Source organism: Leucopleurus acutus, assembly GCF_964270905.1.
Source record: "Leucopleurus acutus genome assembly, chromosome: X".
NCBI lineage: Eukaryota > Metazoa > Chordata > Mammalia > Artiodactyla > Delphinidae > Leucopleurus > Leucopleurus acutus.
Window position 1 is genome coordinate 40,917,022 of NC_139148.1, and position 52,204 is coordinate 40,969,225.

General features: G+C 38.4%; 1 protein-coding gene across 1 annotated transcript; it reads left to right on the plus strand.

Annotated features, from left to right (window-relative positions):
• Nucleotides 1-1,631: 1,631 nt before the first annotated feature.
• RP2 (RP2 activator of ARL3 GTPase) lies at nt 1,632-51,978 on the plus strand. Its single transcript, XM_082864237.1, has 5 exons — nt 1,632-1,891; nt 27,509-28,174; nt 32,897-33,011; nt 49,977-50,062; nt 51,441-51,978. Exons 1-5 carry the CDS (start codon nt 1,790-1,792, stop codon nt 51,522-51,524), a joined length of 1,053 nt encoding a protein of 350 aa, XP_082720363.1. The 5' UTR covers nt 1,632-1,789; the 3' UTR covers nt 51,525-51,978.
• The last annotated feature ends 226 nt before the right edge of the window (nt 51,979-52,204 follow it).

Consider the following 52,204-nt stretch of genomic DNA (forward strand, 5'->3'; position numbering starts at 1 on the left):
CTCTAGGTCCATCCACCTCATTACAAATAGCTCAATTTCATTTCTTTTTATGGCTGAGTATTATTCCATTGTATATATGTGCCACATCTTCTTTATCCATTCATCCGATGATGGACACTTAGGTTGTTTCCATCTCCGGGCTATTGTAAATAGAGCTGCAGTGAACATTTTGGTACATGACTCTTTTTGAATTATGGTTTTCTCAGGGTATATGCCCAGTAGTGGGATTGCTGGGTCATAGGGTAGTTCTATTTGTAGTTTTTAAAGGAACCTCCATACTGTTCTCCATAGGCTCACATAAACTTTTCATCTCACTCTGAGGAAGAAAAAGTGTGCACTGGGTGAAGACTCTGTTGCCTAAGATCTGGAACTTAAATTTACAGTAATTTCTAATACTTGAGCACATGCACTTTTCTTCCTGATTGTGCAATAAAAGGCAGGAAGTGAAAAAGGGAACATTCTTAATGCTCAAGGTAACTCAGAGGCTCATTTAGGACATACACTAGATGTGAATAAGTGTGGGAAAGCAGAAAGATAACCAAATTTGAGCCTAAACTAATCTGCATTTGATGTCTGACCAAATGCCAAAATACTGTGCTCAGAGAATTAAACCAACAACTTACCTTTTCTATTACACAAGCAATACATGTGTATTGTAGTAACATTCAACCCAAGTATAGCAAATGCTAATATTTAAAAAAATATCTTCAGACAAACCCTATACCATTTGCTGAGAACAGATCTGATAGTTTATATGGCAACGCTTGTGTCCTCCACCAGGCTATAAACTCCATGAGGAGAACCCCTTTACCATTACTCTTTCCCCCACCCCACCACCTCTGCCCCACTTTAGTCACTTTCTTTGGGAAAGAATAGAGAAAGGTTGTAAATGTTTCCTTCACTAGTGTGCAAGCATTCATTCGACAAACGTTTTATTGAGCAACTAGTGTGGAGTTGAGCAAGGCTTGGGGGATTAAATAAAAGAAAAAGACAGGGCTTTTGGTCTCAAGAAATTCACAGTTCCAATAAGGAGACGATACAAAAACAATTATTTTTCTAAGTTCTTGTTCAATTTTAGAGTCATTCGTGGAAATTCTAAGAAAGCACATAAGAGAGGGCAAGGAGGGTCGGGAAGGTCTTTGGGGAAATTTCCCGAGGAGGTAACACTGGCCAGACGTGGGGTCGGGGAATGGGTGACGAAGAGTGAGGCATGCGAATTTCATGGCCCTTCCTGCGTCAGCAGGAATTCCTGTTCCCTCCCAATTGCACCACAAAACTTAAGTGTAATGTTCAACTACGGAGCTTGGAAACTGAGAACCTAGGGCAAAACGACCTGTCTGCCGAGGTTGCACTCCCTGCAGCGGGACAGCCCCGCTGAGTCCTAGGAGGGGCGGGGCAGGGTTGGGGGTGGTGGTGGCGGTGAGTGCGTCTGGGCCGACCGGGCCCGCCCCTGGGGGCTGGCGCAGGAGCCGGGCGTGGATTGGCTGTGTGCGTAAGTCGGCCTCTCTTCATAGGCCGCGCAGGGCTGCTCGCGGGACTTGGATTGGCTCCCAGGGCGCTGAGCGGTCATTGGCTGCGGTGGGTCGTCAAGGCGACTGAGAGGAAAAAGAGAAGGGGTTTTGGGCCTGGCCGGCGAACCGAGGCTGCGGGCGGTTTGGCGGTTCCGCGGGGCGGTGTCCGGAGTGCTGCGGGACCCGGGACCCCGGGGTTCACGCCACAACTCCAGGAGGTGCCTGAGCCAGCGCGCCGGCGAGGAGTAGTGGCTAGTGGGACCCCGCGGGCCGGGACCATGGGCTGCTTCTTCTCCAAGACGCGGAAGGCTGAGAAGGAGTCGCAGCCGGAGGGCGAGGAGGAGCGGCCGAAGCAGTACAGCTGGGACCAGCGCGAGAAGGTAACCAACGTCACGTAGTGGCTGGTCTCAGCCTTCCCGAGCCCGCTCGGCAAGGGTCCCCAGCGGCCGGGCAGCGCTGAGGGGGCGGACCCAGCAGCTGCCGCTCTTGCGTGCTCGCTCTCTCCCGCGAGTAGTTGAAGTCGGAGTGAATGACTTTTGGGGGAGCAGTGAAATTCAGCGTCAGAGAGGGCTCCACGGAGGGCGGTGCAGCGCTGGAAGGGGCCCTAGAGCTCATTGTCCAGGCAGATGGACACTTCGGGCTTTCCCTTCTCTGTGCACCCTGCCCTCCGGTCCAAGGATGGACTCCAGGGAAGGAAGGAGAACCCGGAATGCCCCAAATCTCACATCTCGTTTCACTCGCAGCTCCGAGCGGGGTTTTGTCCAGTCCTCGAGTTACACATGGAACTGATCTCATCTCTTTCGCGGCTTGTGTTCTTTCTGTGGTTGTTTTCTCTTTTGTCTGCCCTAGCCAGTAAATCTCTTTGGTCCTGATATATTCCACTGCTGAATTTTCTCAATGACGAAGTGGACCGTTTGACCTACAGCTTTGTATGACCTCCTCTTCCACTTACCCGAAAGGAATAATGAAAATGGAATCAGCCTTGGAATGTGTGTTAAGACCGTAAGATGAAAATAACCAGCATAAGCCAGGCAATATTTTACTGTTGCTTTCATGAATGAAAATGCCCTTAGTTTTACTTTTCTATATAGCCAGAAACGAAAAAGCTTTGAACACGTCCACTAGTCTTACACAAAGCGCACTTAGTCATAAATTTCATAATGCTTCCTCTTTCTACATAGTTCTCCATTTGTGTTTAGTAAAATACTTTGATCCATCAATTATTTTTCTCATCCAAAAGAAAATAAAGACTTTTAAATGAGTGTTATGAACAGTTAACTCCTTGCTTAATAAACATATCTGTATCCATGACTACTTTATAGTAAATGTCTTACTAATGTTTTGATTTCATAGACCATCCTACATGATTTCCAGTCCCCAGCAGAATGTATTCACATAAACTCGGTTCTCCAAGTGTCAGATTTTAAAAATTGGACGCTTTTTACAGACTTCCCAGCCCCATCTTTCTGCCCCTGTTTCACAGGGTTGCATGATCTGTTTATTAATTCTCTTTTATCCATACTTGATAGAAGCATTTTTATAATGTAACAGTGGAAAATACTATATTTTCTGTCTGAAAACAACCCCTTTAAAAATTCTCCTGGACTATTAGAGAAAGAATTACCAGCTTACATTTTGAGACAGTGGAGATACCACATTTCCCAACATTGCTTTTTCTTTTGGGAATTTTTTCTCTTTCTTCTGGAATTACTAAGAATTCACTCTAGGGTACCTCTAATTTATGATAGCCTGCTAAATTTTATGTGATTTTAAAGATTTTTTTCTAGCTCCTTACCTCTCATGAGGTCAGTATGGGTAGTGCGCAAATGTTCTGTATTAGTCCAGTGATACTTTTACTGAGTTTAGCATGGTCTTGCTTGCTCCTAGAAGATTTTAATTGTACCTTAAAAAGAATGGGATGCAAATGCAGCCCAGAGAACATAAATGAGATACGTTGGATGTATATTAACAGAATGGTTTGTATTAAAAGTTTAGGTCTCTAATGTGATCATGGACTATAACATAAACAATTTTAAAGTTATATCAGACAATTACCATTCAACTTGTAAGACTTAGCTGTAAAAAAGAAAGTACAAAAAGAAAAAGAAAAGTGCATTGCCTGAAAAGTTTCCTTGCAACTTGGAAAAGTGGTGTTTAGATTTTTCCTTAGGTTGTGTAATCAGAGTATCTTTATTGAGAGGCACCCTCTGGGTTTTGGGTTTTGACTTGTGTAATTGGGTCAGTCTTAGGGGACTGAAGCTAGAAGAAATTGTCTCAATTAGAAAGAATGTTTGGGGACTCAGTGTTGTCATGACAACTGGTATACTGTAATCAACAGTGTAAGAAGCTCATTTTCTATTGCTGACTTGGAAAAAAAAGCTTATTGTACAATTACTACATTGCCATGATGAGAAATATTTTTGGATTGTAAGATCTGTGTTTAAATCATTTGGAAGGAAATGCTTTTATCCTTGTTATCTGTATGCTGCCTCCCATAACTAAGCAAATTATTCAATATATATGTTCTCAAACACCAAGGAAAACTCAAAATTATAAGAATTATTTTCCCTGCCCTTGAAGAGCTGACTGGCTTTTTTGAGTTAAAACAGGAAATATTTAAGTATCACGGGAAGATGAGTAGTATAGAAAAGTAGCTTTCATCTTCTAGTTATTCATACCAATACTCTTTCTAGACAATAGAAATGATGGCATAGGTATGAAAATTGTGATTTTGAGTATGGACAACACATCTGTGTCCATTCAGGTTCCTCAGTTATAAAATCAAACCTGGTAAAAATTTCTCTACTGTTTAATAAGGTAAAGGCCTGTCCTGAGGGTTAGACAGTACTGGTCACCTCTGAGGATAGAACTTGGGCCAGAGATTGGGCAGGACAGAACCAGTCTTAGTATAAGGCAGATCATAATTCTCAGAGTTGTTCTTCAGTGGAAAGGGTGGCTTTGTGAAGAACTGATCTCCATGTTGGTCAAAACATTCAGGCAGAGGTAGGATGGAGACCTACTAGGAAGAAGTGTCTGCATTGAGTAGGGGGCTAGATGCTGTTTTTAGCCTTTTAAGTATGTGAGGTATTCTAGTTATCCATTGTTGCATACCAAACCACCCCAAAACTTAATGGCATAGAATAATGGCAAGTACTTATTTTGCTCACAACTCTGCAATTTGTGTAGGGCTTAGCTAGGTTGGCTCTTTGCTTTATCTGGCATCAGCTGCAGCAGCTTGACTGGGGGTTGGAGGATCTGCTTTCAATATGACTTAATCACAGAGCTGGCTGGCAAGTTGATGCTGGATTTTGGCTGGAAGCTCAGCTGGGGCTAAGGGCCAGAGGCCTCTTCCTGTAGCCTGGGCTTCCCCACAGCGTGATGGCTGGGTTCCCAGGGCAAGTGTCCTAAGAGAGACTGGCAGAAGCTGCATGGCTTTTTCTAACTAGCCTCTTAAGTGATGTAGCATTACTTCTGCTATATTTTGTTGGTTGAGGCAATCACAGATGTCCACCTGCGTCCAAGGGGAGGGGACCTCTTGATGGGAGAAGTGTCAAACTTGTCGACATGTTTTAAATCCTTTACATAAAGTTGTTGCTGCTTAAAGGAAGTAACTAGTTCTTTGTTTATTCATTTTAAAATAGCTTTATTGAGATAAATTCATATGTCATACAGTTTACTAATTTAAAGTGTACAATTCAATAGTTTCAGCAAGTCCACAGGGTTATGTTACTATCACTATGATCTAATTTTAGAACTTTTTTATCCCTCACAAAAGAAACCCAGATCCATAAGTAGTTACTCCTCACTCCTCCTAGCCCCTAGAAACTACAGTTTTACTTTCTATCTCTATAGATTTGCTTATTTAGGACATTTATCGGTGGAATCATACAATATGTGGTCTTTTGTTACTTTCACTTAGTGTGTTTTTGAGATTCATCCATATTATAGCATATATCAGTAGTTTATTCCTTTTTATTGCTGAATGACATTAACAGAGTAGATATTTTATTTCAGTTTATTTATAAATAAATTTTATTTTACTGTCCGTTTTGTTTATCCATTCATTAGTTGATGGACATTTGGCTTGTTTCCACTTTTTGGCCATTACAAATAATGCTGCTATGAATATTTGTGTACAAGCTTTTGTGTAGACATATGTTTTAATTTCTCTTCGATATATACTTAGGAGTGGAATTCCTGGGTCGTATAGTAACTCTGTGGTTAACTTTGTGAGAATCTGCCTAACTGTTTTTCAAAGTGTCTGCACCATTTACATTTTCACCAGCAGTGTATGGGGGTTCCAATTTCTTCACTCATATAAAGTGGGAAAAGGGGAAAAGTGCATGGAGTGGAAAGTGTATGGGACTGGGGTTTTAATTTGCATTCTGCCCTGTACTGTATCTCACTGGTCAAGTCATTTAGCTTTTCCAGCCCTCAATTTCCTAAGATCCCTTCCAGTTCTTTAATTCTTTGAGCATCTTAAGAGAAGAGGTAAGCATCAGTAGAAGCATTCAGGCACATCTGAATGAACAGAGAGAATGGGATAGGATGTAAAATTAGATTAAAAATCAATTAGATGATATGAATTCTATTTTGTGGTTATATATTTAGCAACATGGTGTATTATATAAATATAATACTTCACCTTCTCTTGTCATCAATGTATATAAGATCAAGGTACTGGTATTTGTTATTTTCACTCATGAAATTACCTTTCAGCTACATAGCTATGTTGCCTTGAAACTGACTTAACAATGTTTAAGTTTTAAATAATTGGTTATTTTAATTGAAGTGTAATTTACATAATGTAAAATTTACCCTTTTGAAGTGTACAGTTCTATGAGTTTTGACAGACAAATACAGTCATGTAACTATCACCATAATCAAGATATAGAACAGTACCATCATCCCCCACAAATTTCCTCATGCTCCTTTGTAGTCAACTCTGCCTCCAGCCTCTGATCTGTTTTTTATCCCTATAGTTTTATCTTTTTGAGAATGTCCTATAAATGGAATCATGTAGTAGGTAACCTTTTGAGTCTGGCTTCTTTCACTTAGCATGACACATTTAAGATTCATCCATGTTGTTGCATGTATCAGGAGTTCCTTTTTATTGCTGAGTAGTAGTCCATTTTATGGATTTACCACATTTGTTTATCCATTCACCAGTTGAAGGACATTTAGGTTGTTTACAAATTCTGGTAATTATGAATAAAACTACCATAAACATTTGCATACAGGTTTTTGAATAAACATAAGCTTTCATTTCACTTGAGTGAATACCTAGGAGTAGGATTTCTGAGTCATATGGAAATTGTATATTAAACTTTATAAGAAAGTGCCAAACCCTTTTCCAAAGCAGCTGTGCTATTTTGCATTCCCGCCAGTAATGTATGAGAAATCCAGTTTCTCTGCATCCTCACCAGCACTTGGTATGGTCAGTTTTTTAAAAATTTTTAGCCATTCTAATAGGAGTGTAGTGGTATTTCATTGTGGCTTAATTTGCATTTCCCTAATGACTAATTATTTGTGGAGCATTTTTCCATGTACTTATTTGCCATCTATATATTTTCTTTGGTGAAGTGTTTATTAAAACCTTTTGCCCATTTTTTTTTACTGGGTTATTTGTTTTCTTATTATTGAGTTTTGAGAGTTTTTTATATATCCTGAATACAAGTCCCTTGTCATGTATGTCTTGCAAATATTTTTTTCCCAAATAATGACTTGTCTTCTCTTAATAGTGTCTTTTTTTTTAAAAAAGATTCACATTTTATTTATTGTTTTTTTGCTACACAGCGTGCGGGATCTTAGCTCCCCAACCAGGGATCGAACCCACACCCCTTGCAGTGGAAACTCGGAGTCTTAACCACTGGACCGCCAGGGAAGTCCCTTAATAGTGTCTTTTGAAGAACAAAAGTTTTCAAAATTTAGATAAAAGTCCAATTTTCAATTTTTTCTTTTATGGATCATGTTTTTGGCTTCACATCTAGGAAATCTTTGCCTAACCAAGATTACAAACGTTTTCTCCTCTGTTTTCTTCTAGAAGTTTTAGACTTTTTGGTTTTATGTTTAGGTTCTATGATCCATTTTGAGTTAATTGTTAAATATGATACAAGGTATGGGAGATTCTTTATTTTATTTTTTACATATAGATGTCTAATTGTTCCAGCACCATTTGTTGAAAAGATTATCCTTTCTCTATTGAACTGCCTTTGCACCTTTGTCAATATATACATAAGTCTGTTTTTGAATTCTATTCCATTGATTTATTCACGTAGTAAACATTGGCTTCTGTTTGAATATGGTTGAATACGAAGAAGCAGCCAAGAGAATATATTTAGGAGCCAGACTGCCTAGGTCTGAGACTCAGCTCAAGCATTTACTATGTGACCTTGGGTAAGTTATTTACCCTCTGGGTGCCTCAATTTTCTCATCTGTAAAATAGAGATAATTATAGTATACAACCCTCATAGGGGTTTTTATGAGGATTGAGTGAATGATTATAAAGCACTTAGAATGGTGCCTGGTGCCTGTATAGTGCTCCTTATACTCCTGAGTCTTATTTTGAACTTCTACCCAGACCAGATTTCCATTAAAACTAACAAATGCCATTATTTCATCTTAGGTTATCACTATGGAAGTTTAACTGTGGAGGTGAATTTTAATGAAAAATTTGCGTAACTGCTCAGTGAAAGAATAAGATGTTCACTTTTATTTTCTGTTAGGAAAATAATACTTACCTTAGTTTATTAGCTATATCAGGTGAATTCCAACTCCTGAAATGTTTCTTTGATTTTTGAGAGTATATCCACTACCTTTCAAGGATTGTATTTAGAAATATGACCTAAACTAAGCTCACTTCATAAGTGATTCTTGTGAAAAAGTAGTTTAAAAACTTCACCTTTCGTGTTTGTGATTTTGGGCACTTTGAGAACTAGTAACTTTTACAAAATTATTATGGTACTAAGCTTCAAGTTTTTTATTGTCACTTTTTGTTTTGAAGAGCTTTCAGGAATTGTTGAGAAAGTAAGTACAGCAATGTAAATCCTAAGTTTCTCCTTTGTAGATCATAATGATAGTCCAAATAATTTTATACTATAGAACTCTTTAGTTATAGGATTAATTTCACCCAGTGAACTACGAGAACTGAGATGTCTAGATAAAATATGTAGAGTAGTAAATCACATTTAATTCCTCAGCATTGGCAGCAGTTATGGACTGAATGTTTGTGGTTCCCCACCACGCCCCACCCTGCAATCACCTCCAAATTCATATGTTGAAACCCTAACTCCCAGTGTGGTTCTGTTTGGAGATGGGGCCTGTAAGGAAGTAATTAAGATTAAATGAGGTCATGACGATGGGGCCTTGATCTGATAGGATTAGTGTCCTTATATGAAGAGGCATCAGAAAGCTTGCCATGCACCCACCCAGGAAAGACCATGTGAGGATAATTCAAGAAGGCAACCATCTGCAGGACAAGAAGAGAGGTATCACCAGAAGCCAACCACAATGGCACCTTGATTTTGTACTTCCCAGCCTCTAGAACTGTGAGAAATAAGTTTCTGTTGTTTAAGCTACCCAGTCTGTATTATTTTGTTATGGCAGCCAGTCTTGGTCTGTTCAGCCCATTGTAACAAGATACCATAGACTGGGTGGCTTAAACAACAGAAATTTATTTCTCACAGTTCTGGAGGCTGGGAAGTCCAAGATCAAGGTACCAACAGATCCAGTGTCTGGTGTCAGAGATAAATACAGCTGGACATTGGTTAAAGCAGTGAAAACAGATTTTTGTTCAGTAATTACTGACGGGGGAAGGAGCTGAGCTCCATTCTGATTTGTGCAGAGGTGACTTAAGCCATTTAAGGAAGAATGAGGGAGCGGGGAGAGCAGGGACTCAGTAGAGTCAGAGAAGTGAAAAATTACAAAGTTGGTCTGTGTAAATAAGATTAGGTCAGTCGTGTTAGCTGGCAATTTTATTTATTTATTTATTTATTTATTGCGGTATGCGGGCCTCTCACTGTTGTGGCCTCTCCCATTGCGGAGCACAGGCTCTGGACGCGCAGGCTCAGCGGCCATGTCTCACAGGCCCAGCCGCTCCGCGGCATGTGGGATCCTCCCGGACCGGGGCACGAACCTGTGTCCCCTGCATCGGCAGGCGGACTCTCAACCACTGCGCCACCAGGGAAGGCCCTAGCTGGCAATTTTAGAAGTTAGGATCTTATCCTCCCACAGAGACTGGTAAACAGAGGCCCTATCCTTCCTAATAATTACATTTCATAGGAATGGATCTCAGGTCCTTGAGAAGGACACTTCTCATTAGTAAGAGATACAGTCACAATTGTAAGCCCTTTTTAGTAAATGCTTTAAGACAGGGAGGTCAGTGGCCTATCATCAGATGTTGGCTAGAACAAATAGTAAAATTTCCTGCAGAGTTGAGCTTCCTCAGGCAGGCATTTTAATGGGGACCTGGGGTCATTCTAGGGACAAAGCCTTGTGCTAGTAGAAGCCATGCTAGAGTTTGGTCAAGTCTGTTAGTGCAGGGATTTGGACGGACTTGCAGTGTGCCAAGAGTTCTGCAGTTCTTACTGGTGAAAGCCTGCTTCCTACTTGTAGTCAGCCGCCTTCTTGCCATGTGCTCATGTGGCCTTTCCTTGGTGCCTGCCTGCATGGAGAGAGAGAGAGATCTCTTCTTATAAGGACACTAATCCCATCGTGAGGGCCCCTCCCTCATGACCTCATCTAAATCTAATTACCTCCAAAAGTCCCCACCTCCAAATGCCATCACATTGGGGGGTTAGAGCTTCAACATATGAATTTTGAGAGGACACAAACATTCAGTCCATAACACAGCCCAAGCAGACTAAGACAGCAGCTCAGTAATTTTAAAGTTAAGAATAGATTTTCTTTCTGCATTTGCAACAGGTCTCAACTACAACTACTAATATAGTACTAATTATAATATATTATAATTAATAATATAGTTGAAATTTTTGTTTAATACTGTACACTTATAATATATATCATTTCCCATGCCAAAAAAATTAGCTGAATTCCTTTAAGTAAGAAGTATTAACTTTTATTTTTTATCTTTATCTGAACAGTGGTTTGTTTCCTATTTAATTCGGAGATAAATATGCTTGCAAACTTTTGAACTTGCTGTCTGTGTCTTAGGCAAAGATAATTTGGCCAGAATCTTGAAGCCCAAATCAATTCTCCAGGAAAAAACCCACAAAATTTTACGTACAATTTTTTTTTAACATCTTTATTGGGGTATAATTGCTTTACAATGGTGTGTTAGTTTCTGCTTTATAACAAAGTGAATCAGTCATACATAAACATATGTTCCCATATGTCTTCCCTGTTGCGTCTCCCTCCCTCCCACCCTCCCTATCCCACCCCTCCAGGCTGTCACAAAGCACCGAGCCAATATCCCTGTGCCATGCGGCTGCTTCCCACTAGCTATCTACCTTACTACGTTTGTTAGTGTGTATATGCCCATGACTCTCTCTCGCCCTGTCACAGCTCACCCTTCCCCCTCCCCATAACCTCAAGTCCGTTCTCTAGGAGGTCTGCGTCTTTATTCCTGCTTTACCCCTAGGTTCTTCATGACATTTTTTTTTTTTTTTTAACATCTTTATTGGAGTATAATTGCTTTACAATGGTATGTTAGTTTCAGCTTCACAACAAAATGAATCAGTTATATATATACATATATTCCCATATCTCTTCCCGCTTGCGTCTCCCTCCCTCCCACCCTCCCTATCCCACCCCTCCAGGCGGTCACAAAGCACCGAGCTGATCTCCCTGTGCTATGCGGCTGCTTCCCACTAGCTATCTACCTTACGTTTGGTAGTGTATATATGTCCATGCCTCTTTATCGCTTTGTCACCGTTTACCCTTCCCCCTCCCCATAGCCTCAAGTCCATTCTCTAGTAAGTCTGTGTCTTTATTCCTGTTTCACCCCTAGGTTTTTCATGACATTTTTTTTTTTTAAATTCCATATATATGTGTTAGCATACGGTATTTGTCTCTCTCTTTCTGACTTACTTCACTCTGTATGACAGACTCTAGGTCTATCCACCTCATTACAAATAGCTCAATTTCGTTTCTTTTTATGGCTGAGTAATATTCCATTGTATATATGTGCCACATCTTCTTTATCCATTCATCCGATGACGGGCACTTAGGTTGTTTCCATCTCCGGGCTATTGTAAATAGAGCTGCAATGAACATTTTGGTACATGACTCTTTTTGAATTTTGGTTTTCTCAGGGTATATGCCCAGTAGTGGGATTGCTGGGTCATATGGTAGTTCTATTTGTAGTTTTTTAAGGAACCTCCATACTGTTCTCCATAGTGGCTGAACCAATTCACATTCCCACCAGCAGTGCAAGAGTGTTCCCTTTTCTCCACACCCTCTCCAGCATTTATTGTTTCTAGATTTTTTGATGATGGCCATTCTGACTGGTGTGAGATGATATCTCATTGTAGTTTTGATTTGCATTTCTCTAATGATGAATGATGTTGAGCATTCTTTCATGTGTTTGTTGGCAGTCTGTATATCTTCTTTGGAGAAATGTCTATTTAGGTCTTCTGCCCATTTTTGGATTGGGTTGTTTGTTTTCTTGTTATTGAGCTGCATGAGCTGCTTGTAAATTTTGGAGATTAATCCTTTGTCGGTTGCTTCATTTGCAAATATTTTCTCCCATTCTGAGGGTTGTCTTTTGGTCCTGTTTATGGTTTCCTTTGCTGTGCAAAAGCTTTGAAGTTTCATTAGGTCCCATTTGTTTATTTTTGTTTTTATTTCCATTACTCTAGGAGGTGGGTCAGAAAGGATCTTGCTGTGATTTATGTCATAGAGTGTTCTGCCTATGTTTTCCTCTAAGAGTTTAATAGTTTCTGGCCTTACATTTAGGTCTTTAATCCATTTTGAGCTTATTTTTGTGTATGGTGTTAGGGAGTGATCTAATCTCATACTTTTACATGTACCTGTCCAGTTTTCCCAGCACCACTTATTGAAGAGGCTGTCCTTTCTCCATTGTACATTACTGCCACCTTTATCAAAGATAAGGTGTCCATATGTGCATGGGTTTATCTCTGGGCTTTCTATCCTGTTCCATTGATCTATCTTTCTGTTTTTGTGCCAGTACCATACCATCTTGATAACTGTAGCTTTGTAGTATAGTCTGAAGTCAGGGAGCCTGATTCCTCCAGTTCCTTCTTTTGTTCTCAAGATTGCTTTGGCTATTCGGGGTCTTTTGTGTTTCCATACAAATTGTGAAATTTTTTGTTCTAGTTCTGTGAAAAATGCCAGTGGTAGTTTGATAGGGATTGCATTGAATCTATAGATTGCTTTGGGTAGTAGAGTCATTTTCACAATGTTGATTCTTCCAATCCAAGAACATGGTATATCTCTCCATCTATTTGTATCATCTTTAATTTTCTTCATCAGTGTCTTATAATTTTCTGCATACAGGTCTTTTGTCTCCTTAGGTAGGTTTATTCCTAGATATTTTATTCTTTGTGTTGCAATGGTAAATGGGAGTGTTTTCTTGATTTCACTTTCAGATTTTTCATCATTAGTATATAGGAATGCCAGAGATTTCTGTGCATTAATTTTGTATCCTGCCACTTTACCAAATTCATTGATTAGCTCTAGTAGTTTTCTGGTAGCATCTTTAGGGTTCTCTATGTATAGGATCATGTCATCTGCAAACAGTGACAGCTTTACTTCTTCTTTTCCGATTTGGATTCCTTTTATTTCCTTTTCTTCTCTGATTGCTGTGGCTAAAACTTCCAAAACAATGTTGAATAAGAGTGGTGAGAGTGGGCAACCTTGTCTTGTTCCTGATCTTAGTGGAAGTGCTTTCAGTTTTTCACCATTGAGGATGATGTTTGCTGTGGGCTTGTCATATATGGCCTTTATTATGTTGAGGAATGTTCCCTCTATGCCTACTTTCTGCAGGGTTTTTATCATAAATGGGTGTTGAATTTTGTCAAAAGCTTTCTCTGCATCTATTGAGATGATCATATGGTTTTTCTCCTTCAATTTGTTAATATGGTTTATCACATTGATAGATTTGCGTATATTGAAGAATCCTTGCATTCCTGGGATAAACCCCACTTGATCATGGTGTATGATCCTTTTAATGTGCTGTTGGATTCTGTTTGCTAGTATTTTGTTGAGGATTTTTGCATCTATGTTCATCAGTGATATTGGCCTGTAGTTTTCTTTCTTTGTGACATCCTTGTCTGGTTTTGGTATCAAGGTGATGGTGGCCTCGTAGAAGGAGTTTGGGAGTGGTCCTCCCTCTGCTATATTTTGGAAGAGTTTGAGAAGGATAGGTGTTAGCTCTTCTCTAAATGTTTGATAGAATTCGCCTGTAAAGCCATCTGGTCCTGGGCTTTTCTTTGTTGGAAGGTTTTTAATCACAGTTTCAATTTCAGTGCTTGTGATTGGTCTGTTCATATTTTCTATTTCTTCCTGATTCAGTCTTGGCAGGTTGTGCATTTCTAAGAATTTGTCCATTTCTTCCAGATTGTCCATTTTATTGGCATAGAGTTGCTTGTAGTAATCTCTCATGATCTCTTTTATCTCTGCAGTGTCAGTTGTTACCTCTCCTTTTTCATTTCTAATTCTATTGATTTGAGTCTTCTCCCTTTTTTTCTTGATGAGTCTGGGTAGTGGTTTATCTATTTTGTTTATCTTCTCAAAGAACCAGCTTTTAGTTTTATTGATCTTTGCTATTGTTTCCTTCATTTCTTTTTCATTTATTTCTGATCTGATTTTTATGATTTCTTTCCTTCTGCTAGCTTTGGGGTTTTTTTGTTCTTCTTTCTCTAATTGCTTGAGGTGCAAGGTTAGGTTGTTTATTCGAGATGTTTCCTGCTTCTTAAGGCAGGCTTGTATTGCTATAAACTTCCCCCTTAGAACTGCTTTTGCTGCATCCCACAGGTTTTGGGTCGTTGTGTCTCCATTGTCATTTGTTTCTAGGTATTTTTTGATTTCCTCTTTGATTTCTTCAGTGATATCTTCATTATTAAGTAGTGTATTGTTTAGCCTCCATGTGTTTGTATTTTTTACAGATCTTTTCCTGTAATTGATATCCAGTCTCATGGCGTTGTGGTCAGAAAAGATACTTGATACAATTTCAATTTTCTTAAATTTACCAAGGCTTGATTTGTGACCCAAGATATGATCTGTCCTGGAGAATGTTCCATGAGCACTTGAGAAAAATGTGTATTCTGTTGTTTTTGGATGGAGTGTCCTATAAATATCAATTAAGTCCATCTTGTTTAATGTATCATTTAAAGCTTGTGTTTCCTTATTTATTTTCATTTTGGATGATCTGTCCATGGGTGAAAGTGGGGTGTTTAAGTCCCCTACTATGAATGTGTTACTGTCGATTTCCCCTTTTATGGCTGTTAGTATTTGCCTTATGTATTGAGGTGCTCCTATGTTGGGTGCATAAATATTTACAATTGTTATATCTTCTTCTTGGATCGATCTCTTGATCATTATGTAGTGTCCTTCTTTGTCTCTTTTAATAGTCCTTATTTTAAAGTCTATTTTGTCTGATATGAGAATTGCTACTCCAGCTTTCTTTTGGTTTCCATTTGCATGGAATATCTTTTTCCATCCCCTTACTTTCAGTCTGTATGTGTCTCTAGGTCTGAAGTGGGTCTCTTGTAGACAGCATATATAAGGGTCTTGTTTTTGTATCCATTCAGCTAATCTGTGTCTTTTGGTGGGAGCATTTAGTCCATTTACATTTAAGGTAATTATCGATATGTATGTTCCTATTCCCATTTTCTAAATTGTTTTGGGTTCGTTATTATAGGTCTTTTCCTTCTCTTGTGTTTCTTGCCTAAAAAAGATCCTTTAGCATTTGTTGTAAAGCTGGTTTGGTGGTGCTGAACTCTCTCAGCTTTTGCTTGTCTGTAAAGGATTTAATTTCTCCATCAAATCTGAATGAGATCCTTGCTGGGTAGAGTAGTCTTGGCTGCATGTTTTTCTCCTTCATCACTTTCAGTATGTCCTGCCACTCCCTTCTGGCTTGTAGGGTTTCTGCTGAGAGATCAGCTGTTAACCTTATGGGGATTCCCTTATGTGTTATTTGTTGTTTTTCCCTTGCTGCTTTTAATATGCTTTCTTTGTATTTAATTTTTGACAGTTTGATTAATATGTGTCTTGGCGTATTTCTCCTTGTATTTATCTTGTATGGGACTCTCTGTGCTTCCTGGACTTGATTAACTATTTCCTTTCCCATGTTAGGGAAGTTTTCAAGTATAATCTCGTCAAATATTTTCTTAGTCCCTTTCTTTTTCTCTTCTTCTTCTGGAATCCCTATAATTCGAATGTTGGTGCGTTTAATGTTGTCCCAGAGGTCTCTGAGACTGTCCTCAGTTCTTTTCATTCTTTTTTCTTTATTCTGCTCTGCAGTAGTTATTTCCACTATTTTATCTTCCAGGTCACTTATCCGTTCTTCTGCCTCAGTTATTCTGCTATTGATCCCATGTAGAGTACTTTTAATTTCATTTATTGTGTTGTTCATCGTTGCTTGTTTCATCTTTAGTTCTTCTAGGTCCTTGTTAACTGATTCTTGCATTTTGTCCAATCTATTGTCCATTCTATCTCCAAGATTTCGGATCAACCTTACTATCATTATTCTGAATTCTCTTTCAGGTAGACTGCCTATTTCCTCTTCATTTGTTAGGTCTGGTGCATTTTTATCTTGCTCCTTTATCTGCTGTGTGTTTTTCTGTCTTCTCATTTTGCTTATCTTACTGTGTTTGGGGTCTCCTTTTTGCAGGCTGCAGGTTCGTAGTTCCTCCTGTTTTTGATGTCTGTCTCCAGTGGCTAAGGTTGGTTCAGTGGGTTGTGTAGGCTTCCTGGTGGAGGGGACTAGTGCCTGTGTTGTGGTGGATGAGGCTGGATCTTGTCTCTCTAGTGGGCAGGTTCACGTCTGGTGGTGTGTTTGGGGGTGTCTGTGGCCTTATTATGATTTTAGGCAGCCTCTCTGCTAATGGGTGAGGTTGTGTTCCTGTTTTGCTAGTTGTTTGGCATAGGTTTTCCAGCACTGTGGCTTGCTGGTCGTTGAGTGAAGCTGGGTGCTGGTGTTAAGATGGAGGTCTCTGGGAGATTTTTGCCGTTTGATATTATGTGGAGCTGGGAGGTCTCTTGTTGATCAGTGTCCTGAAGTTGGCTCTCCTACCTCAGAGGCAGAGCCCTGCCTCCTGGCTGGAGCACCAAAAGCTTTTCATCCACACGGCTCAGGATAAAAGGGAGAAAAAGTAGAGGGAATTAGTAGAAGTATGAGGAAAGAAAGAAGGAAAGGAGGGTAGGAAGGAAGGAAGAAAGAAAGAAAGAAGCAAAGAAGGAAAGAAGGCAAGAAGGAAAGAAAGGAGGGAGGGAGGGAGGGAGGAAGGAAGGAAGGAGGGAAAGAAGGAAAAAAGACAGAAAGAAAGAAGATACAGTAAAAATAAAATAAAGTATAATAAAGTTATTGAATTAAAAAATTCTTATTTAGAAAAAAAAAAAAGGGACGGAAAGAACCTTAGGACAAATGTTGGCAGCAAAGCTATACAGACAAAATCTTACACAGAAGCATACACATACACCCTCACTAAAAGAGGTAAATGGGGAAAAATCCTAAATCTTGCTGTCAGAGACCACCTCCTCAATTTGGGATGATTCGTTGTCTAAAGGAGGGAAGGAAGGACGGAAAGAAAGAAGGAAAGAACGAAGGTAAAGTATAATATTGTTATTAAAATTAATTATTAAGAAAAATTTAAAAAAAACATGGACGGATAGAACCCTAGGACAAATGGTGGAAGCAAGACTATACAGACAAGATCTCACACAGAAGCATACACATACACATTCACAAAAAGAGGAAAGGGGAAAAATCATAGATCTTGCTCCTAAAGTCCACTTCCTTAATTTGGGATGATTGGTTGTCTATTCAGGTATTCCATAGATGCAGGGTATATCAAGTTGATTGTGGAGCTTTAATCCGTTGCTTCTGAGGCTGCTGGGAGAGATTTCCCTTTCTCTTCTTTGTTCTCACAGCTCCCAGGGCTAAGCTTTGGATTTGGCCCTGCCACTGCGTGTAGATCGCTGGAGGGCGTCTGTTTTTTGCTCAGACAGGATGGGGTTAAAAGAGCCGCTGATTGGGGGCTCTGGCGCACTCAGGCCGGCGGGGACGGAGGGGCACAGAGTGCGGGGCGGGCCTGCGGTGGCAAAGGCCGGCGTGACTTTGCACCAGCCTGAGGCGCGCTGTGCGCTGTCCCGGGGAAGTTGTCCCTGGATCCCGGGAACCTGGCAGTGGCGGGCTGCACAGGCTCCGCGGAAGAGGGGTGTGGAGAGTGACCTGTGCCTGCACACAGGCCCCTCGGTGGCGGCAGCAGCAGCCTTAACGTCTCCCGCCCGGCTCTGGGGTCCGCGCTTTTAGCCGCGGCTTGCGCCCGTCTCTGGATTCCGCGCTTTCAGCCGCGGCTCGCGCCCGTCTCTGGATTCCGCGCTTTCAGCCGCGGCTCGCGCCCGTCTCTGGAGTTCCTTTAAGCAGCGTTCTTAAACCCCTCTCCTCACGCCCCAGGAAACAAAGAGGGAAGGAAAAGTCTCCTGCCTCTTCGGCAGGTGCAGGCTTTTCCCCGGACTCCCTCCCGGCTAGCTGTGGTGCACTAACCCCTTCAGGCTATGTTCAAGCCGCCAACCCCAGTCCTCTCCCTGCGCTCCGGCCTCAGCTCGCAGCCCCGCCCGCCCCGGCGGGTGAGCAGACAAGCCTCTCGGGCTGGTGAGTGCCGGTCGGCACCGATCCTCTGTGCGGGAATCTCCCCGCTTTGCCCTCCGCACCCGTTGCTGTGCAGTCCTCCGCAGCTTCGAAGCTCCCCCCTCCGCCTCCCGCAGTCTCCGCCCGCGAAGGGGCTTCCTAGTGTGTGGAAACTTTTCCTCCTTCACAGCTCCCTCCCACTGGTGCAGGTCCCGTCCCTATTCTTTTGTCTCTGTTTTTTCTTTTGCCCTACCCATGTACGTGGGGAGTTTCTTGCCTTTTGGGAGGTCTGAGGTCTTCTGCCAGCCTTCAGTAGGTGTTCTGTAGGAGTTGTTCCACGTGTATATGTATTTCTGGTGTATCTGTGGGGAGGAAGGTGATCTCCGCGTCTTACTCTTCCGCCATCTTCCGCCTTCACTGAGAGCACGTACAATTTTTAAGGAGTTTCTGGTACAGTGAGAGAAACCATAAACTGAAGCTTGAAGATTCCCCTTGCTCATTGAGTTTGAGGCCTTGGTAGAGACAGGCCAACTCCTGGACTCCTTTTCCAAAAAACCTATTGGTGGCACTCTAGATCGTCTCACTCCCACTGTGGGAGGTAGACTGGTGCTGAGAAGACAAGCTGAAGAAGATCAGAGAACGTTTTTTATCCTCCTTAAGGCCTAAAGCAGAACCAACTTAAACCACTCTTGCATGTTCCTGAGTCGATCAAGATCCCATTAGCCTACTCCATGACCACATTCCCATCCCCTTCCACTGGCTCTACCAAGTGGAAGGCAGCCTCAGCCTCCTTTTACTGCAGGTAGGGACAGAAGAGTATGTAAAATGGAGAGACCCAGGACTGACATTAAAAGGAGTGCCTCTGCCTGGCTTTGTGTATAATTATCTTCCTACTCAGAAGTTGGCCAACTTGAACAGTGACCTAAGTGAATGTCCCTAAAAATACATTTCAGAGTCTGTCTTCTTTGGGGATGAAGTAGAGAGATGGGGTGTGGAGAAGTGTATAATCATCAATCTCAGTTATGCTTCATATTTGTTTATTCAAGAGATACCTGGAGACCACCTACTTCTGGTTATACTCTGAGGTAATGAAGATTAAGTAGTTAAAATGGGTTCAATAAGTATGTGTGCAGGGCCTCTATGGTGCCAGGCACTGTTCTAAGTGCTGGGGAAAACGGGTGAACAAAACAGATAATCCCTTCGCTCATGTAGTTTATGTTCTAATGGAGGGCAGCGGGGAGACTGACAATAAATACAGTTCATATATGGTGTGATAAAAAGAAGCTAAGTGCTTTGGAGAAAAATAAAGAAGGGTAAAGGGGTAATATTATTGGAGGAGGTGTTTCTGTTTTAAATAGATTGGTTATAGGATTCAAGTCCAAAGTTTTAGATACATAAGGGGATGTAGATTGGTATTTAATGTAATGTAGGTACTCAGAAAAAGGAGAGCAGGCTTCTGGTTGAAGGAACTGGAAAGCATCACAGGAAAAGTGTGACAGGTGGGCAAGTATAAGAACTAGGAGAAAGCCTTCTGGGCAAAGGAGAATCAGAGGGCATAGACAAGTTACAGCAAGTGTGTCAGATATACTGAAGAATAAAGTTCCCATAGCAGGGTGATAAGAGTTAGGACTAAAATGTGAGTTGATATCACATAGTAGTGACTTACATTGAAAGGTTTTCTAATGATGAACCATTTTTACACAACCTGCGACAAATCCAACTTGGTTGTGGTGCTTTCTCTTCTTCTAGGATTGATTTAATTGACAATTTTTTCAAAACATCTATAGGCATGAGTGAAATGGACCTAAAATTTTCTTTTGTTTATGTCTTTGTTTTTCTTATTTCTTGCTGGACAGACTAGTAGCATGAATTAGGACTGTTGCTTCTTTTTCTATTGTCTTTAAAGGTTTGCATAAAACTGGGATGAATAAAACTAGAATCTGCTTATAAAACCATCAGAGTCTTGTGTTTTCTTTGTGGGAACACTTTAGCCACTGCTTCTATTTCTTTAGTAGTAATAGCTTTTTATTTAAGCTTTTAACTTCTCAAATTCGCTGTGGTAAGTTATTTTTTAAGAGATGCATTCATTTCATGGACAAAATGTTTTTTAACTTGTTGGTATATAGTTGTTGTTTTTCTCTCTCTATTTTTTTTTTTTTTTTTTTTGCGGTACGCGGGCCTCTCACTGTTGTGGCCTCTCCCGTTGTGGAGCACAGGCTCCAGATGCGCAGGCTCAGTGGCCATGGCTCACTGGCCCAGCCGCTCCACGGCATGTGGGATCCTCCCAGACCGGGGCGTGAACCCGTGTCCCCTGCATCAGCAGGCAGACCCTCAACCACTGCGCCACCAGGGAAGCCCAGTTAGGTTGTTTATTCGAGATGTTTCCTGTTTCTTAAGGTGGGCTTGTATTGCTATAAACTTCCCTCTTAGAACTGCTTTTGCTGCATCCCATAGGTTTTGGGTCGTTGTGTCTCCACTGTCATTTGTTTCTAGGTATTTTTTTATTTCCTCTTTGATTTCTTCACTGATCACTTCGTTACTAAGTAGTGTATTGTTTAGCCTCCATGTGTTTGTATTGTTTACAGATCTTTTCCTGTAATTGATATCCAGTCTCATAGCGTTGTGGTCAGAAAAGATACTTGATACAATTTCAATTTTCTTAAATTTACCAAGGCTTCATTTGTTACCCAAGATATGATCTATCCTGGAGAATCTTCCATGAGCACTTGAGAAAAATGTGTATTCTGTTGTTTTTGGATGGAATATCCTATAAATATCAATTAAGTCCATCTTGTTTAATGTATCATTTAAAGCTTGTGTTTCCTTACTTAGTTTCATTTTGGATCATCTGTCCATGGGTGAAAGTGGGGTGTTAAAGTCCCCTACTATGAATGTGTTACTGTCGATTTCCCCTTTTATGGCTGTTAGTATTTGCCTTATGTATTGAGGTGCATAAATATTTACAATTGTTATATCTTCTTCTTGGATCGATCTCTTGATCATTATGTAGTGTCCTTCTTTATGTCTTATAAGAGTCATTATTTTAAAGTCTATTTTGTCTGATATGAGAATTGCTACTCCAGCTTTCTTTTGGTTTCCATTTACATGGAATATCTTTTTCCATCCCCTTACTTTCAGTCTGTATGTGTCTCTAGGTCTGAAGTGGGTCTCTTGTAGACAGCATATATAAGGGTCTTATTTTTGTATCCATTCAGCCAATCTGTGTCTTTTGGTGGGAGCATTTAGTCCATTTACATTTAAGGTAATTATCGATATGTATGTTCCTATTCCCGTTTTCTAAATTGTTTTGGGTTCGTTATTGTAGGTCTTTTCCTTCTCCTGTGGTTCTTGCCTAGAGAAGTTCCTTTAGCATTTGTTCTAAAGCTGGTTTGGTGGTGCTGAACTCTCTCAGCTTTTGCTTGTCTGTTAAGGTTTTAATTTCTCCATCAAATCTGAATGAGATCCTTGCTGGGTAGTGTAATCTTGGTTGCAGGTTTTTCTCCTTCATCACTTTAAATATGTCCTGCCACTCCCTTCTGGCTTGCAGAGTTTCTGCTGAGAGATCAGCTGTTAACCTTATGGGGATTCCCTTATGTGTTATTTGTTGTTTTTCCCTTGCTGCTTTTAATATGCTTTCTTTGTATTTAATTTTTCACAGTTTGATTAACATGTGTCTTGGCGTATTTCTCCTTGGATTTATCCTGTATGGGACTCTCTGTGCTTCCTGGACTTGATTAACTATTTCTTTTCCCATATTAGAGAAGTTTTCAACTATAATCTCTTCAAATATTTTCTCAGTCCCTTTCTTTTTCTCTTCTTCTTCTGGAACCCCTATAATTCGAATGTTGGTGCATTTAATGTTGTCCCAGAGGTCTCTGAGACTGTCCTCAGTTCTTTTCATTCTTTTTTCTTTATTCTGCTCTGCAGTAGTTATTTCCACTATTTTATCTTCCAGGTCACTTATCCATTCTTCTGCCACAGTTATTCTGCTATTGATCCCATTTAGAGTATTTTTCATTTCATTTATTGTCTTGTTCATCGTTGTTTGTTTCATCTTTACTTCTTTGAGGTCCTTGTTAAATGTTTCTTGCATTTTTTCCATTCTATTTCCAAGATTTTGGGTCATCTTTACTATCATTATTCTGAATTCTTTTTCAGGTAGACTGCCTATTTCCTCTTCATTTGTTAGGTCTGGTGGGTTTTTATCTTGCTCCTTCATCTTCTGTGTGTTTTTCTGTGTTCTCATTTTGCTTATCTTACTGTGTTTGGGGTCTCCTTTTTGCAGGCTGCAGGTTCGTAGTTCCCGTTGTTTTTGGTGCCTGTCCCCAGTGGCTAAGGTTGGTTCAGTGGGTTGTGTAGGCTTCCTGGTGGAGGGGACTAGTGCCTGTGTTCTGGTGGATGAGGCTGGATCTTGTCTCTCTGGTGGGCAGGTCCACGTCTGGTGGTGTGTTTTGGGGTGTCTCTGGACTTATTATGATTTTAGGCAGCCTCTCTGCTAATGGGTGGGGTTATGTTCCTCTTTTGCTAGTTGTTTGGCATAAGGTGTCCAGCACTGTAGCTTGCTGATCCTTGAGTGAAGCTTGTGCTGCCGTTGAGATGGAGATCTCTGGGAGATTTTCTCCATTTGATATTATGTGGAGCTGGGAGGTCTCTTGTTGGCCAGTGTCCTGAAGTTGGCTCTCCCACCTCAGAGGCACAGCACTGATTCCTGGCTGCAGCACCAAGAGCCTTTCATCCACAAGGCTCAGAGTAAAAGGGAGAAAAAGTAGAGAGGAAGAATTAGTAGAAGTAGGAAGAAAGAAAGGAAGGAAGGAAGGAAGAAAGAAGAAAGGAAGGAAAGAAGGAAAGAAAGAAAGGAGGGAGGGAGGGACGGTGGGAGGAAGGAAGGAAGGAGGGAAGGAAGGAAAAAATAAAGAAAGAAGATAAAGTAAAATATAAAGTTATTAAAGTAAAAAATAATTATTAAAAAAATTAAAAACAAAAAATGGACGGATAGATCCTTAGGACAAATGGTGGAAGCAAAGCTATACAGACAAAATCTCATACAGAAGCATACACATACACACTCACAAAAAGAGGAAAAGGGGAAAAAATCATAAATCTTGCTCTCAATGTCCACCTCCTCAATCATCAAGTTGATTGTGGAGCTTTAATCCGCTGCTTCTGAGGCTGCTGGGAGAGATTTCCCTTTCTCTTGTTTGTTCTCACAGCTCCCGGGGCTCAGCTTTGGATTTGGTCCCGCCTCTGCGTTTAGGTCGCCGGAGGGCGTCTGTTTTTCACTCAGAAAGGGCGGGGTTAAAGGAGCTGCTGATTCGGGGGCTCTGGCATACTCAGGCCGGGGGGAGGGAGGGGCACAGAGTGCGGGGCGAGCCTGCGGCGTCAGAGGCCGGCGTGCGTTCTCCCGGGGAAGTTGTTCCTGGATCCCGGGAACCTGGTAGTGGCGGGCTGCACAGACTCCCCGGAAGGGGGGTGTGGATAGTGACCTGTGCTCGCACACAGGCTTTTTGGTGGCGGCAGCAGCAGCCTTAGCGTCTCCTGCCCGTCTCTGGGGTCCGCGCTTTTAGCCGCGGCTCGCGCCCGTCTCTGGAGCTCCTTTAAGCAGCGCTCTTAATCCCCTCTCCTCGCGCACCAGGAAACAAAGAGGGAAGAAAAAGTCTCTTGCTTCTTCGGCAGCTCCAGACCTTTTCCCGGACTTCCTCTTGGCTAACTGTGGTGCACTAACCCCTTCAGGCTGTGTTCAGGCCGCCAACCCCAGTCCTCTCCCGGTGCTCCGACCAAAGCCCGAGCCTCAGCTCCCAGCCCCGCCCGCCCCGGCGGGTGAGCAGACAAGCCTCTCGGGCTGGTGAGTGCCGGTCGGCACCGATCCTCTGTGTGGGAATCTCTCCGCTTTGCCCTCCGCACCCCTTTTGCTGTGCTCTCCTCCGCGGCCCCGAAGCTTCCCCCCTCCGCCACCTGCAGTCTCCGCCCGTGAAGGGGCTCCTAGTGTGTGGAAACCTTTCCTCCTTCACAGCTCCCTCCCACTGGTGCAGGTCCCGTCCCTATTATTTTGTCTCTGTTTTTTCTTTTTTTCTTTTGCCCTACCCAGGTACGTGGGGAGTTTCTTGCCTTTGGGGAGGTCTGAGGTCTTCTGACAGCATTCAGTAGGTGTTCTGTAGGAGTTGTTCCACGTGTAGATGTATTTCTGGTGTATCTGTGGGGAGGAAGGTGATCTCTGCATCTTACTCTTCCGCCATCTTCCCCTCGTCCAGCACTGTGTTTTTAAAATTTTCAAATAGGCAAGGATTTTTTAAAGTATCTTTTGTTATTAACTTCTAATTTAATTGCGTCTTGGTCGCATATAATAATCTGTAACTTATCTAATATTTAAAATTTGTTGAGGCTTTCTTTATGATCTAGTACTAGTACATGATTTTTTTAAAAATCCTTCAATGTGTGCTTGAGAAAAAATGTGAGTATACTCTACTAGTTGTGTGCAGAACTCAAACTTATTCATTGTGTGGTTTGATCTCCTAGATCCTTGTTGATTTTTTTTTTTTTTTTGGTTCACTTGACCAATCAATACTTGAGAAGCAGCATTAGAAGAAACTCCTTAGATTTTAAGTTGCCAGTTCTGAGGATTTGGAGAGGTCCTGAACCACTGTCAAAATTAATCCCCACCCATTTTTCTCAGCTCTTCGCCAGCACAGGATTTCTGCCCTGCCCGGAATTTGCTCCCAGGGAAATCTGGACCAGAGGTCTGAGTCCTAGCAGGTGTACGGGAAGCATTGTTGTCTCAAGATTTGGGAAGGGGAGAAGCAATAGAAGAAATCTGAGTTTCCTTTTCTGTTTTCTGTTCCCACACCCACCACAGGGGTGTCTCATAGTTTCCCCTTTTCTTGGTGTTTTTCTTACTTGGTCCATTTGAGATTGATCTTGGATAATCGGGAGCCAGCCACTATGCTAGTTCAGTATCTTGATAGAGCCCAAACTGGAACACTGTACCTTTATATATGTGTGTCATCTGTAAAATCCTAGAAATGGAATAGCTTGAACACCTCTTCCCACATTAAACCTGTGCTGCCTCTTATATTTTCTTTTTTTTTTTTTTTTTTTGGTGTGTGGCACTACCAACATCCAATCACATAAACCAGAGCAGTGTTTCTTCAAACCTGTGGGTGGGATAATAGAAAATATTTGGGGTTTAACACAAAATAAGGGTAAGTATTATTTTGTGAAACTTTTCTTTCATTGGTATGTGTACATGTACAAATACTCATAAATACGTGTACTGGGCTGTGCTGGAGAATGTACTAATGTGAATTGTAGTCAAAAAGGTTGAAAAATACTGGACTAGATAACTAGGAATCATTTTTGACCCATCCTTCTGCCTTACCTCCTACAGCCATTGAATTACTAAATCGTCTGATTCTCCTTCCTCAGTATTTCTCAAATTCATTCCATCTTCCTCTTCCCTGCTAACCACTGCTCTAGTTCCAGCCCTTTCTGGATGACTGCAACTGCCTCTCCGATTCACACGCCACTTGTCATTATTCTTACCAGAACAATCTTCCTAAAATGTAAATTTTGCTTATTTAAATCATTCTGTGGTACCCCTTTGTCCACGGAGAACTTCCAAGCTTCATAATATGGCCCCTGCCTACCTCTCCAGCTTCATTTGCTCCCATTGCAGTATCACTGGTAACACCAAACCACGTTCACTTTTCCTCACACTCCCTGAAGAGTTTTATTTTATTTCATTCTTTCACTTTTGCCTGATGTGGGAAGGGAGGATCCTTTACTCCTACCCCTTTTACCTGGTGAACTTCAGCTTATTCATTCTCACTTTGCACAGGAAGTCTTACACCCCTACCTCCCCTGCGCCTGGTGTCCCTCCTCTGTATTTCCAGAATATTCTGAGCATCTCTCATTACACAGCCAGGTGGTTTTAAAATCATTTGTTTAGGTTAGTGTTCACTTCTTTTATGGAAAGAGTTGGTCATATTCATTTTGGTGCTTAAAACAATGTCTGGCTCCTATTGGGTGTTCAAATGGCTGAATGGCTGAATGAAGATCTAGAAAGTTAAAGTGCCTTTTTCATTCATGTTGCTCATAGGTGACAAAATTGAGACTAGAAAACTGTAACATCTATATTTTTGATCACTCTGCTACAGTTACTATTGATGACTGTACTAACTGTGTCTTTTATTGCTCATGCTACAGACCAATACTACTTCTAGTACATTGTGTAAAACTGATGAGTACAACATTTGTTGTGTAATACTGAATAAGTCACTTTAAGCTAGTTTGCTAACGATTAAGATGATTAAATTATCCTTTGTAAATAATCAAGTTTTTGTGTACTGTACCTATGGGAGCCTGTTTCTGGTACATGAATAGTTTTGTATGAAATTTAATATTCACAAAGAGGTTAAGACAGTGCAAGTAGATTTAAAAGTAATTTAGAAAAATCAAAATGGTCTTTTAATGACTATATTTTGAGAGGTCAGCTAAAATTTAAAAAATAATGTAACAGATTCCAGACACACTGTGCAAAAGATTCTGTGAGCTTTAGTTTAAAATGCCTAAAGATGGAAATGGTGAAATTTGAAAATTTTACATTGTAGAAGTAGCTCAGTAAATGTTTCAATCAAATTTGTAGATGCAAATTCTGACATATAGTGATTCTTGGGCCTTCAGGTGCTTCCATTTTCTGTAGCATATTGCAGAAATCAGTCAGGGTTTAGAAACTAAGACCTAGGCATCAATTTATGGAAAGATAGAGAAACATATTCCTATCTGGGTGTATTTCCAAGTTCAGAAGTTTTAAAGACACAGAAGTTTTTTAAAAGTGAAGCATCAGAAAAAGAAAAGACTCAAAGCTGAAATATTCCTTAATATCATCCAGTATGCTGTGTGTATGTATGAGAATTTCCCCAATTGTTTCCAAAATGTACTTTTACAGTTGATATGTTAAAACAGGATCCAACAATGTCCACACATCATTTGGTTGGTATGTCCTGAGTCTTTCTTTATCTATAACAGTTTCCTCTCCCTTTCTTCCCCTCATGCCTTTTATGTATTTATTTTTAAAAAGTTTTTTGTCCTGCTCATTTTCTTATTATGTCGCAAAGTCAGTAAGAGTTGGAACATTATTTTAGCAATAAAAATCGTTCCTGACTCCCAATAGACAATTAATGTTTGCTGAATAATGTCAATAATACTCAAGGTCTGTGTTTTGTTCCTGCAGGTTGATCCGAAAGACTACATGTTCAGTGGACTGAAGGATGAAACAGTAGGTCGCTTACCTGGGAAAGTGGCAGGACAACAGTTTCTCATTCAAGACTGTGAGAACTGTAACATCTATATTTTTGATCACTCTGCTACAGTTACTATTGATGACTGTACTAACTGTGTCATTTTTCTGGGACCGGTGAAAGGCAGTGTGTTTTTCCGGAATTGCAGAGATTGCAAGTGTGCATTAGCCTGCCAACAGTTTCGTGTGCGGGATTGTAGAAAGCTGGAAGTCTTTTTGTGCTGTGCCACTCAGCCCATTATTGAGTCTTCCACGAATATCAAGTTTGGCTGTTTTCAATGGTACTACCCTGAATTAGCTTTCCAGTTCAAAGATGCAGGGCTCAGTATCTTCAATAATACCTGGAGTAACATTCATGACTTTACACCTGTGTCAGGAGAACTCAATTGGAGCCTTCTTCCAGAAGATGCTGTCATTCAGGACCATGTTCCTCTACCTACTACCGAAGAGCTCAAAGCTGTCCGCCTTTCCACAGAAGCCAGTAGAAGTATCGTTCCAGTGTCCCGGGGTCAGAGACAGAAGAACAGTGATGAGTCATGCTTAGTGGTATTATTTGCTGGTGATTATACTATCGCAAATGCCAGGAAACTAATTGATGAGGTAAGGAGAAGAGAGAGAAGAGAAACAGACATACACCTACATAGAAACACACCACTTTCTGGAGAGCGTCCATTCTTTTCAAATTGGCTATTAGAAATACAGGCAATCCTTAAATTATAGTCCTCTGCCCCCTACAGATTTATCTGCAAGCTAGTTGCTTAGGCCTCAAATACTTTCCCAAAGAAACTTTTTAAAAACAATTCAATTCAGGAAGCATCTGTTAAACACTCATTATGTGCAGGTTACTCTGTCACCATCTTTCATTGATTATAGGATGCACCTTTGTTTTCCACAGTTTTGCTTCTCTGAAATGCATCTTACAATTGATGGCAGTTTAGAGCTGATGAAATATATGCTGGGAGTGGAGATAAATAGACAAAATTCTCTACCCTCAAAGAACTTCCATTCTTTATCATAACTGATTTCCATGGGAGCTCACAAAAGTAGTACTGCAAAGTAAAGCGTGACCTTTTATAATTATTTAGTGGGGAAATTTATTTGGAGTTTTTAACTGTTTAAGGTGTGGGGAAGGCATTTAGGCATACAACTTTTGGAGCCCGTTTTGACTAAGAGCAACCTCCACATTACTTTCCTTTGCCCTATTGCCATGAAGAGGAAGTTGGTGTGAAACAATGAGGTGGCAGCTGCGACAGCAGAGATTGTGGACTCATGAGCAGGGGCTTTTAGTGCTTTCAGGAGTAGAGAAGTGTTCTTTGAATAGCAGCTTTCACTTGAAAAATAAATGGGGATGTGGAGGTTAGGGGCTCCAGAAGCAGCAGTTCCTCCAGTGGGGAGGCAGCAGTAGGATGTATTGATTAGTCATTAATCAGGCTTTCTTCAGAAAGAGTCTGTTTGAATTTAAAAATCAAACTTCCAGAAATGTAGAGGTGAATGGAAAACTCTCTTTGAATGGATTTTTTTTTAAGTTGTAACACTTCTGTCAAAAGGAACGGTTTTAGAAAAAAAAAAAAACTAGAAAAATGACCATCTCTCTGTAGCTTATACATTCTACAATGTAGAAAACCCATGTCTGAAATCCACAAAGTATATCTGAGGTCCAGTTTTAAAAACAATAGAAGCCAAGTATAATCTTAAGACTTTGATATTTTCTTTCTTGATTATGCCAATCTGATAAAAATGTGCTATGGATCTGGTGAGATATAGAAAAAGTGCTCTGGCCTTTGAGCTATCTAATCACATGTTAATCCAACAACTGAGAGGTAAACATTTTCATTATACTGTATGGTGATTTTTTAAAAAATCTACATACAGTTTTCAAGAGAGGTAATTATTCAGGTTAAACTCCTTTTTGGTAGATAATGAGGAGAGGACATAAAGAATGTACAGTATGTTTAAAGAAAAAAGCCATCAAAACAAACACTGTCATTCTTCATGAGTCATCAGATGTCCTTAACCTTTTAACTTTTGATATCTGTTGTACAAAATGGCACCGTTGTGTGCACTTTTTGCAATATGACCAGGAAGAGTGATGTTCTTTAGATGTCCTTCTGGATTACAAAATAATTTAAATAAAAATCCAGCAATAACAGTAACAAAAATGATGACAATAATAATAGCTAACAGTTAATATAGTGTTTATTATACGTCAGGTGACTGTTGTACAGTATTTAAGTGAATTAACTCACTTAATTCAGGAATAACCTATGAAATAGGTGCCATTGTTTCTCTTTATACAGATAAGAAAAATGAGCCACAGAGAAGGTAAGTAACTTGCAAAAGGTCACTTGCTGGTAAGTAGCAGAGCCATGATTTAAATCCAGGCAGTTTGGCTTTGTAGGCCATAGTCTTAACCCTTAAGCATGATGCTATTATGCTGTCTCAGTGGTAAAGGAAAGTTGATAAATGCCTGGTGGAGCTGGAATGTGACCGAAAGTGTGTGGAGGCAAGGCAGATACTACCCTCCAGCCTAGAAGGAAAAACCCTGGGACTTTTTGGCTAGAGTTATCCTGACTAATTCTGAAATCACAGAATTAAGAGAACAAAAAGAAGAAAATGCTAAGTACATGTGAAGAGGGTATCACAGCGTGCTGAAAGACCGGTAAGTTACATATCAAGAGAGCGATTACATATTTTTTTAAAAGTGAAGCTCAAGTTCCCTGGAAAATATGTGTAGAAGCTAGTTAATGCTGAGACAGAAAAAAATGAAACTTGAGTCTTTTCTCGTATCATAACACAAATGTCTTAGAACAGCTTAGACTGGAACTGTGATTGCTAACTCTGGTTTTGTTAAACCCTAGGAGTAGCACAGAATTTTGTTTCATAGTGTTTTCATAAATTAAACATATCATAATGATTTTTTAAGGTAGGAAGTGTAAAACTTGAGAGAGTAGGAAGTCCAGAAAAACTGGGTAAACCAGAAAGTACATTCCATAGGAGTCAAGAGAAGTTACTAGGCCTCGGTTTTCTTACCTAAAGATCAGATTTCTTGCTGCCTCTTAACTATATCACAGATAAGCACAGGATAAATTAAAGTATTTGGAATTGTTTGGAAGTATTGTATAACTTAAAGTTGTATAACTTATTGTATATTAACATATACATGTATACATGTATATGTATATTAATATATAACTTATTATATATTAAAGTTGGGTAGTTACCTCTATTTTCAAGTCTTTAAAAGTAGGGGCTTCCCTGGTGGCGCAGTGGTTGGGAGTCCGCCTGCTGATGCAGGGGACACGCGTTCATGCCCCGGTCCGGGAAGGTCTCACATGTTGCGGGGCATTTGGGCCCGTGAGCCATGGCCGCTGGGCCTGCGCGTCCGGAGCCTGTGCTCCGCAACGGGAGAGGCCACAGCAGTGAGAGGCCCACGTACCGCTAAAAAAAAAAAAAAAAAAAAAAGCTTAAAAGTAGAAGAATTTTCATGAAAAAGAGTCTCTTCACATGTCTGCAGTGAAATATCGAAGTAAATATACTAGTTTCATAGTTCATTGTTTTTAGGTAACAGTGTTTTGAATTAATCATCTTACTTTTGTCAGTTTATGTGTCTGACTATAAAATGAGAGGTATTGGGCAGTCTAGAGAATTAGAAACAGATGTGGGATTGTTTCTGATAATTTAAGTAACTTTGCAGTCATTATCTGGCAGTGATGTTTATATAATTTTCTGCTACATTTTTATGGATGTTTCTCTTTTTCTGAGGCAGCATTGAGGGCTCTGGAAAAGGATTTGAGTTTGAATCCAATTTGATGAAATGGTATGGAATAACGTAGCCATAGAATGAAATACTATCAACCATTAAAACTGATTTTATAGTAGAATAGTTGGAAAATGTTCACAACCAAGTAAGTGAAAATTTGTAGAATACTACGTATCTGTTTTTTTTTAAAGTAGAGAAGTCTGGAGAGTTATATATACTAAAATGTTGACAGTTGTGGTTCTTTTTAGGAAGTGGATTAGGAGCAGGGTTTTCTTTTCTTGTTCATAGCCCTATGGATTTTACATAAAACATGTATTATTTCTGTAATGGAGGAAAACGAAAACCGGAAGGGTAAAAGGAAGTATGCCAGGACTTCCCTGGTGGTCCAGTGGTTAGGACTCCGCGCTTCCACTGCAGGGGCCACGAGTTCCATCCCTGGTTAGGGGAACTAAGACTAAGATCCCACAAGCCACACAGCGTGGCCAAAAAAAAGGAAGTATACCTATATAGCAGTGGCATCTTTGAGTGGTAGCACTTTGGTTGATATTTCTTTGTTTCTGTTTTTTATTTTTTAAATGTTTAAAAAAATAAATGTTCTGTATTGAGCCTATTTGTTACTTTTATAATTAAAAACTCAATAGGCTTTAATTGGTTGAATCGCTTTGCATTTTTAAAAAATACTTTCATAATTATTTTAAAAATTAATGTATACTCATTGTAGAGAACTGTAGAAATAAAGAAGAGTAGAAATAAGTTTAAAAATCATCCATAATGTGCTGTACCTTGAATTGTCTTTGTAGGAATAGTTTTAATTTATTTAGTCTGTAATCAGTTTAATTGGGTTCAAATCACAGCTCTGTCCCTTAATAGTTGTGTGACCATGGGCAGATTTCTTAACCACTCTGTGCTTTAGTTTCTCATCTGTAAAATGAGAGTAATAATAATACCTGCCTCGTGAGAGGATTAAACGTGTTTTACATGTAGAACACATAAAACTGCCTGGCACATAGTAAGTACTCCATAAAGGTATTCTAGCGTTATTGTGCTATACTATATAAATTTGAATCATGCTTTTTAAAATTAACAGTATTATATAAGCTTTCCCCCTTTTATCATTTGTTACATTTAACAAACTATGGTATTTTATCTTGTGAATGTACCATACTTTAGTTAATGATTCTCCTCTCACTGGACAGTATCACCAAACTAAAGCTTCTGTTAGTTTCAGTCAACAAAATTTTTTTAATAAAGTTTAAAATTTTGAGGGCTAATTTACATTTATTTGACCCTTAATTGTAACAGTAGGCAGTACTAATTCTTTTTTTTTAACATCTTTATTGGAGTGGCAGTACTAATCCTTAATCAGAACCACCCATCTGGAAGAAAGAATCTTGTGTATGTGAAAACTTGTTTATAGCAAACACTCTGAATTAATTACAGTTACAACTAAAACAAAAATCAGAGCACTGTGTTACATTTTATACAGAAAAATTGTAGAATAGGAAAATATTGTTTTAGTCTCAGGTCATTTTAAAATGTAAATGAAATTTTATTTCCCACAGCTGGTTGGTAAAGGCTTTTTCCTGGTTCAGACAAAGGAGGTATCAATGAAAGCTGAAGATGCTCAAAGGGTTTTTCGGGAAAAAGCACCTGACTTCCTTCCTCTTCTGAACAAAGGTACCTTCTGGATGATTGGTATACTTTTGTGGTTTTTCCCTTGACCTGCTGATTTGATTTACTCTTGCCTTTAGTATTTCTCTTACATTGTCTTCTCTTTGTCATTTGTTTTATGTTTTTCCTATTACTATTCAGAAATGTCAAAATTTCACATCATTCGAAAAGCCATATGTAATCACCTAGAAATTAGGCATTAGGTTTTTTTTCCCCTGTTCTGTCACCTTCGTTCTTGAAAGTCACATTTTATTATTTTAAATTATTTTATTATTATTATTGTACTATAGTGAGTGACCATTTCCTTCTCCCTGCCCAGAGTTACAAAGCACTTGATAAGGATTCTTTCTGCCTTCAGTGTGCTTTGACCATACTGGAAAAGGAATAAGAAATATAAATAAAACAGTATACTATTCTGTGTATTTAACATGATCTGATTAAGTTGTCAGATACCGGAAATATGTCTACAAACAGAGAAACTAGAGTTCCTGTGCCCTCCTGAAGTGTTGCTATTTGCCTCTATGTATTCTAGAAGACAGAGTACCGTTCATCTATTAGGGCAGGGACATTTTTTGCTCTAGGCTCATCAGGCTTTTCTTGACTGGCCTGAGCAAATATATATGGTAATAGGTAATGCTGATTGGATATACCCTAGAAGGAAGGCACATCTGCATTTACATGCTCTTTATGTATAAATAAGTTGTAATAAACTGCAAAAACCTGTATGAAAATATTGGAGGATTGTTAGGATAACTTTAATAACTAATGCTGGGTGCAATTCGGCCCTTAAGTAGTAATACAGTATTTCATATACCTTAGTGGTTATTCTAGTAGTACCAAGGACTGGCTCCAACCAGTGCATGAATCTATCCCAGATCATATATAGGAAATTATGACCCGGCTCCTTTGATGCAGCCATTTTGATATGGGAAAATTTGATGAAACCTTGGAAACAAATCTTTAAACTCTCAGCAGCTTTCAGAAACTGAATTAAGTAATAAGTGTGTGTAATAGACATCCTAAAGTGTGAGGATTAGGGATGAAGTGAGCATATGAGTAGGCCTAAATTAATGATTTATATACTTGTGTGATGTTAGTGAAGCGGTTTCACAGAATTGCTCCAACCCAGCCATAATATGTGTTTAAGTCACATAACATTCCACATGGAAGAAATAAAATGTTCTGTTCCTGAAAAAAGTAGAACCAAAACCAATGGACAGATGTTATAGGAATTTCAGCAAATAAATATCATATAAACAGCTTTTAAAACCAGAGATGTCCATAGGAAGTGGTCAAAGACTAATGAAGTTATATCAAAAGGTCACAGGAGCCAGCTTGAAGGAGTCTCAAGAAGTGTCCACTGGCCAAATTTGGGTCAATTTGAGCATCAAAAACAATAATGAAGGGAATTGATTAAACAACAATAGAAATCCATGCATCCATAGTGATAATGAAAAAGAGGGGAGAGGAAATTGGCACTGAACTATGGACCAGCGTGCCCAGCCAGCTTGGAATCTACCTAACTATATGGTCTACACGGATATCATGAATGACTGCTAGACATTCCCACGATCTAGAAGCTTCCTATCCTCTATTAAGAGAGGCACTCTTCCATTAGCTTGAAATGACCCTTTCTCCAGGACCCCAAATTGGCTCACAGTAATAATCAGTTTCTCATCTAAGTAGTCACAGATCTTGTTTAAAATTTGTTTTTATAATCTGAGAAATATCTCCATAAAACTCATCAGCCCATGCTTTTTATCTAATTTGAAAAATCAACAGTATTGAATGTATTCAGTTAATAAATGTGTATTAAGCACCAAAAAAAGGGGGGCGGGGTAGAGGGAATAAGGAAAGCTCTTCTGCTCTTTATAGAATACTCTGAGCTAATAAACGTAGAAGGAATGATAGACTTCAGAAATCACCATTTTCTAACCCCTGTTGTAATAATTAATTCAGACAAAGGTTATCAGTGGATGCTAAAACTATTGGGGTAAAAGTTGATAAAAAGTAGGATACTTATACATTCTAATTCAAATGGGAAGTATACCTTTAGAGCAGAGATTTGATGATCATCACACTAACCCAGTGATCAAACTTAGCATCACTGATGGCAGGGCAGCCTGACATTGTATTTCTCCTAATGTGATGCAATGAGAAATACACATCATCATCTATGAAGTATTCTTGCCAAAAATATTTTACCTGAATCTAATCGAGCCAAGACTTAATTTCTGGTTTATAGGAAAGAAAGGAAATCTGGAGACATGTTAAATGACACCATGAGGAAACTGAAACAAATCAAAAATAGAAGACATTTTACAAGATAACTGGCTAGGACTCTTCAGACAATGTCCTGGAAGACAAAAACAATGGGGGACTGTTCTGGATTAAAAGAAACCTAACAATTAAATACAAGGAGTGAACCTTAATTGGATTTTGGGTTAGGGTGGGGTGAACTATAAAGCTGTAGAAGTCATTTTGGGGACAACTGGGGAAGTTTGAGGATGATATTTTGGAATTATTGTTGTATCCTTAAGTATGATAGTGGTACTGTGGTTACATAGGAGATGCATGCTGAAGTGTTATGATGTCTGCTATTTTCAAGTGGCTCAGCAAAACAAAAAAGTGTGTGTGTTTGTGCATGTCTGTGTGTGCATGTGTGTATATGTGTATAGTGTGTGGCAAAGCAAATGTGGCCAAATGTTAACATTTGATGGGTGTAAGTGAAGAGCAAATGGATGTTTGTTATTCTTTCAACTTTTCTACAATGTTTGGAATTTTTCAAAAGAAAAATTGGGGGAAAATTTTAAGCTGCCCAATAGTGCATTGATTGATGTGGAATAATGAGCAGGCTGTCTGTGGAGATATTCCAGCAGGTGTTGGATGGATTGGGTCCTTATGTAAAAGTGGCCATCAGTCATTCTGAGGAGAGTTTCTCAGCTTCAGCACTGTTGACATTTTAGATATTCTTTGCTGTGGTGGGCTGTCTTGTACATTATAGGATGTTTAGCAGCATCTCTGGCCTCTACTGCCTAGGTACCAATAGCACACTGCCCCAGTTATGGCAACCAAAAATGTTTCCAGACATTGCCAAATGCCCCGTGGCGGACAAAATTGCTCCCAGTTGCAAACCACTGTTCTTAGCAGGGGGATGCACTTATTCTTTTGAAAATTCACTTTTATTTCAAATAGTTTATACTTTAGAGTCTCTAAGTTTTCCTCTTCAGTTAAAGTAGTCATAATTATTTCCTTTCAATTAATGAAGCTATTTGACAGCCAAATGAGAGAATTCGTTGTGTTTTTCATCTTGAGAATCTTCCAAATCTGACTGATACTCAGAACTGTCTGGGGTGCTGTTAAAGATTTAAATTTCCACCTCCCACCCCAGAAAGACTGATTCAAATATCTCTGAGATATTCCCTTAGAATCTGCATTTTAAAAAGTTCCCCAGATGGTTCTGATGATTAGTCAGATTTGGGTTCCTTTGTTTTAGAGGGTCATTCATTCATTTATTCAACAAACATAGATGAGATCTGAGAAGTAGTAAAAGAGGAATCAGATTATATAGGGCCTTGTAGGCCACTGTAGAGACTGTGGCTTCTAGTTTGAGTGAGATGAGAATCTACTAGACATTTTTGTTTTAAAATAAACTCTTTATATTGGAATAATTTTAGATTTTCAGAAAAATTGCAAAGGTAGTACAGAGAGTTTTGAAACTCACCTTCCTCTTATGTTAACATAAGCATGATACATTTGTTGAAACTAAGGAATTTACATGGGTAAAATACTATTTACTCAAACTATAAACTTTATTCAAATTTCACTGGGTTTTTTTCACTTATGTCCTTTTTCTGTTCCAGAATTCAATCCAAGATCCCACATTGCATTTAGTCATCATATCTCCTTAATCTCTTCTAATCTGTGACAGTTCCTTAGTCTTTCCTTGTTTTTCATAACCTTGAAATATTCGAGCAGTATTGGTAAGTTATTTTGTAGAATGTCCCTCAGTTTGCGTTTGTCTGGTGTTTTCTCTGGTTAGACTGGGGTTATGGGTTTTGGAGAAGAGGTGAAGTGCCCTTCTCATCACGTCACATCACATCACATCATAGGGCACATGATAGCAACATGACTTAATGCTGATGATGTTGACCTTAGTGACTTGGTTCAGGTGGTATCTGCCAGGTTTCTTGAACACTGTAAATTTCCTTTTTTCCCCTTTCTATACTCTTTGGAAGTTCTTTCTGTGGTCTTTGGAAGTTGAGTCACTAAGACCAGTCTACACTCAAGGAGAGGGAATTAAGCTCCACCTCCTAGAGAGGGGAGTATCTACATACATTATTTGGAATTCTGTAAGAAAGATTTGTCCCTTCTCTCCCATTTATTTATTCAGTCATTTATGTCTATCAGTAGGGACTCATAGATATGTATTTTATTCTTTGGGTTATAGTCCAATACTATCAAATTGTTCCAGTTTAGCCTTTGGGAGCTCTTTTAGGTTAGTTCCTCTGTCTCTTTGACAATGCATTTTATTTCTTTTTCTTGCATTATTATGTTGGCTAGGACTTCCACTATTATGCTATGTAGAATAGTGAGAAGAGGACATCCTTGCCCTGTTTCTGATCTCAGGGTGAAAGTGTTCAGTCTTACCATTAAGAATGATGGTAGTTGTAGATTTTTCATACATACCTTTTATTAGACTGAGGGAGTTTCATTCTATTCATGGTTTGTTGAGGGCTTTTTTTGTTTTTGGGGGTTTTCTTGGCTGTGTCAGTTCTTAGTTGCAGGAAGTGGGATCTTTTCGTTGCGGTGCACGGGCTCTTCATTGCAGTACATGGGCTTCTCTCTAGTTGTGGTGTGTGGGCTCCAGAGCATGCAGGCTCAGTAGTTGCGGCATGCAGGCTCTCTAGTTTTGGCACACAGGCTCAGTAGTTGTGGTGCTCAGGCTCAGTTGCCCTGCAGCATGTGGGATCTTAGTTCCCCGACCAGGGGTTGAACCCACATCACTTGCATTGAAAGGTGGATTCTTAACTGCTGGACCACCAGGGAAGTCCCTGTTGATTTTTTATCACACATGATGTTGAATTTTGTTGAATGCTTTTTCTGTATTTATTGAGATGGTCGTGTTTTTTTATTATTGAGTCATTTAATCTGGTAAGTGACTTTTGTTAATTTTGAATGTTGAACCAACCTTGTATTCCTGAGATGCACCCCACTGATCACGATGTTTTATCCCTTTAATATATTGCTGGATTCAAGTTGCTAATATTTTATTGTAGATTTTTACATCTTTGTCCATGAAGCATATTGGTTTGTGGTTTTCTTTTCTTGTAGTATCTTTCTCTGGCTTTGATATTAGTGTAATGCTGGCCTCATAAAATGAGTTGAGAAGTATCCTCCTTCTTCTGTGATCTTGGAGAGATTATAGAGAATTAGTATCATTTCTTCCTTAAATGTCTGGTAGAATTTGCCAGTGAAACCCATCTGGGCCTGAAGACTTGGGGGAAAGATTTTTAGCCATACATTTTATTTATTTATTACATAGAGAGCTCTTTAAGATATATTTGTCTTCTTGGGTGAATTTTGATAGTTTTTGTCTTTCAGGGAATTGTTTCATTTCATCTGAGTTATCAAATTTATAGGTGTAGAGTTTATAGTATTTCCTTATTATTAATGTATGTAGGATCAGTAGTGATGTCCTTCTTATACTCCTTTTGGTGGTTTGAGGCCTCTCCCTCTCCGATTAGCCTCGATAGAGGTTTATCACTTTATTGATAATTTCAAAGAAGCAGCTTTTTGTTTTATTGATTTTCTCTATTGTTTTTCTCTTTTCAGTTTCATTGGTTTCTGCTCTAATATTTATTTCCTTCCTTTCATTTGCTTTGGGTTTAATTTGCTCTTCTTTCTCTAGTTTCTTAAGGTTTAAGTTTGGGTTACTGATTTCTTCTTTTCTAATAGAGTGATACTCGTTATTCACAGTAGGTCTGTTCTATAAAGTTGCTGTGAACACTGAATCAGTGAGTACTGAATTGCTACTCCTAGGAGAAATGCAGGGCTAGGTTCCTGCAAGTCTCTGGTCACAACATTTCTTTCAACCAATCAGTATAACCTTGTTGTATGTGTGCTTTTGTTTAAAGACACCTCATTTAGATATGTTTTTGATTCATTAACATTGAACGCACAGCCAGCAGCACTGTAACTTGTGCCTGAATGAAGCTTATCTAACAGACATTTTCTTTGTAAGGCACATCACAGGTTTCCTAAGCTTGGGAACATTAGACTGTACTTGAGCACTACATTTGAAGGCCATTTTAAACACTGATATTACCAACAAAAAGTATAAAAATGTGGCACTAGATGGACTGTGAAAAGGCCACTTGTTTACAGAATGAATGCTGAAACAAGAAAGCAGAGCATCACTTTGTTCAAATTCACCTGGAAACATGCATGTCAGGCAGCTCATATTTTTTGCCACTTTGTGTGTGTCCATGAATGACCATGAAAAGACAAGTATTGATTTTCAGTAAAATATTTTACCTATTTGGTAAAATAAATTTTACCAAGTAAGCAATTAGCAAATAAGGAATCCACAAATAATGAGGATTGACTGTATATGTATTTTGTGTTAGAAATTTTCCTTTAAATGCTGCTTTAGCTGCATTCTGCCAATTTTGATATGATGTATTTTCATTTAATTCAGGGTTTGGCAAAGTATGGCCTACTGTACGTTTTTTAAATGAAGTTTTATCAGAGCATAGCCACACTCATTCTTTTATTTATTATGTTTTGCTGCTATTGCACTGTAACAGCAGAGATGATTAGTTGTGACAGACATTGTATGGCTCACTAAGCCTAAAATATTTCCCATCTGGCCCTTTACAGAAAAAGTGTGCTGACCCCTGATGTAGTAGTTTCCCTTGAGACTTTTCACTTGATCCATGGATAATTTAGAAGTATAATGTTTAATTTCCAAACATTTGGGAGATTGTCCAGATGTGTTTCTATTACTGATTTCTAGATTAATGCTGTTATGGTCTGAAAACACACATTGTATGATTTCTATTTTATTTAATAAGTTAAGGCTTGTTTTCTGGAACAGAATATAGTCTATCTTGGTGAATAATCTATGTGCAGGTGAGAAGAATATATAATCTGCTTTTCTTTGCTGAAATGTTCTATAAATGTCCACTAAGTCGGTTTGGTTGATAGCGTTATTTAGGTCATCTATATCCTTACTGATTTTCTGCCTACTTGCTCTATGAATTAGAGGAGTGTCAAAGTCTTCAACTGTAATTGTAGATTCGTCTATTTCTTTTTTCAGACTCTATCAGATTTTGCCTTGTGAATTTTGAAACTCTGTCGTTAGGTGCATACACATCTAGGATTATGTCTTCTTGAAGAATCCTTTATTATTATGTAATGTCCCTCTTTGTCTCTGATAATCTTCCTTGTTCTAAAATCTGCTTTGTCTGAAATACAGCTACTCCACCTTTTGTTTGGTTGTTAGTGTTTCATCATAAAGCTTTGTCCCTTTTCTTTGAACTTATCAAAGTCTGTGTGTCTAAAGTGAATTTTTTGTAGACAGCATATAGTTGGTTCTTGCTTTTCAATCCAATTTGACAGTCTCTGTCTTTTTTTTTTTTTTTTTTTTTGGCTGCCTTGGGTCTTCATTGCTGCCCCCGAGCTTTCTCTAGTTGCAGTGAGCAAGCGTTACTCTTCGTTGCGGTACACGGGCTTCTCATTGCAGTGGCTTCTCTTGTTGCTGAGCATGGGCTCTAGGCACGCGGGCTTCAGTAGTTGTGGCTCGCAGGCTCAGTAGTTGTGGCTTGTGGGCTCTAGAGTGCAGGCTCAGTAGTTGTGGTGCACGGGCTTAGTTGCTCCGCGGCACGTGGGATCTTCCCGGACCAGGACTTGAACCTGTACCCCCTGCATTGGTAGGCAGATTCTTAACCACTGCACCACCAGGGAAGTCTGTGTTTAACTGGTGTGTTTGCACCATTCATATTGAAAGGGATTGATATCGTTGGATCAATATCTACCATCTTGCTAGCTGCTTTCTGTTCCATTTGTTCTTTGTTTTTTGTTACCTCTTTTTCTGTTTAATTGGGTATTTTTTAATGATTCCATTTTACCTCCCCTAGTGACTTAGTATTTATACCTCTTTTCCTAAATCTTATTTAATGGTCACCTTTGGTTTTACAGTATACATATTTAAATAATTTGAGTCCACCTTATAATAATATTATACCACATCACCTGTAGTATATAAGGACCTAATAACATCATATTCTCAAATCTTCCTTCCCATCCTTGTGTCACTATTATATATTTTACTATTACATATGCTATAAACACCTAATGCATTGTTCACACTATTACTTTAAACTGTCAGTTATTTTTAGAAAAATTAAAAATAAGAAAAATATAGACATATTACTGGAGGTTTTAGAGCATATGAATGCCATGGTCCCTTTAAAATGTAGCTTTTATCATTCTGGTTACTCTAAGGGAGAAACAGAGAGACCAGCTGGGAGGCTGTTGCTGTAACCTAATTGAGACGTGACAGTGACTTGTTCCAAGGTCATGTTAAATAACACAGAAGAGTTCATTAGATAGGATATCCAGAAATCTTTTTCGTTTACTTCGAAGTCTCACAATTTTTTCATGACAGTTCAAATATTTAGATTTAAGGCTACTGCAAGCTATTTGATAAGACAGTCACATTAAAACAGTAAAAACATGACCAGTGATCTTGTTGACCTCATAATTCAGTTTGAAATAGTCACTTGAAGTAAGCACTTTGAAGTAACTGTAGTCCTCATCATTAGATAGAGAGACAAATAGAACTGCTTAAAAAGCGCATTGTTGGTGGTGTAGATTTTTTAAAATTTAGGGTCCACACATGTTAATCAAAACTGATGCACTTGTCCACCTTTTTTGTTGATGTTTCTTTGTTGGCAAATTAAGTCACTTATTGGAAGCTCTTCATATCCTATTCAAAGGATAGCAACCAAGTTACATACTTGGGTAATTCTACCAAAATTGTATTTCTGAATTCTAGATTATATTGTCTTTGTAGAATACAGGAACTTTCAGTAATAAATATCTGACTTTAAAAGATATATCTACTGTATTTCTTTTAGTGATCCTGAATAAAAGCATATTCCATTCTACCTTAATTCAAACTTTCTACTCTCTGCAAAACTGGAAACCCTACATTATCAGATTTTTCTTTTTAGTTCATATTTATTCGGTTTGAAATGCTTTCTAAACTCTTTTTTTGCAAATTTCCAAATGTACTGTTTCTACTCAGAAGTAGCTTCCAATGACCCCATGTGTACCCATCCCCCAGTTTTATCAACCTTTTGCCATACTTTAAAAAATAATCTATATATTCTCCTTTTTGCTAAAATATTTTAATCAAATTTTGATATGTCTTGTCATTTCATCCCTAAATATTTCAGTATGTGTCTTAAACAAAGTGAAATTAAAAATGAATGCTTTCTAATAACAGTTTTATTAAGGTATATTTTATATACCATAAGATTATACCATAACAATTTGACAGCTACATAAATGTTTTCTTAAGTGGGGTGTATTATCACGTCTAACATGGTTAACAATGTCTTAATATCATCAACTAACTAGTTCATGTTCAAATTTCCCTAATTGTCTAACAACATTCTTTATGTATTTTTATAGTTAATTTGATCCAGATCTAAAACTGGCCCACTCACTCACTGTATGTGGTTGTTTTGTATCTTATATCGCTCTTAACCAGAAACAGGTGTTCCCCCTCCCCTGTTTGTTTCGTGCCTTCGTCTTGTAAAAGAAATGTGGTCAGTTGTCCTGTAGTATGCATGGGTTTGTTTAATTTGTTCCTCTATAGTTCTTGTAGATTAGAAGTTAAATCAAAGCCTTGTTTACACTCAGGTTTAGTCTTTTGGGGGAAATATTTCACAGGTGGTACTATTTCCTATTATGAGAAGGCACATAGTATTTGATTGTTGTACTTCTAGTGATGCCAATATTGTTAGGCTCAGGTGGTGACAGTCTTTTTATTGTAGAGTTTCCTGTCAGTCTTCCCTATGGGATGCTAAAGCCATTGATGATTGTTGCCTGATCCAGTTATTTTATTAGGAGTTTCAAAATGATCATTTTCAAATTGTGTCATTACCTCTGCATTTATTAATAGATGTTAACAGAACTTCTCGTACACTGAGCTGTTTGGCTAACTTGAAATATGCTTCATATCAGAAAAGCAGAGTAAATAAAGGAGAAATAATTAAGCATCGATTTTCCGAGTAAAAAGTCAGTGCCCTAGCAACCTATAGTGGTGTCCAGTGAACACCTCTTCTGAATATCATTATGAGCTCATGACTTTATATATTCAGTATGTTTCGATAACTTGCAGGCATTATTCCTTCTGATCTCACCATGTCTCATCTTTGGTCTCTTCTGAATATCATTATGAGCTCATGATTTTATATATTCAGTATGTTTCGAATATCTGAATATCTGTCTCTTCTGAATATCATTATGAGCTCATGACTTTATATATTCAGTATGTTTCGATAACTTGCAGGCATTATTCCTTCTGATCTCACCATGTCTCATCTTTGGTCATTAGGAGCCTCTTCAAGCTGGCTCCTATATCCTTTTGATAAAACCCTATTGGCCTTTGATAGCCTCATTGCTTTTTGGCTCAACATGATATTCGAGGTTGATCTTACCCATTTCTTGCCCCAGACATAGAATCATCCATTTTTCTGAGAAAATATTCCCCAGTTACCTTCTTTTCTTTACTCAGTACCCATCTTGATCTATATACTGTGATACTGCAAAACTCATACGTTAACTCGTTCTCTGTATCTAATTGTACAGTCGACTGTATATATCCTGCCTTTTCTATATTTGTTGTCTGTATTAAATCACAAGCCTTTTCTCTCCTTCTTGTGCCTTGTTCTGTGGCACATGACTACATTCACCTTAGTATTTCATTCCTTAATACTTCATTTTTCTCTCTTGTTCCATATTGTTTAATAGATTTATGTCTTTTTTTGAATTTTATTTTATTTATTTTTTTATACAGCAGGTTCTTATTAGTCATCAGTTTTATACAGATCAGTGTATACATGTCAATCCCAATCGCCCAATTCATCACACCACCACCACCACCACCCTGCCACTTTCCCCCCTTGGTGTCCATATGTTTCTTCTCCACATCTGTGTCTCAATTTCTGCCCTGCAAACTGGTTCATCTGTACCATTTTTCTAGGTTCCATATATATGCGTTAATATACGATATTTGTTTTTCTCTTTCTGACTTACTTCACTCTGTATGACAGTCTCTAAATCCATCCACATCTCAATAAATGACTCAATTTCATTCCTTTTTATGGCTGAGTAATATTCCATTGTATATATGTACCACATCTTCTTTATCCATTGGTCTCTCGATAGGCATTTAGGTTGCTTCCATGACCTGCCTACTGTAAATAGTGCTGCAATGAACATTGGGGTGCATGTGTCTTTTTGAATTATGGTTTTCTCTGGGTATATGCCCAGTAGTGGGATTGCTGGATCATATGGTAATTCTATTTTTAGTTTTTTAAAGAACCTCCATACTGTTCTCCATAGTGGGTGTATCAACTTACATTCCCACCAACAGTGCAAGAGGGTTCCCTTTTCTCCACACCCTCTCCAGCATTTGTTGTTTGTAGATTTTCTGATGATGCCCATTCTACCTGGTGTGAGGTGATACCTCATTGTAGTTTTGCTTTGCATTTCTCTAATAATTAGTGATGTTGAGCAGCTTTTCATGTGCTTCTCGGCCATCTGTATGTCTTCTTTGGAGAAATGTCTATTTAGGTCTTCTGCCCATTTTTGGATTGGGTTGTTTGTTTTTTTGATATTGAGCTGCATGAGCTGTTTATATATTTTGGAGATTAATCCTTTGTCCGTCGATTCATTTGCAAATATTTTCTCCTATTCTGAGGGTTGTCTTTTCGTCTTGTTTATGGTTTCCTTTGCTGTGCAAAAGCTTTGAAGTTTCATTAGGTCCCATTTGTTTATTTGTGTTTTTATTTCCATTACTCTAGGAGGTGGATCAAAAAAGATCTTGCTGTGATTTATGTCAAAGAGTGTTCTTCCTATGTTTTCCTCTAAGAGTTTTATAGTGTCCAGTCTTACATTTAGGTCCCTAATCCATTTTGAGTTTATTTTTGCATATGGTGTTAGAGAGTGTTCTAATTTCATTCTTTTACATGTAGCTGCCCAGTTTTCCCAGCACCACTTACTGAAGAGACTGTCTTTTCTCCATCGTATTTCCTTGCCTCCTTTGTCATAGATTAGTTGACCATAGGTGTGTGGGTTTATCTCTGGGCCTTCTATCTTGTTCCATTGATCTATGTTTCTGTTTTTGTGCCAGTACCATATTGTGTTGATTACTGTAGCTTTGTAATATAGTCTGAAGTCAGGGAGTGTGATTCCTCCAGCTCCGTTTTTTTCCCTCAAGACTGCTTTGGCTATTCGGGTTCTTTTGTGTCTCCATACAAATTTTAAGACTTTTTGTTCTAGTTCCGAAAAAAATGCCATTGGTAATTTGATACGGATTGCCTTTAATCTGTAGATTGCTTTGGGTAGTATAGTCATTTTCACAATATTGATTCTTCCAATCCAAGAACATGGTATATCTCTCCATCTGTTGGTATCATCTTTAATTTCTTTCATCAGTGTCCTATAGTTTTCTGCATACAGGTCTTTTGTCTCCCTAGGTAGGTTTATTCCTGGGTATTTTATTCTTTTTGTTGCAATGGTAAATGGGAGTGTTTCCTTAATTTCTCTTTCAGATTTTTCATCATTAGTATATACGAATGCAAGAGATTTCTGTGCATTAATTTTGTATCCTGCTACTTTACCAAATTCATTGATTAGCTCTAGTAGTTTTCTGGTGGCATCTTTAGGATTCTCTATGTATAGTATCATGTCATCTGCAAACAGTGACAGTTTTACTTCTTCTTTTCCAATTTGTATTCCTTTTATTTCTTTTTCTTCTCTGATTGCCATGGCTAGGACTTCCAAAACTATGTTGAATAATAGTGCTAAGAGTGGACATCCTTGTCTTGTTCCTGATCTTAGAGGAAATGCTTTCATTTTTTCACCATTGACAGTGATGTTTGCTGTGGGTTTGTCATATATGGCCTTTATTATGTTGAGGTAGGTTCCCTCTATGCCCAGTTTCTGGAGAGTTTTTATCATAAATGGGTGTTGAATTTTGTCAAAAGCTTTTTCTGCATCTATTGAGATGATCATGGTTTTTATTCTTCAATTTGTTAATATGGTGTATCACATTCATTGATTAGCGTATATTGTGTATATTGAAGAATCCTTGCATCCCTGGGATAAATCCCACTTGATCATGGTGTATGATCCTTTTAATGTGTTGTTGGATTCTGTTTGCTAGTATTTTGTTGAGAATTTTTGCATGTATATTCATCAGTGATACTGGTCTGTAATTTTCTTCTTTTGTAGTATCTTTGTCTGGTTTTAGTATCAGGGTGATGGTGGCCTCATAGAATGAGTTTAGGAGTGTTCCTTCCTCCTCAGTTTTTTGGAAGAGTTTGAGAAGGATGGGTGTTAGCTCTTCCCTAAATGTTTGATAGAATTCACCTGCGAAGCCGTCTGGTCCTGGAATTTTGTTGGTTGGAATATTTTTAATCCCAGTTTCAATTTCATTACTTGTGATTGGCCTGTTCATATTTTCTATTTCTTCCTGGTTCAGGCTTGGAAGGTTATACCTTTCTAAGAATGTGTCCATTTCTTCCAGGTTCTCCATTTTATTGGCATAGAGTTGCTTGTAGTATTCTCTTAGGATGCTTTGTATTTCTGCGGTGTCCATTGTAACTTCCTAATTTTCATTTGTAATTTTATTGATTTGAGTCCTCTCCCTCTTTTTCACATGAGTCTGGCTAATGGTTTATCAATTTTGTTTATCTTCTCAAAGAACCAGCTTTTAGTTTTATTGATCTTTGCTATTATTTTCTTTGTTTCTATTTCATTTATTTCTGCTCTGATCTTTATGATTTCTTTCCTTCTACTAATTTTGGGTTTTGTTTGTTCTTCTTTCTCTAGTTCCTTTAGGTGTAAGGTTGTATTGTTTATTTGAGATTTTTCTTGTTTCTTGAGGTAGGCTTGTATTGCTATAAGCTTCCCTCTTAGAACTGCTCTTGCTGCATCCCATAGGTTTTGTATCGTCGTATTTTCATTGTCATTTGTCTCTGGGTATTTTTTGATTTCCTCTTTTGTTTCTTCAGTGATCTCTTGGTTATTTAGTAACGTATTGTTTAGCCTCCATGTGTTTGTGTTTTTTACTTTTTTTCCCTGTAATTCATTTCTAATCTCATAGCATTGTGGTCAGAAAAGATGCTTGATACGATTTCACTTTTCTTAAATTTACTGAGGCTTGATTTGTGACGCAAGATGTGTTCTATCCTGGAGAATGTTCCATGTGCACCTGAGAAAAAAGTGTAATCTGCTGTTTTTGGATGGAATGTCCTATAAATATCAATTAAATCTATCTGATCTATTGTGTCATTTAAAGCTTGTGTTTCCTTATTAATTTTCTGTTTGGATGATCTGTCCATTGGTGTAAGTGAGGTGTTAGAGTCCCCCACTATTATTGTGTTCCTGTTGATTTCCTCTTTTATAGCTGTTAGCAGTTGCCTTAGGTATTGAGGTGCTCCCATGTTGGGTGCATATATATTTATAATTGTTATATCTTCTTCTTGGATTAATCCCTTGATCATTATGTAGTGTCCTTCCTTGTCTCTTGTAACATTCTTTATTTTAAAGTCTATTTTATCTGATATGAGTATTGCTACTCCAGCTTTCTTTTGATTTCCATTTGCATGGAATATCTTTTTCCATCCCCTCACTTTCAGTCTGTATGTGTCCCTAGGTCTGAAGTATATCTCTTGTAGACAGCATATATATGGGTCTTGTTTTTGTATCCATTCAGCAAGCCTGTGTCTTTGGTTGGAGCATTTAATCCATTCATGTTTAAGGTAATTATCGATATGTATGTTCCTATGACCATTTTCTTAATTGTTTTGGGTTTGTTTTTGTAGGTCCTTTTCTTCTCTTGTGTTTCCCACTTACAGAAGTTCCTTTAGCATTCGTTGTAGAGCTGGTTTGGTATTGCTGAATTCTCTTAGCTTTTGCTTGTTTGTAAAGCTTTTGATTTCTCCATCGAATCTGAATGAGATCCTTGCTAGGTAGAGTAATCTTGGTTGTAGGTTCTTCCCTTTCATCACTTTAAGTATATCATGCCACTCCCTTCTGGCTTGTAGAGTTTCTGCTGAGAAATCAGCTGTTAACCTTATGGGAGTTCCCTTATATATCATTTGTCGTTTTTCCCTTGCTGCTTTCAATAGTTTTTCTTTGTCTTTAATTTTTGCCAATTTGATTACTATGTGTCTCGGCGTGTTTCTCCTTGGGTTTATCCTGCCTGGGACTCTCTGCGCTTCCTGGACTTGGGTGGCTTTTTCCTTTCCCATGTTACGGAAGTTTTCAACTATAATCTCTTCAAAGATTTTCTCAGGTTCTTTCTCTCTCTCTTCTCCTTCTGGGACCCCTATAATGCGAATGTTGTTGCTTTTAATGTTGTCCCAGAGGTCTCTTAGGCTGTTTTCATTTCTTTTCATTCTTTTTTCTTTATTATGTTCTGCAGCAGTGAATTCCACCATTCTGTCTTCCAGGTCACTTATCCGTTCTTCTGCCTCAGTTATTCTGCTATTGATTCCTTCTAGTGTAGTTTTATTTTCAGTTATTGTATTGTTCATCTCGGTTTGTTTGTTCTTTAATTCTTCTAGGTCTTTGTTAAACATTTCTTGCATCTTCTCAATCTTTGCCTCCATTCTTTTTCCGAGGTCCTGTATCATCTTCATTATCATTATTCTGAATTCTTTTTCTGGAAGGTTGCCTATCTCCACTTCATTTAGTTGTTTTTCTGGGGTTTTATCTTGTTCCTTCATCTAGTAAATAGCCCTCTGCATTTTCATCTTGTCTATCTTTCTGTGAATGTGGCTTTTGTTCCACAGGCTGCAGGATTCTAGATTTATGTCTTTTTAAAGAAATTTGTAATTTCCTGGAGGTCAGGACTTCTCCTTTACTGAAGGAGATAAAAAGCAAATCTATTAGGAATATAGTGATAGTGGAAAAAATTTTAATTGAATTGAAAGGCTTGTTTTGTTTGGCTCCCTTACAGCCATGTTTGCCAACAGTTTGACACCGGTAGTTCCAATGCTACATTTAAATCCAAGGCAAACTGAATCACGAATCTTTGTACCAGAATTTAAAGTACAGGTGGTTTAAAAGTAATCAAATTAAGTATGGGAAAGGAGGCACAAATATTCTGTTCAGAGAATTAAAAAATAAAACTTGGTCGTTGGTTCTAGAATGTAGTATTATGGCACATTCAAGAAAAATACTTTCAGATGGTCATTACTTTTGGTGCCTGGCCTCAATTCCTACTTGGCTTAGCTTCATTATTGGTGGCCCAGAACTTGGCTGGTAAGTAGGAGAGTTGGAAGCAAGACTGGCTGCCTAGCAAAATGATTTGAATAGCTTCTGATCTTATTTGTCATTTATCAACTATTTTTTTGTACTTTCTATGGTTTTCGTAGAAGTATGAATACCAGAAAAGCCAGACTATTTACAACACTTAAAAATGTGACACTAGTCCTATAATGGCACTGAAGCTACTTGTCATGTGATGAGACTGTATGTTAATTTGTTTTATGATTAGAGTAGGAAGTAGCTGAAGTGACATGTCCCATCTGTCTATTCCCTTCTTTCTTTTCTCTTACCCCCAAAGAAGATGCTAAAGATTCTTCAGGGAAGAATAAAAAGATTAATTTGAGAATAGATTTATATTCATGTTAAGACAACACTTCTTGGGTTTGCTTATAGGTCCTGTTATTGCCTTGGAGTTCAATGGAGATGGCGCTGTAGAAGGATGTCAACTTATTGTCAATGAGATATTCAGTGGGACCAAGGTACAAGATTTTATTGACTGTATTTCATTCAAACCCTTCCTTTCCTTTCTTTTTCCTTACAATGAAATAGTATTTTCAGCACATCATGATTTTTAGAATTTATGGTAAATAATTGGGAAGTAAGCTTTGGTTTTTCCTTGCCAAACTAAAATTTTAATAGCTTAAAAATTTACAAAGTAAGTATCTACTTATTAAAAACCTTCAATAATACATGTTTCTAAAGTAAAATGTCTCACCAAATGTCTCTTCAAGTTCTTCCTTTTTTAAAAGTAGTGATATGTTGAAAATGTTATATCTCTAAGATTGTATACTTTAGATGGACAGTCCTATTGCCCAGTGTTCATTTTCATTTGCTTCAGTAATACTTGATCAAAACTTGAACTTGAGCTATATCTAGAAATCACTACATGTAGGTATTTTCTAGATATGGTTGATGAGGTTGCTGTATCTGAAAATTTCAAACTTAAACAACTTAATATAGCTTAAAAACCAAACATTATAAGAGGACTAAATGAGTATATATAACTGGGTTTTTTTGATAAATATCTGAGAGGAAATTTTTGATTTTGTAGTCTGATTTGGCTTATGGTCCCTTGAATTTGCATAATTCAGAGTACTTTGTCTTTTGTCTCATTTTATCATCACAACAGTACTAAGGGAGAGGGCAAATCAGATTGAATAGAAAAGGAAACAGAGAGAAAATGGTTATATGATTTGGAGTTTTTAGATCTGAATGAGTTAAAGATTATCTAATCCAACTTTCTGATTTTACATATGTGGAAACTGAGCCCAGAGAGGTTTATTAAATTGTTAGCATCATACAACTGGTTTATGATAAAGCTAAATAGAACCCAGGTCTCCTCTAATTTCTGGCTGACATTTATAAAAGCTGTTTTTGAAGGGTTCTATTGAGTACTGCTTTGTTGATGTTTGGAAAATAGTTAATTTAAAATTAGTAATATATCTTTAGCAGCTTTGAAAAAGATAATCTCAAGTGTTCCTTCTCAGCCTATTGAGATTCTTATTTAGAAAATAGAAGAAATTAAGAGTTCTTTAAATAAACCTCTTTATTCGTAGCTTTCATAATATTGACTGTTACATATTTTAAAAACTGAAATTCCAAGTGTAATAAAATACAACTTAAGTATTATGAAAGCAAAGATCTTAATTATATCTTAAGTGCTTTTAAAAAAGCTCAATTACATCATAGCTTTTGAAACTATATTACGTGAATTCTACAGAAAATCCACAAATATTATAAATGATGTACTTGAATTTCTTTTAAATAGCAAGCCTGTGACTGTTCTGTGAAGAATGTGGGCTTTGGAATTTGGGGATTACTAGCATGTATTTTTTGTCTCTTTTATGTTTAACATAGATGTTTGTATCAGAAAGCAAGGATGCGGCACCTGGAGATGTAGACAGCTTCTACAACTTTGCTGATATACAAATGGGAATATGAAGTGCGATGTGGAACAAGGACTTGATTTTAAGCCCTTTTCAGTTTGTGTATTAGCAATGGTTTTTTTTTTACTGATGCTAAAATTGTTAAAGTCATTTTAAAATAAATTTTTGAATACTGCATCATTTACTTGAGTTTCAAAAAGAGTTCATTTTAAATTAAGTAGTTTTAATCAGCTTAAAAAACATTTAACCCAGTTCAGTGAGCTTGTAGGTTTTGTTTCTCTGCATATGATACTGTTATTAGAAAATAGAAGTGGCTAACAGTTCATGATTTTAGTCCTAATTAAATGTTCTTGCAAATCTCTAATTTACACTTTCCTCAGTACTCCATAATATTTGAGAATATATTCCATTGCTTATTTTCTTTTTTAATTTAGAAGGATTCGTTACTAGCAGATCGGTTAGAATGAACCTATGTGCATTTTTTTCATGTATATACATCTAGTTAAATATTTGCTTCCTAATTGCATAATATGGCAAATGAAATTTTGTATACAGAGTTGACATAATACTTCGTAAATTAAGATTTTTAAATTAATAGGTATTTGATAACCAGTTTTGCAAGTAACTCTACTAACTGATGTTGGTATAGCTGTTTAAAGACTACTTTGTGAGTAGTATGATTATTTGAATAAATTCCACATTGTTTAGTTTTTGAATACAACTGCTAGATGACTC

What these genes read in the sequence shown, in the direction of transcription:
- RP2 (XM_082864237.1), top strand. Translation starts at nt 1,790, where the DNA reads ATGGGCTGCTTCTTCTCCAAGACGCGGAAGGCTGAGAAGGAGTCGCAG. An exon ending in GCTGGGACCAGCGCGAGAAG is followed by an intron (nt 1,892 to 27,508) that starts GTAACCAACGTC and finishes TTGTTCCTGCAG; the next exon opens with GTTGATCCGAAAGACTACAT. An exon ending in AGATATTCAGTGGGACCAAG is followed by an intron (nt 50,063 to 51,440) that starts GTACAAGATTTT and finishes TGTTTAACATAG; the next exon opens with ATGTTTGTATCAGAAAGCAA.